The sequence below is a fragment of the Triticum urartu genome, chromosome 5A (genome assembly GCF_056163025.1).
Source record: "Triticum urartu cultivar PI428250 chromosome 5A, HENAU_Tu73, whole genome shotgun sequence".
In the NCBI taxonomy this organism is placed as follows: domain Eukaryota; kingdom Viridiplantae; phylum Streptophyta; class Magnoliopsida; order Poales; family Poaceae; genus Triticum; species Triticum urartu.
In genome coordinates, this window is record NC_141877.1 from 10,374,386 (window position 1) to 10,446,474 (window position 72,089).

General features: G+C 47.4%; 1 long non-coding RNA gene and 2 pseudogenes across 1 annotated transcript; 1 reads left to right on the forward strand and 2 right to left on the reverse strand.

The window, feature by feature from the left end:
- Positions 1 to 2,268: 2,268 nt before the first annotated feature.
- Positions 2,269 to 4,530, reverse strand: LOC147967454 (uncharacterized; annotated as a pseudogene).
- Positions 4,531 to 6,876: 2,346 nt separating this feature from the next.
- LOC125506871 (uncharacterized) lies at positions 6,877 to 53,507 on the reverse strand (annotated as a pseudogene).
- Positions 53,508 to 68,479: 14,972 nt separating this feature from the next.
- Positions 68,480 to 70,808, forward strand: LOC125530126 (uncharacterized). The gene is made up of 4 exons (XR_015603166.1): positions 68,480 to 68,837; positions 68,962 to 69,033; positions 69,873 to 69,925; positions 70,444 to 70,808. It is a non-coding gene; the product is annotated as an uncharacterized LOC125530126 (long non-coding RNA).
- Positions 70,809 to 72,089: the final 1,281 nt, after the last annotated feature.

The following is a 72,089-nucleotide window of genomic DNA, read 5'->3' on the forward strand; positions in this document are numbered from 1 at the left end:
ATGCTAGGTCCGGCCGTGTGTGGGTGAGGTAGCGAAGGCTCCCCACAAGGCGTCGGTACTGCGTAGCATCCACTTCCTCCGTCGTGCTGTCGCGGCTCAGTTTCAGCCTCTCCTCCATCGAAGTGAGAGCTGGATGGCAGCCGGTGAGCCCAGCTAGCTCAACGATGCGCTTGGCGTAGGCGGACTGTCGAAGCGCGATCCCGGAGTGATCCTGGTGCACCTCAATCCCTAGATAGAAGGAGAGGAGCCCCAGATCACTCATCTGGAAGGTGGCCTTCATGTCTTCCTTGAATGCCGCCACTTCTGCATCTTTGGTGCCGGTGATCACCAAGTCGTCAACATAGACGCCCACCAGCAGGGCATTTCCTCCATTGCCCCGTCGGTAGACAGCGGCCTCATGCGGGCTTTGCTCGAAGCCCATCTTCTTTAGCGTGGAGTCCAGCTTGGCGTTCCACGCTCTAGGTGCCTGCCGTAGGCCATAGAGGGCCTTGCGCAGGCGGAGTACCTTGCCCTCCTGGCCGGGAATCGCAAAACCCGGTGGCTGATGCACGTAGACTTCCTCCTTCAAGTCACCGTTGAGGAATGCCAACTTGACATCCATGTGATGGACACGCCAGCCCTCCTGGGCAGCCAGCGCAAGAAGAAGTCGCACGGACTCCATCCGTGCCACGGGAGCGAAGGCGTCGTCGAAGTCGACTCCTTCCTGCTGCAAGAAGCCTCGGGCCACCAGGCGAGCCTTGTGCTTGATGATGGCGCCGGCTCCATCCCTCTTCAGCTTGAACACCCAATTAAGGGTGATTGCGCGATGACCACGGGGGAGGTCAGCGAGCTCCCAGGTGCGATTTTGCTCGACCGCATCCATCTCCAACTGCATCGCGGCGCGCCATGCCGCATCTCTCTCGGCCTCTGCAAAGGACCGTGGTTCGCCGTCCTCACACGCGAGTTGTAGCTGCGCCTCCAGGTCACGTGGCATCAGTCCCGACACCGACTGGTCGCCGAGTAGATCATCCATCGTGCGATACCGCAACTGTTCGCCTCCATACCACGCGTCGACCCGCTCCTTGTCGTGAGTGAGCGGGGAAGCGAACTTCATCGGGTTGTGCTCTGCGTGAGCTGGTGCTGATGAAGACGAACCCGGAGTGGTGACTGCCGGGGCTGGAGTATGCGGCGTCGCCAATTGTGGTGTCGTCAGCGTAACGGGCACCGGAGTCGATGTAGTTTTGGGGGCCGGGGTAGACGTGCCCGGCAGAGAGGAGCTGCTTGCTCCCCCGGCTTCCTTGAAGTGAGCGTACTCGACAATGAAGTCGTCATACATCGGCGTCGCGCCGTCGTCCACCGCCTTGTCCCATTGCCACCCTCGCCCTTCATTGAACACAACGTCTCGCGCCGTGCGCACACGCTGTGTCTTTGGGTCGAGGATGCGGTAGGCCTTTGAGCCCTCCGCATAGCCGATGAAGACTCACGGAGTGCTCCTGTCGTCGAGCTTGCCGATGTGGCCAAGCTCCTTAGCGAACACAAGACAGCCAAAGACCCGCAAATGGGAAACCGCCGGCTTCCGCCCATGCCAGGCCTCATACGGTGTCCTGCCGTCGAGTGCCTTAGTAGGCGAGCGGTTGAGGATGTAGACGGCCGTCAGCACCGCCTCTCCCCAGAAAATAGCCGGCATCCCTCGCTGCTTGAGGAGAGCCCGAGCCATCCCACAACCTTCTGGTTGCGCCGCTCGACGACTCCGTTTTGCTGCGGGCTGTACGGCGCGGAGTAGTGGCGCTGGATGCCCTCATCGGCGCAGTACGACGCGAATTCAGCCACCGTGAATTCGCCACCGTTGTCAGTGCGCAACACGCGCAATTTGCGACCGCTCTCCGCCTCCACACCAGCCTGCGCGCGCCTGATGGCGTCCGCCGCTTCTCCCTTGCTGCCGAGAATCATCGCCCATATGTAGCGAGAGAGATCGTCGACGAGCAGCAGGAAGTAGCGTCGACCTCCTGGTGTGGCTGGCGTCACCGGGCCGCACAAGTCTCCGTGCACGAGCTCCAGCTTCTCCTTGGCCCGAAAACTCACCTGTTGGGGAAAGGGGAGTCGTCTCTGCTTCGTCAGTACGCAGATGTCGCAGAACTGCTCCACATGGTCGAGGCATGGCAGGCCTCGTACCATCTCCTTGGCACTTAGACGCTTCAGGGCCTCAAAGTGAAGATGCCCAAAGCGCTCATGCCATTGCCACGCCTCGTCGTCCCGACAGACAGCGAGACAAACTGGTTGTGCCACCTGTACATCAAGGACGTAGAGTCGATTTCCACCTCTGGGTACCTTGGCGAGAAGGCGACCCTGGCGATCCCAGATGCGTAGGACCCCATGCTCAATCAGCACGCGTGAGCCGTTCTCATCCAGCTGTCCCAAGCTGATGATGGAGTTCCTTAGCGCGGGGATGTAGTAGACATCGGTGAGCAGCCGGTGCTCTCCCGTCTTGGTGGTGAAGATGACGGAGCCGACGCCCTTAATTTCCACAGCGGAGGCATCCCCAAACTTGACAGAGCCTCGCACATCGGAATCGAGCTCGGCGAAGAATTACCTTCGACCGGTCATGTGGTGGGTGGCGCCGGTGTCGAGGCACCACCCCGTAGTCTTGTCCTTCCCGAAGGCATCGCCGAGAAGAGCGTGCGCCTTTGGCTCGTCGAGGTGGATGAGAGCTTTTGCGACTGGTGTCGCTGAAGATAGCTCAATGCTTGCATGCGCCATGAACAGAGTCGTCTCCTCCTCCTTCGCCTGTGCGACGTGAGCCTGGCCTTGTCGTGGTTGCCGACACTCATTGGCCCAATGGCCAAACCGGCCACAGTTGTGGCAGCTGTTGTCTTGTGCCGGCTTGGGCTTGCCAGCGGCGCCGTCCTTGGCGCCTCCGCGGGCGTCCCCTTCGGCACGTCCTTGTGCCCTGCCCGGGGGGCCTCTTCGCGTCTTACGCTGCTTGCCACGCTTGCGGCCGCCCGTTGTGGAAAAAGGCTCCCCCTTCTTCCTGTCACCAAGGCTGGCATCCCACGGCTCCCGAGTTAGGAGCAGCTTCCCGCCGGTGGTGATGGGCCCCGAGGAAGGCTGTGGCTCGTCGGTGTCGACGACCTTGAGGCTACCTATCGCCTCCTCGATTGTCATCATGGAGAGGTCCAGCAAGGACTCGATCGACCGAGCCATCTGCTTGTACTTCTCGGGGATGCACCGAAAGAGTTTCTCGACAGCTCTCTCCTCGGTGTAGGTGGCATCACCAAACTTCACCAACTTCTGCAGCAGAGTGTTGAGACGGAGAGCAAAGTCATCAACGTCCTCACCTGGCTTGAAAGCCAGGCTCTCCCACTCCTTACGAAGTGCCTGCAGAGTGGACTTCTGAGCACGGTCGCTGCCGATGCGTGCCGCGGCGATGGCGTCCCAAGCTTCCTTGGCAGTCCGCTTGCTGGAAAGCGAGAACTGCATCTCGGGCGGGACTGCGGCGATGAGGGCGTCCAGCGCCCGTCGGTCCTCTTGGTGGTCGACGTTGCTGTCCTGGACTGCCTCCCACATGCGCCGCACCTGGAGCCTGACCTTCATGATCCCAGCCCACTCGACGTAGTTGGTTTTAGTGAGGGTAGGCCACCCAGCACTGGGACCAACATCCCTGACCACAGTCCGGACCTTGTAGAGGCCGCGGTCCTGGTCGTTGCAGCCGCCGTCGCGGTGCACACCTCCACCTGGAGCGCGGGCGTGCTCGGCTGCCCACTGCGCCGTCCGCTCTTGCGCCACTTTGGCGCGGTCTGCGTCGGCGCCGTTGTCTGCAGGCGCGGAGCTGTTGGAGCTGCCGGAGCCGCCGCGGAGTGCTTTGGCATCTGTCGTAGCCTCATGTGCTACGTCCAATGCTGCTGCTGCTTCTAACTCCGCCCTGGCTGCTTCTACCTCCGCTTTGGCTACTGCCAGCTCCGCTGCAGCCAGCCTCGACACCCTTGCTGCCGCAGCAGCTGCTGCTACAGCTGCTCGCTCACGCTCCTCTGCCACGGCGCGCTCGGCCTCCTGCCGGCGCCGCATGCTCGAGGTAGCCGTGTGCTGAGAGCGACCTGCAAACATGGCTCGCTGCAGGGGGACTGTTGCGTGAAGAGGAGGCTGTTGAAGACGAACTGCTGCTCGACAGTCCGAAGGGAGGAAAGTAACCAGAGGCAGACGGAGCAGCTGCTGCTACCGACTTGGGCTGCTCACAAGAAATGCTCAGGGTACAAGATAACCTGGCTCTGATACCACTTGTTAGACCTTTGAACCTGAGCATTGATAGTTGTGGATGACACTAGGAGAGTTGGGACAATTTTCGTTGGTTTATTTCTCACACATGCCATGCCAACCTGAGGGGTTGGGGATACATACTTATAGGCTGCTAGCTAGCCAAGCATATGCTGAGATGCTACTAAGATGCCAGTCTAAGATGCCAGTCTAAGATGCTAGTCTAAGATGCTATCCTAACTGCCAGTCCTTGATGATCAGGAACTCTATCCTAACTGCCACAAGGACCATGTGCTGCAGCCCCACAAAGACCCTAGTACACAGACTTATCCAACAACGACAAAGGGGCAGAACATGTCAGTTCGATAGATAGATAGATAGATAGATAGATAGATAGATAGATAGATATAATACGTAAGGTAGAGTAGCTTGATAGGCCAGGGAGGGAATAAGCATGTAGCTGTGTGGAGAATAACGGAAGATATTTATATTAGGCATGGTTGTCTAATATGCATCTACATCATCATGACAAAATAGTATTATCTAATTTGCACAATATAGAGGTGCTACCTATCAACTGGATAAAGGAGCAGGAAATGTTGTATCAGCTAAAGATTTACGCAACACCTCCATCGGTAAGACATGAACACCTTGTATTTCAGATTTGACCATGTGTAATCATTTCCTATGCAACCAGGATGGTCAGACAAATAGCAAGGAGTATGGTTCAGGCCGGCCTAAGCCCGCCCTAGCTAGCACCGTCACAAAAAAAAATACCAAGGATTACAACAGAAGCAGACTTATTAGGACTGTCGAATCGAAATGGCAAAATCAGTTCAGATACAGATTCTGCTACAGCAGTGACGCTAAGCATGTCTTCCTTTCAGCTGTGAAGATCACATCCACGGAACATCTCCGGAAAAATTAATCCGCAAACTAATGAGGTAAACCTTAGCTACTTATGACGCTACCAGGCAACAACTATCTCCAAAACAAGACAGAGCAACTACTGGATGTTTGCACTAAACATTGAACAGCGCCAAAAAGGGAGCGCATGCTAAAGAATGAAATCAGACCAATGAGTAGGCTGAAGTACACCTCATGCAGTGTGTGATAGCAATTGTATATCATGAAGAGTATAATAATTTCAGGTAGGTGTACATCCAATTTAGCAATGCGTCAGTAGTATTTATGTTGCGGTAGGAGTGTTTTATATTGCAATCCACCTCAGGATCCCTGGTGTACTTATTTCTTCTTCTTATAATAATGAAGCAAAACGACTAGTGTCCATATAGAGAAATGGCATGCTCCTGTGATCTAGCACCTGCACTGCACACAGATCAGATACCAAATCAACAACTAGAGGTCGGTATGTGTTGAGACTTGAGAGCAGCCAGCCTGCAAGCGGCGGCTATGGAGAAGAAAATTGCGGCCTCACCTGGCAAGCGGCGGCCTGCTGCTCCCTCCCTCCCTGGTCTTGGTCTTCCTCCTTGTGGAGGGGCGGACTGGACGGAGGGGCGTGGGCGTTGGGGGGATGACCGGACCGGACCGACACCGAGACCGTGACCGGATGGAAGAGCGGAGCAAGGAAGCAGACCGGATGGCGGAGGAGTTGGGGGCAGAGCGGTGGGCGGCGGGCGGCCGGTGACTGGGAGGAGGAGGAGGAGGTGGTGGAGCGGATGGGCCTGGCGGCGGTGCGGCCCAAGACAGCATTAAGATGGATGTTTCTTAATGCTGCGAAACATTTTTTGTAGAATATTCCAGCAATATTTTTACATTTAATGAACATTTTCATCAGCATACTTTTAAAAAATGCATGAACAATTTTTTGAATAGTACAATTTATTTACCAATTGCATGATTTTGTAAGCATTTTCATGAAATTTTAGTAAAATATCATGAATGTATTTTTAAACATGCAAAGATTTGTTGAATGTATTATCTTATTCGAATTGTATTGATATTTTTTAAAACCAAACAAACTTTTACGTTTGACATATATATAACATTTCAAATTGAACACAAAAACAATGAAAAATAAACAAATGGAGCGAAGAAGCAAATGAACAAAGACGCTATTGGGTCGGTCAAATACAGCGTCTCTTGAGGCAAGGCTTCGTCTTCCGTCTCGCTAAAAGCAAGACATAGAGGTGCCTGAGACCAAACATGCACCGCTCCCACCGCACATAACACTGAATGGGCCAGCCTAGAGTGCACTAGGTTATTTAGTTGAGCTGAGCCTAATTGACCGCACAAACAACAAAAATCTTGCATCAGTTGACCTCTCAACTCTTCAAAATGGTGGATGGCGATAACATAATTATACTATGGTCCCCAACTGAAACGTCTTGTGCAATGTAGGCAAATTTATACTACTCCCTCTGATCCAAAATAACTGTCATTGTTTTAGTTCCGACACTTATTTTGGATTATAAGGAGTATAACATACGTATGCAAGAGTTATGTATCTGTCTTTGATGAACTAAAAATCCTTCCAAACAATTATCTACATGGTGATCAGCATCTACACGAATTTGATGGAGTTCTTACCAAGTGTTTTACCAAAGGGTAGGCACCGCAACATTATACTCTTGTCTCCTGATATAAAAATCATAGCCTAAAAAACTTGAAATCTTGCTTTTCTGAAATTTACAAAACTAACAACATTGCAAAAAACATGGAAGTGATTTACAATTTGTCCCTACCCGCAAAGAAAGGTAACATACTCTGCCTTGGAAAATAAAGCATGATTTTCACAAGCATTAGCAAGGAACAGTGGATAATGGTGAAACTAAAGATTAAAAAAAAACCTACATCAAACTTGTACAAAAACAAAGAAACCCTAGAAAACCTCAAGAGGATGAAGCAAATCAGCGTAAAAGATCCATCTATGGGTGAAATGGTGTTACTAAAAATGAAGCAAAGCAACATAGGTATCAACATTTCCTAGAGGATGAAACCATCGATGATGCAAAATCAAGCATTGGGAGGCTAAAAGAAAGCATATATAATGCTAGATTTAACACTTGGACTTGAGAAGAGGCACACACATTCTACTTGAGGTTATACAACTATGATTTCAGAGGCGCTCCACAGCTAACTGTAATGAGCATATTACCCATGAACAGAGCCCTCTTAAAAAAAAAGGAAAGGGCATAGACAGTGCCAATGATTTTCAGAGTAAAGTAGCAATCTGGTCAAAGATTTGCAAATTCATGGTAGCAGCTATCTCATTTATCAGCAAACGTATGGGAATTGACAATGCAAAGTATCATGATCTGCTGCCACACTTCCATACAGAAAAAACAGGATTTCAGTTTCACAAAACCAACTTAAAATAAGTAGCCAGTAACATGGTTAGCTCTAACTTGCTGGTGCAGCCCATGAGTGAATTATTAACTTAAAAAGAAAGGCGCCATGATTCAAAGTCTAACTGGGGTTTTTTTCTTGTCTCTAAGAACACAAAAAACAGAGCTTGAGATTCTGGGTGAGCTTCAGATCTCTGCAGTCGGCATGCAGAGCAAGATCACTTCAGTTACATCGCCTCCCTGCATGAATTAGTTGATCAGTAGTGTTAAAAAGGAAGGGTCAAATTCTACAAACTGATTAGTTGATCATGCCATGTTAAACACAGACCGAATTCTACTAGCTAATTATGTCAACACCTACAATCTGCAGCTGCTGACGATGTAGACCTAGAGGTACTGCTGGAGGAAAAACAAGGTGAAAGTCGGGTTTCTTACCAGAACAATTTCTCTATCTCTTCGCTTTCAGGGTCCAACTCTAAAGCACGCGAGAGTGCGGAATACGCAGCATATACTCCTAAAGAAGGCAAGTGCACATCAGGATCAAATAGCAGATGTGAAAGGAGCAATGAAATCGTGAGTTTGAACTTTGAACTCCATCTTCTATTGCACCTTCATGAACATTAGAGCTGCTCCTTGCCGATAGTGCGCCTTTGCCCACTTTGGGCGCAGCCTTTTGCATTTAGCTGCATCATCAAAAGCCCTTTGTCCATCACCCATGCGAAGCCAGCAAAGGCTCCTGTTTGACAACAACTTAGCGTCGAAGTTATCCATCTTCAGTGCCTGCAGCAGACGAAACAGTGAAAAAATGCAGTGTTGTTGCCACATACTAGAAACACTGCTCAGTTTACGCCAAAATTTTGTCATTTGTTCCATAAGTACTAGCACTGAAACACGAAACCATGAGAAAAGAGCAACTAACCACCCGAAATTCCACCCAATGGATTGGAAAACCGAGATTAATGTGTTCCCTTCTTATTTTACTTTTCTACATGAATGTCAGCATTTTTAGGAATGAAACTTCTCCAGTCTACACTGTTTGGCTAACACTCCGTATATGCGGCAAGATGTGCATGCCAAGGTAACATGTTACTTTTACGCATTAGCAAGATCAATTAATAATAATGATAAATCAACTAAATTTTAATGGAGGAACATGTATCATGGCTTTACCACCAGTCCACAAAGAAGAATAGTCCAGCAATGTACCTGTGTGTAGAGCACTGATGCATTTAAATAACCCTGCTTTTTGAATGCTTCATCCGCTTGTCGTTTCAGGTCAGACACCCTCTCTTTCACAAAATTGTCATCCTGGGCAACTCATAATAACTTGAATCAGGTATATATTAGAGGTCTGATGTGTGTGATGGAGAAACAGTACTCTAACAAAGATGTTAAGGTGAAGTTGATGGATACAAGAAACTGTTTTAATGAATGAGATTTGAAAATCCAGTTCTCACTTGCTACGCAGATAAGAATAAAGACAGCTATTAAAATGAATTGCCTACCTGTTATTTTAACATCATTCAGATAAAATGATTTTCTGGAACAGAGCTTAGGTGGCAAAGCAGGAGCAAGGAAACACATGCACACATTTGACGAGTCTGGAATAGGAGGCTAACTATGGTAGTTCCTGATCTACGAGTGTTAGTCAAACATGGACTTAACGGCAACACATTCAAGAGAGTTAAAGTGCACCAAAATTGCCAACTGTGTGCAAGAAAATTTGCAGTGGCATACCTCTAGTTGCTTGATTTCCATCTTCACAAGACTAATGATTCCATCAACGCTCCAAATTTCCACAGTTGAAATGGTGAGGTGAACGGAAAGAGAATCTCAACATCTTCCTGTGTACCATACTCAGCAGCCAACTCTATTGGCAATCTACCAAACTGTTGAGGAACAACGAAGGCTTTAAAAGGGCAATACTCAACATTAAGAAATAAGCAATGTTCTAGAAATGATCAGGGCAAACCATGTTGATACACTACCAGCATAATAGGTGGACACAGCGCTAATGTGTCGCATCTATATACCTGACATAAAGGTGACAAGGCGAAGCAATAGAAAACATATGCAAAAATAGGTGTAACTTAGCACAGCCTTTTATTTTTATTTTACAGATAGCGTCATGTAGGTGTACTTACAACATAACTCATACAGTTGTAGCATATCTGTATAACACAAGTGTACTGAAACTACAAGCCAAGCAAGACACAAGAATGTGAGCAAAAGAGCATTCTCACCGTGTTCGGAACATTTGGGTTTGCACCAGCTTCCAACAAGCACTTGATAACTTCAGTTAAGCCCTTCTCTGCAGCCTTTACCAAAAGATTATCCCGAGGACTATCACCACTGACATTAGCTCCACCCTATCAGATGCAAGTATAGAAGAAATGCCAATCATACGGTTTTCAAGTAGGTAATACAAAGATTAGCTAAATCAAACATCAGTCTATAGAAATACTGCATTCCCGCTGCAATATAAGCAGAGGATACTATACCCTGAATCAATAGCTTCACACAGGATACAGAAGATTTTTGTACTGCCATGCTTAAAGGGCCAAACTGACAATTAGCCTTGTTGGGCTGCAAAAATAAGTAAATAAATTCATTTTCATGCCAAAATATGATAGTTCCAACAGAAAGGTGGAATTTGTAAGGGAAAAAAGAGCTGAGTGATACTTCTTTCGTAAGAATACAGAATATAATTATACTCCCTCCGTCCATGAATAAGTGTACTTCTAACTTTTGTCCTAAGTCAAGGTTTTAATTTTTTGACCAACTTTATAGAAGATACTAGTATTATATATGACATCAAATTGGTATATTATGATACTACATTTCAAAACGAATCTAGTGATACTAATTTAGTGCCATAATGCTGCTACTTTTCCCTATAAAGTTGGTCCAGTTTTAAAATTTGGACTTAAGACAAAAGTTAAATGTACACTTATTCACGGACGGAGGGAGTAGTGTCATGTCCATTTGCCCCCATTAATTTTTCAGACTAATCCCACCATACCTAGTCTGGCTCACACATTGACAGATTTGGTTGGTTTACGAAGGTCGCTAATATTTGCCACACCTTCTGCAAAACATGTCTAAGATTAGATGATAAAAATGAGTGGCATACTTTGCCAAGCCTAAGGGAATCCTACCACACTTTTTTGAGTCAGTGACACATGGGACCCAACTTGTAGAAAAGGAATCTTGGCACAAGTGTGACTGCGAACTGAACAGGTAACCAACTCGCCTAACTTTTGGCATGGCATGGTTAGTCACTAACCAATAAAAGCCAACAACTATAGGTGGGAACAATAGGAGAAAGTAGCAAAAACCCAGCTAAAGGGGAGAATTGGAGTTAAAAGACAACATATCAACAAATAATTTGAATAGTTCATCTGCATTGTGCTCCAAAAGGGTCTTGACAACACTAGGAAATCCTCTAATAGCAGCATCCGTGAGGGCTGTCCGAAGATCTGATACTGCATTGACATCAGCTCCCCTCGCAAGAAGAAACTTTACTATTTCAGGGTACCGTGAAGAAAAGAAGAACAAAAGGTCAACTATTACTGATACATGACATGAACAAAACATTTTTGCTCAACAAAGTTTAAATAACTAGTGGGGGAAGGATTTTTGTTGGTTCACATTTTTCTAAATAGGCATACGGAAAGAATGAACATGATCAGTTAACATAGAAGGTGGTAACCTTATTTTATTTTTTTTGCGGGTGGTAACCTTATTAAGTACACATTCATTTGGACGTGATACGATCGATGTCGAGGGAGGAAATTGTATGGCATATCATACAAAGTAGAAAGTAAACGAACATTTCTCGGGAAACTAGTTCCAATAGCTAGACTAACAAGATTGGTTGCAATACGACGACACGTGGATTTTTTACATTTCTGAGAGCCGAATTAGGAATTAATCAGCCAATAACTAAAAGTTCCAATTGCTGCACTTCTTGTTTTCTTCAACCTAGAGCACTCTTATTTCAATACATAAGAAGAAACGCCGTGAAAGCCGGCTATCACTCCTATGACAAGGCTAACTCATAAGATTGATCACCGCTTGGTATGAGTGGTTCCTATCTCAAAAAACAATCAACAACTCATAAGATTGGTCACTATTCACCTTTGCCGGCGGCCGGCTAGGTTAGGGTGCCACTCGCCTTTGCCGAGGAGGATCTCGTACACGCGAGGCATTGGCCATTCCAGGGTCCCCATCCTCCCCCTCTCGCTCTTCTCCTCTTCACCGGCGGTGGCGGTGGCGGAGCGTGGCAGGGAGGAAGGAAGGTTCTGGAGTGGGTGGGATGGGGAATAAAAAGGGCGGGAAACAGGAGGGAGTGGGTGCGCTCGCGCAATGGGAGCCCGACACGTCCCCGTCCACTGACCGTACGATCCGACGCTCCTGAAAGAAGCACGGTCACTCGCTTTGTTTTACCATGCCTTTTGGATTCAGGTTTTGAATTTTTGAATTTGAGCTTGCTTTTAGAGCGTCAAACAGCCTGACCCCTTGGACACGTTCGGTAGGCTGCATCAAGCTCAATCAGGCTCTGGCTAGCTAAATAGTGAGTTGTTTGGTTGCCTAACTCGTATGTACAAATTGGCCCGCATGAAACTTAAATCACTCTCAACCTGGCTCGGCAGAAACGCTCAGATCAACCTTTTTTCCAGAATATCCAAATTGCTTCAGAAAAATCTTTATGTCCAGAATATCCAAATTGCTTTGGATTGCGGGACGGTTGTGGATGATATGAGGAACATGACTTCTGCATCTTATGGAGCAGTGATAAAAGAGATTTTAGAGTGGTCTTCGGACTTTCATTTATGTAATATAGTTCATGAATTTAGGAGCTCAAACTTTAAAGATCAGAATCTAGCAAAGCATGCTCTCTCTCTCTCGGGGGTAGCCGCCATGTTTGGTTAGGTCATCCTAGGAATCTTTCCTTCGTCCCTGTAAATATTGTGACGGGTTAATAAAGGCTTTGCGAGATTGTCTAAAAAAATCAACCACTTTTTCCAGATGCAAGCTGGTCCTAGTGTAATTTACACTGGGAAACGCGAGCTGGGCTGCTTGATGCAGCCTACCAAACGACATGCATAGCATGGCCCAGAGCCTACATACACTTAAACAGGCTCCACTGAGAATGTAACCAAACGCACCCCTTATATTGCCCCTATGCATCTAGACAGACAGCCTGGTCAAGAAATCGCGATCTAGTCTTACTGGCTCTACATGTTTGGACTCACCGGCATGCCTCATATCTAGCTCTTGTCGGCCCTATACCTAGGCTTTGATTGGGCTATAAAAAACATCTATCTTCGTATATCACAAAAAAAATTGAACTCCCGTAATTCATCAACCTGAAGAATGCTATAACATCTGGTTTAGCATCATTAGCCTGGAGAAAGCATATAGTTGTAGCAATTGACAATTTTGATGATGGGTTTAGGATCTCCATACTTCAGGCTTTTATAAGCGTAGTAGAAACATCTACATGATGATGAGCATCTACACAAATTTGCTGGACCTATTACCAAGTGTTTAAACAAAGCGCAGACACCTCAACACAATAATTTCTATATAAGGACCATAGCCTAAAATTTACAAAACCATTTACATTGCAAGAAACATGGACGCGCTTTACAAACTTGGGCCTACCCGCAAACATTAGGACATAAAAGGCATGATTTTCACAAGCATTAGCAATGAACAGTGGAACATGATGAAACTAAATATAACAATCTACATCAAACTTGTACAAAAACAAAGAAAACTCCTAGAAAACCTCAAGAGAATGAAGCGAATCAGCATAAGAGCCACCATGTATGGGTGGAAGTGGGCTGATGTTACAAAAAAAGGAAGCAAAACCGCATGATTTTCATTAGGGTATCGAGATTCTCCCAGCACTCGGAGGCCAAAAGAAAGAAATATACTGTACAATGCTAGACGTAACACTTAACTTGAGAAGAGGCACACACAATCTCTACTTCCAATCATACAACTGTGATTTCGCAGGTGCTCCACAACTAAAACCATTTGATGCCACCACATATCAAATTAGACTTATTTTAATGATCATATTACATCGTGATGGCCAGTTAAGAAAAAGTATAGAGCTAACAGCAACAGGGAACGTGAATAGTATCCCCACACAAAAAAAAACATAAACAGTGCCTATGATCTGCAAAGTGAAGTAGCAATCTGGTCACAGATTTGCAAATTCATGGTAGCAGCTATCTCATTTATCAGCAAGCGCATTGGAAGTGGCAATGCAAAGTATCATGATATTCTGCCAAACATTTCACTCTAGCATAACCAATTAAATTCACCATCCACTGCTGCCATACAAACAAAACAGGATTTGAGTTTCACAAAACCAACTTAAAATAAGTAGCCAGTAACATGGTTTGCTCCAAGCTGCTGCTACAGCCCATGAGTGAATTATTACATTAAAAGCATAAGGTGACATGATTCAAAGTTTAGTGGGCTTTTTGTTTAGTCTAAGAACACAAAAAACAGAGCTTGAGATTCTGCGTGAGCTTCAGATCTCTCTGCAGTCGGCATGCAGGGCAAGATCACTTCAGTTCCATCGCCTCCCTGCATGAATCAGATGATCACAACATTGTTACAAAGAAGGATCAAATTCTACTAACTGATAAGTTCATCACAAAATTGTCAAAAGAAGCAACCAAATCAACTAACTAATTATGGAAACACCTAGAATCTGCAGCTGCTGACAATGTTAACCTAATATCACACCAGGAGAAAACGAGATGAAACATGGATTTCATACCAGAATAATTTCTCGGTCTCTTCGCTTTCCGGGTCCAACTCTAAAGCGCGTGAGAGTGCGGAATACGCAGCAGCATACTTCTAAGGAACCCATGCGCACGTCAGAATCAAATAGCAGATATAAAAGGAGCAATGAAATCATGAGTTTGAACCCGATCTAGTGCACCTTCATGAACATTAGAGCTGCTCCTTGTCGATAGTGCGCCTTTGCCCACTTTGGGCGCAGCCTTTTGCATTTAGTTGCATCATCAAAAGCCCTTTGTCCATCACCCATGCGAAGCCAGCAAAGACTCCTGTTTGACAACAACTTGGCGTCGAAGTTATCCATCTTCAGTGCCTGCAGCAGATAAAACAGCGAAAAATTGCAGTGCCATTGCCACATTCTAGAAACACTGCTTGGTTTAGGACGCAAATTTATGATTTGTTCCATAGGTACAAGGACCGAAACACGAAACTGTGAGAAAAGAGAAACTAACCACCTCAAATTCCAAGCAATGGAATGGAAGACCAAGATTAATGTGTTTCAGTTCTTATTTTACTTTCTAACATGATGTCTGTTTTTTTGTTACCAGTAGCCATAGGTATGAAACTTCTCCAATCTTGGCTAACACTCCGCATATGCGACAAGATGTGCATGCCAAAGTAAGAGACCACTTTTACGCATTGCCCAGATCAATCAATCTCAATGATAAATCAACTAAATCGTAATGGAGGAACATGTTTCATGGCTTTACCACCAGCCTACAAAGAATAAACAGTCCAGCAATGTACCTGTGTGTAGAGCACTGATGCATTTAGATAATCCTGCTTTTTGAATGCTTCATCTGCTTGTCGTTTCAGGTCAGACACCCTCTCTTTCACAAAATTTTCATCCTGGGCAACTCATAATAAGTTGAATCAGGTATATATTAGAGGTCTGATGTGTGTGAGGGAGAAACGGTACACTAGCAAAGATGTTAAGGTGAAGAGCTTAGGCAGCAAAGCAGGTGCAAGGAAACACATGCGCATTTGACGAGTCTCGAATAGGAGGCTAAACTTTGGCAGTTCCAGATCTACGAGTGTTAGTTAAACATGGACTTAACGCCAACACACTCAAGAGAGTTAACATGCACCAAAATTGCCAAGGGCGTGCAAGATAATTTACAGTGGCATACCTCTAGTTGCTTGATTTCCATCTTCACATGACTAATGATTCCATCAACACTCCAATTTGCCACAGTTGAAATGGGCGAGGTGAACGGAAAGAGAATCTCAACATCTTCCCGTGTACCATACTCAGCAGCCAACTCAATTGGCAGTCTACCAAACTGTTGAGGAACAACGAAAACTTTAGAAAGGCAATAATCAACATGAAGAGATAAGCAGTATTCTAGACATGATATGCAAACCATATGTCCATATTGATTCACTACCATCATAATAGGTTGACGTAGTGCGGCACATCTATGTATATCTGACCAAATTAAAGACATGGCACGAAGGGAAGGTGAAATAGTAGCAAGCGTATGCAAAAAAAAAAAAAAGGTAACTTAGCACAGCCTTTTATTTTAATTTTACGGATAGCATCATCTAGTTGTACTGACAACTAGCCTATCTGTATAGGACAAGTCTACTGAAATTACAAAGCCAAGATAGACACAAGAATGTGACAAAAAGAGCATTCTTACTGTGCTAGGAACATTCGGGTTTGCACCAGCTTCCAACAAGCACTTGATAGCTTCAGTTAAGCCCTTCTCTGCAGCCTTTACCAAAAGATTATCCTGAGGACTATCACCACTGACATTAGCTCCACCCTATCAGATCCAAGTATAGAAGACAAGCCAGTCATATGGTTTTCAAGTAGGTAATACAAAGATAGCTAAATCAAACATCAGTCTATAGAAATCCAGCATTCCTGCTGTATTATAAGCAGAGGATACTATACCTGAATCAATAACTTCACACAGGATACAGAAGATTTTTGTAATGCCATGCTTAAAAGTCCAAACTGACAACTAGCCTTGTTGGGCTGGAAAAAAATAAAGAACTTCATTTTCGTGCCAAAATATGACAGTTCCAACAAAAAGATGGAAAATGTTTGGGGAAAAAGAGCTGGGAGGATACTACTTTCGTAAGAATATACTCCCTCCGTCCCATAATATAAGATTTCATTACAACCATATACTCACATATTGGTTGTAATAATGTGGGACGGAGGGAATAGAATATATCTATATAGTCTTATGTCCGCTTGCTCCCATTAATTTTTCAGACTGGTCCCACCATGCCTACTCTGGCTCACACATTGACAGCAATAGCAGGGCCTGTTTGGCTGGTTTACGAAGGTTGATGATATTTGCCACAACATTTTGCAAAACATGTCTAAGATAAGATGATAAAATAAGTGGCATACTTTGCCAAGCCTAAGTGAATCCTACCACACCTTTTTTAGTCAGTGACACATGGGACCCAACTTGTAGAAAGGGAATCTTGGCACAAGTGTGGCTGTGAACTGAACGGGTAACCAGCTTGCCTAACTTTTGACATGGCATAGTTAGTCATCAAACAGGCTCTTAGTCACCAACCAAAAAAGGCCATCAACTACAGGTGGGAACAATTGGAGAAAGTAGCAAAAACACAGCAAAAGGGGGAATTGGAGTTAAAAAGACAGCATATCAACATATAATTTGAATAGTACATCTGCATTGTGCTCCAAAAGGATCTTGACAATACTAGGAAATCCTCTAATGGCAGCATCCGCGAGTGCTGTTCCAAGATCTGATATTGCATGCACATCAGCTCCCCTCACAAGAAGAAACTTTACTATTTCAGAGTACCCTGAAGAAAAGAAGAAAAGGGTCATAATACTATTACCGATACATGACATGAACAAAACATTTTTGCTCGGCGAAGTTTCAATAACTAGTGGGGGAAGGATTTTTGTTGGTTCACATTTCTCTAAATAGGCATACAGAAAGAATGACCATAATCAGTCAACATAAGAAGGCGGTAAAGTAGACGAACATTTCTTAGGAAACTAGTTCCAATGGCTAGACTAACAAGATTGGTAGCAATACTTTGACACGTGGAATCTTTACATATCTGAGAGCGGGGAATTAGGAATCAGCCAATAACTAGAAGTCCATCTGTCTCTCATGGAAGCGCTTTAGAGTCCCTAGAAGCTGCACTTTTTATTTCTCCAACCTAGAGCATTCTTATTTCAATACATATGAAGAAACTCTGTGAAAGCCAGCTATCGCTCCTATGAGAAGGCTAACTCATAAGATTGATCACTATTCAGGCCCCAATGAACATGAGAAGCAAATAGGATCAGGAGGCTACTTTTAATTTATGGCAACAGGAAAAAAATCTATTAGGCTAGCTTAGTCTAGCTCCTGGTAAAGTAAATCCATTTTTATCACCATGGTAGGCCCAGCAGAAAACAAGGGATGCTAAAGTAAGTAGTAACAATCAAGTGAAGTTCCTTTTCATACCATGAACTGCAGCTGCATGAAGAAGAGTGATGTTTCCCTTTGCACGTTGCTGATGCACATCAGCGCCATGATCAATGAGGTACTTGACGGCGGGAAGGTTGCCATTGGTGACGGCATGCACCACGGGTGTAAACTCTGGCATTAAGACACTCACAGCTCAGCTGAAGTTGATGATAAAGTCATAAAACTAAATGTGCTTATATTAGGATCAGAAATGCCTGAACGTACGCTGAGCGGTGTCAGGCAAGTCCACATCCATCTTGACCTCCTCCACGAGATACTGGAAGACCGAGAAGCTGCCGCAGCCGGCGGCGGCGTGGAGGGCGTTCATGCCCATGTAGGTGGTGTTGGCCACCGTCACCGGGATCCCGTGCCCGTGGACGTCCAGCTCCTTTGCAATCTCTGCAGTTCAGACAAAAAAAGGGGGCACTTTTAGTCAGGAATCATGGCAAGGACGTAGTATCTCTGTACTGTAATCTGAATCAGAGAGAAATCGCCACTGATTCTTACGAAGGGGGGCAAGAATTTGGTCTGAAACCCCCGATTTGCCCCCAAATCCGAGCACTGAAACCTATAAATCACGACCGAAATTGGCATCCCGGAGCCGTAATCCGCGGCCAGATCGAGAACGAAGCACACACCGCAGCTGAACCCTAGGGCCCTGGCCAGATCTAGAGAGCTCGCTGACGCGGACGCCAGGGAGGGAGAGGGAGGGGCGTGGGGATCTGGTGAAATGCGGCACTTACTCTTGATCTTGCCGACGTCGCCGTTGTGGGCGGCTTCGATGAACCTGGCCTCCGGCGACCAACGGTCGCGCTCTGCAAAACAAGCGAGTGAAATGATGAGACGGCCGGAGGGGGGAGCCGTACAACCGGCGGCGGTCGGTCAGGTTAGGGTGCCAAGTCATCTTTGCCGAGGAGGAGCTCGTACAGGCAAGGCAGCGGTATATGTCGGGTCCCCATCCTCCCCCACTCGCCCTTCTCCTCTTCGCCGGCGGCGGCGGTGGCGGTGCGTGGCAAGGAGCAAGGAGTGGAAGGAAGCTTCTGGAGTCGGGGAGAGGAGGTGGGGAATAAAAAGGGCGGGAAAATGGAGGGGAGTGGGTGCGCTCGCACTATACTGGCCATGGGCAGCCCGGCCCGGACGGCCCGACCTTGCCCATGGGCCGGGCCTGGGCCTACATTTTAAGCCCAATGGCTGGGCTGGGCCGGGCTCGTGCTCGACATATTCGTAGTTTAAGGAAGAGGCCCGACCTGAGTCCCCACGGGCTTTTTGCATGATGGATCGGGCTTGGGCCTGATTTTTACGCCCGACAGCTGGGTCGGACTGGGCTTGGGCCTAGGTTTTCTGTGGCAGGCTTTGGTAGGCCCGGCCCAAAGCCCGGCTCAGCCCGACGAATGGCCAGGTATAGCTCGCACAATGGGATGCCCACCCACGGTACAATCTGAGTGACACTCATGACAGAAGCCACGTCCACAACCTTCCTTTTCTTTGCTTTTGGATTCAGGTTTTGAATTTTAAATTTGAACTTGCTTTGAGAAACATGGAAAGATGCAAATGTTCATATACACGCATATATACTCATCTTTATGAACACATGTTTGCACACACTACCTTTTTGAGCACCCCCGAGAGACTGAGCCGGTAGATCTTAGATTGTCGAAAACACCTAAGGCGTCTCGATATCGACGAAAACATCGCCTCCCATTGAAAAAATATTCGGCCTTTAATGAGTCACGGCCACATCACCTGTGGTCGTCGGTTGAGATCGACCCGTATGCCCATGCCCTTGCGCAATTGCACGGCATAACCCTCGGCCCTCGCCTCTAAACGGATCATGATACAACACTAGTGCAGGATGCTGATAATGCGACACTGCGATCAGAGACCTCTGGATCACTGCTCCATATCCCTGACGGTTTTTGCGTCGTGTGGGAAGGACACCCTATCGCACACACTCACTTGGCGACGGTCCCAAATGCCATCGCGGAAAGGGGTTAAAAACCGTTTGTATAGCACCGACGCGCATTAGTGCAAACTGTTGTACGATACCCCTTGCTAAAAATGGTTGTTGGATCTTTGGAGCACGTGACATGAAGTACATAATCATGAGACGTTGTATTTCGAAGTTCGGCGAAGCCCACGAGCATGTTTGGATGTTTGTACCAACCATGTCAATGCCCACTAGATGCAGTAAGGGGTTTCAACACCCTCCCCCACCCAACCTGCCCTAAACCATGTCTAGAATCGCATCCTTCTTAAGCACCCTCTTTACTCTAGCTCTAGGGGGGGCCTTGAACCGGTCATTCCTTCCAGGTTAGGCTCATCAGCACGCAAGCGAGTCACGGTGTGCCTTGCTCGTGGTAGATGTATTGGGATCATGGTCTGAGGACTAAAGGGGCGAGTAGTGCTATCAATTTATGGGGCTGGCAGGTTTTAACTTCCAGCAACAAGGACTAGACTACCAGAAGTTATGATTAGAACCAAAGTTCTAATTCTTCCACTCAGGATTATAACTATTGCGAGCAATGAAGTTGACGTTAACGGCAACATCGATAATATCATTCACCTTCCTATTTACCTCTTTATCATACCTATGATCTCAACAAATGTTGTCCTAACATCTTCATTCTTCTCTTGATTAATAGAATTTAACTTTCTAGACATAGCTCTGTTGTCAGGCAATTGAGCATGATTTTCATGCATATCGTCTCGTAGCTCCCATAATAGTCCTCCTACAATAGTCTCAAGCATGTTCATGGATAAATGATTTAAACCACTATAAAAAATGAAAAATTGGTCATTTTTTCATGCCACGTCTAGGACAATTCCTAACGGTTTCTTTCATACGTTCTCAACAAGCGCTAATGGCTCATGATCTTTCTACTTGAAACATGTAGGGTGTGTTTGATTCCAGTCATGAACCAGAATGTCATGGGTGAGACCTGTTCCTGAGCTTTGTTCCCGTGTTAGGTACACAAGAAGAACAAAAGCCACTTTTTCCTACCGACCGAATATTCGGGCCAGATCTGGAACGCGTCGAGACCTCCAAATCGAAGGAATTACACGAAATCGATCATTCTCTCCTCTCACTCCCGCAACCCCGCCTCTCCCTCGTCTCTCTTCCTCCTTCGATCTGCATCACCATTCTCTTCCTTTGATATATGTCGTCGGTAGATTCTTGACCCTCAAGCAAGGATCTGGTGGTGAGGGGTGCATCGTGCTTGTGTCCTCGGCACTGGCGGTGACATTGCGCCCTAGCTAGGCGGTGTCCAAGGCAATCATTGAGGCCATGGTGTGGGTCGCCACGAAGGAGCTTGGGTTCACGCTGGTGACGCTGACCTGCGCCACGTCAGGGCCGTGGCGGTATTAGCACGTAAGTGCATGGTTTTTGCAGTTGGAAAATGTTTAGTCATGAACATACTGCAGCAACTATTCCCAGATGTAATGGCTCCTTTAGGCAAAGCTAATAGTCATTCTTTAGCTTCTCCTCTCAGAGAGAAAGGAAACAAGTGGATGTATACACGCATCCTCTCAAGGAGAGCCTCCAAATTAGTTTTGTTGAACCACAGTAAGTAGTTCGACTTAACCTCATGTTGCTCGGTTGTGACATCAAGTTGCATGATCGATGCATGCTTAGAATCACCATTGGGAGTAGCAAACATCCAAAGCTCTTTAGTAGCCATAATAATAATTTTGGGTTTTCTTAACATGTGAAAAATGAACTAATGGAAAAATCTAAAATGAAAAATAAATAAGGACTCTAGTAACGATACTAGGGTAGCAAATACCTTCCCGACAACCGGCGCCAGACAAAGGGTTGATTACCCTCGATTACGTTTCAATGTAGATATATTCTTCTTCTCTAGAGACCCTAGCATTTATCGAATACATGAAGTGAATAATGCTTGGAAAGGAAATATCTGCAGGTACTTGATATCTCAAAGCATGCCTGTTTCCCGGTCCAGTCACAAAGGTGATTAAAAACATAATAATGAAGAAATATGGCAGGGCTTAAGGTTTGACATGCGATCGTGTACATGCACCCAGGATACCAACTAGATAAATCAACATGGCATTGGTAAACACCGTTACACATATCATGCGAACAAATTATGTCGGATATGCATCCTAATAACCCCATGACCGTCTGCCACCGCAACAAGTTCTATTGTCCAACCAACGCCCTATCCGATTCATGGGGTAACCTCGGTTATTAAGGATAACGAGACCAACACATTGGGAGTTCAATGACTGAACTGTATCTACCCCTAGAGACTTGATTACAATTACTTTCATCAATGTTTGGCATATTGTTCCTCTCATCTATGTACCTTGCCTCACCTTGTTCCGATCTTCAGTTCTCGAGTACCTGCGAGTCCTAGGATCGAGGTAGAGAGAAGAGATAAAATCATAACACAACACATAGGAATAACATTGATGGTGTAATACACCGGTGGTATCTTCTCCGAGGGGAGCCCGACAACAGGCTGCCACGCACGGGCATTTGTGCTAGTATAATGTAATGTAATCTTTAGGGTGATAGTATACATCGCAACATGCTACTTGTTCTCTTTTACCCTTCATAGAGATTCTTTTTTTGCTAATACATATTTATAAGGCAAGTTTACAATGTGAATACATCAAACTAGTTCCAAACATTTCACTCTATCCAATTCAATTGTTCATCCACAATACAGGCATGGTATAAGGTCTCACAAGAACTCAAAATAAGTAGCCAATAACAGGTTCTGCTCTAAGCTATGTTGCTTCTATGGTCCATGAACTACATTTAAAGAGGCACAGTACTTTGAAGTTCTTGTCTGAGGACACACACACGCAAAAATCTATAGAACATCGGTTAATTCTGTTGGTTCCATGCATTAAGCAATTGTTCAGGATGAATTTGTCAGTAGACTCGTCTTCAAAGGCTAGTAGTGATTGGGTAAGTGCCTACAAGAATAAAAACATCAAGCTTCAATTAGATACATATTTTGCTGCAGAAATATGGCAACGTATGAAAACAAGACTGACTATTTGTGTGCAGATGCATTAGAAATGGGGAAAAGAAGTACAACCTAAAATGGCAAGAGGTATGAGTTTTAGAAATCTTCAATTTTTAGTATTGCTATGTTGGGAAAACACATACGGAGATTGATGACAAACCAAAATGTTTGTGTGTTACAAATTGCATGAGTGCCAAAAAGAAAGGAGCAATTCGCATGTTTGGCAAGCAATCTTGAAGGACTGTACAATGATGGAAATCGGATAAACTAAAAGTATAGGCGAGACGCCAGCCCTAAAAAATATATGACAAATAAAGTACGAGACAAGTTATAAAAAAACTACTGTACAAGTACTAGGCATGACTGCCGGCTTAGCACGGAAGTGGAGGCCTAACACCACGCTAACAAAATTTAGATGAGCAAGCCGACCTAGCAATGGCTTACATGGTGTTGCGTAGTACGATAGCAAGGCATGTTATTTAGCTCTTTTTATTAGAAAAAGGTATTTAGCTAGTAATATATTATGATATGTTTTCTATAATGAATTTGAGTTAAAACATACTGCAATTGAGCTAAAACACAAGAGAGAAATGTGATAACTTAGGATTTATAACAAAAATCAACTACTATGTTAAAAGAAGAGATGTTTACCTTCTATGATGATGTCCTCTCCACAATCCGATATAATTACAGTCAAGTTTTTAGTTCTTCGGCAAAGTTTTGTGGCACGAAATATTTGGATCTGTAAAGTCAACAATATAATATAATTACAAAGTTCCATGGTTGGCATAAATTATACAATCAATAATAAAAACACAATAACAACTTACTTGAACATCTATTTCGGCATTTAAGCATTTTGCTTGTTCAAAATGGTCCTTGCCTATGTCCAACAACATCTTTTCCAGCTGACAAGTTAGAAATTTCAATAGCATAAAAAATCACATTAATAAATTAGACACACGTATACACACAAACACACACACCAACCCCCCCCCCCCCCCAATACACAAACACAATCTCTTTTAATTTTAAAACACTTACCTCAATTGTACTGGAAGTATATTCTCCATTGAAACATTCAATAATATCACCCTTCCGGATTCCAAGTTTCTCAGCATTTGATTCTTTTGACACCTATGTTTAATTGAACATGATTACTCCATGATATGCATGTAAGTAATTTGGGGACAACTAATATAAATGTGAAAATAAACAATGTTAAGCACCACCATATACCTCTTCAACAATAAGACCAAACTCAATGTTATGCTTACGCCTCATCCTCTCAATACAAATAGGATCTAGAAGCTTGATGGAAGTAAAGGTCATTCCAAGGTGGGGCCGAGGGATGCACCTATACCAAATATAAGCATTAAGATTGTAATCATTTTACAGGCTTGTTTTAAAATGAAACAACATATTTCATTAGAATCAACACCAAGTGAGTACCATACAAGCTTAATCAAGAATATTATATAGAATTAATACCATAATAACAAGACATTAGTTCACACCCTTCTCAAAAGAGGATTAAACTAGAAAAATAAGTCACCAAGTTAAAAAGAAAAATAAATCTTTACACCAAATTAAGTCCCTATACCCTGCATATGGATAGTTTCAAAAACACGCAGAATTCGATAAGGTGACCAACACACATTTCCTCTATAGTGATAGACACATTTTATAGCACTCCCGTAATGATTTTTCTGAATCATACTTTAGCAATTCATTCAAACATAGTAATTATTAAGCAACCACAATCCGAAAATAATTTTGTAGTTATTCAATTGTATTGCATGAGTTACATTATATAACATAATGCATTAGCTTAATTAACAACACTATAATGGAATTGCGAATAAGGGTCGTACTTTAACTTTCTCCATGAATCCAAGCACTTGTGCAATATAGAAGTTGGTAAAAAGGTCTCATTGATTTGATTGTTAACCATTCCCACAACTTTCCCTTCCAAGTCAATGATAGGGCCTCCATCGTCACGCAACTACAACATAGTGACGATAACTATATTATAATTTATCATTTGTACTAATAAAATAGCAACATTAATTAAAATAGAAAACATAAAGTTAGGATTAGATCATAGTACGTACGCTATGTTCATTGTTGGAAAAATACATGTAGTGACATCTCTCGTAAGGGACTGGAATCATATACTCCACCCTACCATGGGTTATCCTTAGATCAAGACTTTCATCTCTTCCAAGTCGGAGCACATCTTGACCAGAGTGCACATTGTCATTAAAAGTGGACAGTCGAACCGGTTTGTTCACTACAACCTCGTAAAGAGCAAATTCATAGTGCTTCTGGAGGTAGAGGAGACTGGCTACTGCAGTTGTGTCATCAAACAAGTGAACAATGTAACACCCCGGATGTAACTTTCCCAATTTGTACTCCAACTCTTGCCGTTTCCGGCGTCAAGTTATATTTATTTCTCAGGTTCGGGTCTTTGTCTCCGTGTGTTGTTTTCTTTGTCATGCATCTCATATCATGTCATCATGTGCACTGCATTTGCATACGTGTTCATCTCATGCATTCGAGCTTTTTCCCCGTTGTCCGTTTTGCATTCCGGTGCTTCGTTCTCCTCCGGTGGTCATTTCTAGCTTTCTTTCGTGTGTGGGGATTAAACATTTCCGGATTGGACCGAGACTTGCCAAGCGGCCTTGGTTTACTACCGGTAGACCACCTGTCAAGTTTCGTACCATTTGGACTTCATTTGATACTCCAACGGTTAACCGAGGGACCGAAAAGGCCTCGTGTGTGTTGCATCCCAACACCCCTCCAATTTGGCCCAAAACCCACCAAACTCTTCTCCATGTCCTAGAGCGTTCGATCACGACCGCGTGGCCGAAAACTGCACCTCATTTGGACTCTCCTAGCTCCCTCTATGCCTATAAATACACCCCCCCTCCGAAATTCGCGGTTCGTTCTCCCCCTAACCCTAAAATCTCAGATCCGACGCCGCCGGACACGTCCGCCGCCACCGCCTGCCCAACCACGCCATGCCACGTGGCGCGCCGCCCTCCACCCGCCGCCGGCCCGCGAGGGCCCAAGGCCGGCCCCCGCCGCCGCGCACCCGGGCCGCGCCCGGCTCCCTCGACCGCCGCCCGCGCCCGACCTCCTCCTCCCGCGCCGGCGAGGCTCCGCCACTGGAGCCGCCCCGCTCCGGCAGCCCCGCCGCGCCGCCGCGGCCGACCTCGCCGCCCGGCGTCGCCTCCTCGGTCCGACGCCGCGCCGCCGCGGCCGACCTCGCCGCCCGGCGTCGCCTCCTCGGTCCGACGCCGCCCCGCCGCGCCGACCTCGCCGCCGTCCTCGCCACGGCCGCCGCCCGCCACCACCGGCCGCCCCGGCCTCGTCCCCAACTCCGGCGACCGCCGGTGAACAGTGCCGCCGCCGTCTCAGGCCGCGTGCCCCGAAACCCTAGATCTGGATCCAGAGGTTGTTTTTTTTTGCTAAGTCCCGGATATTTTTACTTCATATGCTCCTGTTCGAGGTCCCGTAACTTTGCATCTGTAGCTCTGATTCATGCATATAGCATATCAAAATGTTCATCTCAGAGAGTACATCATTTCATTCCTTTGCATCATTTTCATTTGAGCTCATCTTGATGCCCGAAATGCTGTTAGAAGGAGGCTTCGTGAGTTAATTGTCAGATCTGCTAGCTCATCTTAGACTTTTGTCATTTTTGCCATGATTATTGTGTGCATGCTATGCCTGTGAGTCCTTCATATGTTTTGTTAAGGGTTTTGTCATCTTTCCATAGGTGCAACCCATGCATTTTTAGGATGTGTGTGGTGACTTGTGCAAGCTTGCAAAGTGAGGCACCCGGTAAAACTGTTTTCAGGGACTTAGTAGTTTTCACTAAGTCTGGGATTGTTTAGTTCATGATGCCATATGTTCTTGTTGTTTCCTAGTGATCCGTGCCTCTTTTGAGGATGATCAGTAAGGGAGTTTTGTTAATCTTGTAGTGCTCTATCCATCCATGTCTTTGTTTGCAATTATGGAGCACCCTAGCTTGAGTCAATCGAGCTCTACTTTTGCTTCGTTGTGAATCTGGGTAGATCGTCAACTCGTTTGCGATTTTGCCGGTGTTATTGTAGTTGATCCGTGCATGCTATGCCATTGTTCTTGCCATGTATAGCTTGCATTTTGTGCCTTCTTTATGGATGTATGCTTGTCTTGCCATGACTTACACCATAGTGAGTGCATCGAGCTCGTTTACATGCCTTCGTGAGTTATATTTCAGCATGTCTCAGTTTTCATTAAGTCTGAAAACTGGTTATGATTTTGCTATGTTCGTGTGCTTGTTAGTATATTTTGTGATCCCTTTTGGCTCAAGGTCACTAAGGGACTTTTGTTACGCTTGTTGAGTAGCTCCATGCTTCTTTATCATGTTCAGGTCCTGTAGCATGTTGTTTTGTTGCTCCGAAGAGGGCTTCATGATCTGAAATTTCAGACAAGTGTTAATTTCACTAAGTCTGAGATCTGTTTACCGTTTGCGTTTTTGCCATGCTTGTTTGAACCTGTTAATGGATGAATTGACCGTAGCTCAGTGCTAGACTTTTGTTAAGAATCTTGTGTACATCCCTGCCATGCATTTTTTTGTCATGTTCGGGTGCTGTAGCATGTTCATCTCATTGCGTTTAGATGCCTACTTGCTGTAAATCGCAGACCGGTGTCATTCTTAAATCGCTTGCCATTTCCAAACCGTAACTCCGATTTCGGCGTTCTTTATATCGTTTTCAAGAGATTTCACGCCATCTTTCCAGTGGCATACTTGGTTTTCCAAGTTGAGGCCAGGTTCATGCATTTCCTGTCATATCTTGCATTTTGCATCCCGCATCGCATCCCGCATAGCATGTCATCATTGCATCTTATTGTTTGAGCTTGCACGTGGTTGATTGTATCCTTGTTGCTTGTTTGTCTTGTTTGGGTAGAGCCGGGAGACGAGTTCACTAACGAGGAGCCCGTTGATTTTGCTTTTGAGGATCCAGTCAACTCTGACAGCTTTGCAGGCAAGATGATCATACCCTCGAAATCACTACTATCTTTGCTATGCTAGTTTGCTCGCTCTTTTGCTATGCCAATGCTACGATGCCTACCTTTTGCTTGTCAGCCTCCCAAATTGCCATGTCAAACCTCTAACCCACCTTGTCCTAGCAAACCGTTGATTGGCTATGTTACCGCTTTGCTCAGCCCCTCTTATAGCGTTGCTAGTTGCAGGTGAAGGTTGGAGGTCGTTCCTTGTTGGAACATTTATTTACTTGTTGGGATATCATTATATTGCTATGTTATCTTAATGCATCTATATACTTGGTAAAGGGTGGAAGGCTCGGCCTCTCGCCTAGTGTTTTGTTCCACTCTTGCCGCCATAGTTTCCGTCATATCGGTGTTATGTTCCCGGATTTTTGCGTTCCTTACACGGTTGGGTTATAATGGGAACCCCTTGATAGTTCGCCTTGATTAAAGCTTTTCCAGCAATGCCCAACCTTGGTTTTACCATTCGCCACCTAGCCTTTTTTTCCCTTGGGTTACCGGAGCCCAAGGGACATCTTATTTTAACCCCCTCCCGGGCCAGTGCCCCCTCTGAGTGTTGGTCCGAACCGGGCAGCCTGCGGGGCCACCTCGGGGAAACTTGAGGGTTGGTTTTACTCGTAGCTTGACCTATCTGAGTGTGCCCTGAGAACGAGATATGTGCAGCTCCTATCGGGATTTGTCGGCACATTCGGGCGGTGTTGTTGGTCTTGTTTTAACCTGTCGAAGTGTCTTGAGTAACCGAGATACCGAGTCTGATCGGAACGTCTTGGGAGGAGGTCTATTCCTTCGTTGACCGTGAGAGCTTGTCATGGGCTAAGTTGGGACTCCCCTGCAGGGATTGATCTTTCGAAAGCCGTGCCCGCGGTTATGGGCAGATGGGAATTTGTTAATGTCCGGTTGTAGATAACTTGAACCTTAATTAATTAAAAGGAATCAACTGAGTGTGTTGCCGTGATGGCCTCTTCTCGGCGGAGTCCGGGAAGTGGACACGGTGTTGGAGTAATGTTTGCGCAGGTTGCTCTCTAGTTTCTCGCTCGCGCTTTGCCTCCTCTTCTCGCTCTCTTTTGCGAATATGTTAGCCACCATATTTGCTAGTCGCTTGCTGCAGCTCCACATATTTACCTTGCCCTTCCTATAAGCTTAAATAGTCTTGATCGCGAGGGTGCGAGATTGCTGAGTCCCTGTGGCTCACAGATACTATAACTCCAGATGCAGGTCCAGGTGATTCCGCTCCAGGTGACGAGTACGAGCTCAAGTGGGAGTTTGACGAGGACTCTCAGCGTTACTATGTCTCTTTTCCTGATGATCAGTAGTGGTGCCCAGTTGGGTTTTGATTGGGACCGTGTCGCATGTTGGGTTTTTCTTCTATTTTGGCGCCGTAGTCGGGCCATGAGTGTTTGGATGATGTATGTTATTTATGTACTTTGATGTGACGTGGTGAGTGATGAAGCTATGTACCTAGGGTCACGGACCCGTCCAAAGAGCCCTACCCAAGGACATCCCCTAGAAGAAGTCAACTTTCAATCGACTTGAAGGTATCCCACTCGACCAAGAAGCTACCACTTGACCAAGAAGCTACCACTCGACCATGAAGCTAATCACTCGACTGCCAGGAGACCTACGGTCACTCAGTAGGCAAACGGTCAGCTGTTAAGTAGTCTTCATGGTCATTATAGCACTTTATTAGAGGCGTTACCAGTAACGCCCAATCTTAAATGTACCTTAAACCCTGCATTACTGAGGGCAGGAGGGGGCCGGCGAACTCTATATAAGCCACCCCCCTCCTCAGTATGGAGGGTTCGCACCCCTGTAATCCATACACGCATAATCCAGTCGACCGCCTCCGGGCTCCGAGACGTAGGGCTATTACTTCCTCCGAGAAGGGCCTGAACTCGTAAACCTCGCGTGTAACAACTTCCCAATAGCTAGGATCTAGCCTCTCCATACTCACCCCCCTACATCACTGTCAGAGTCAGAACCACGACAGTTGGCGCCCACCGTGGGGCCGGAATCTTAGCACTTAGTTGGAGAACTTGCGATCTTTTCCGATCCCTTTGATCATGGTTTCTTGCGGAGTTTTGGTGGAGGGCCGCATGATCCGTCTCGGCGCGCTCACCTTCATCGCCGATGACTCCGCCTGGCTTCAGGAGGCACCACTCGACATCGACGCGCTCCCCGTTCGCGGCGCGACGCACTTCCACGCTTGCATTCGTGGCGTCCTCCTGCGGCAGCCGTCGACCCAGTATCGGTCGGCCCCTACATCGTCTCCCCGCCCTGTCTCCCACCAGCGCAAGCGCTCCGGTCGGTCGAGACTTCAGCGATGGGTGAGGCACGCCGTGGCCCGCCAGTCGGCAGCCCCACAAGTTGCGGCAATCGAGCCCGTCGAGTCCCTCTATGGCCTGTTCGACCTGTCGACTGGCTCCGTGGGGACCGCATCCGAGTGCGACAGCAGCGACCCAGCGGCTGAGGTTCTGGCGGTCGATGGGACACACAGTCCCCCCGGTTTCCCTCGCACTGATGGAGGCGCAGGTGGGGGCGATCCGTCGCATCCCCACGATGAGTATCTCCCCGAACCTCTCACATCATTACAGCGAGAGGAGCTTCGCCGCCGGAACATGGATGCGCTCCGCACTCCTATCGTCAGAGAGACCCCTGAGGCCCGGGCCTTAGAGGACGCGCGTTTGGCCAACTTGGCCGAGCGCACTCGACTGGAGAATCTCCAGCGAGCACTCGATGAGCAAGCGCGTCAGCGGGCTCCCGAGTCTAGTCGACGCCAGCTCTTCCCGCCGACGCGGGTATATCGAACCCCAGTTCAGAATTTGGCCGCCGCGGCCCGTATAGCAGAATCGATTCAGCCCTCCCAGTCGGAGGCTGGCAGGGGCTTGTTATAGATCAGAGCATTGCTCCGGGCGGCGGGAAACCAGAATTCCGCTGTCTCTCAGTCGCGGAATAGGATCCACAGTCGATCTGTCGCAACAGATACAGTCGAGTCGGCTCACAGCCCGAGATCGCCCCCGAGGCGTGAGGGACGTGGTGACCGGCATGATCAGTACGGGAGGAATGAGCAGTATGATCACCGATTCGACCGTGATGATCGACGTCGAGTGCCAACCCCTCCCCCGAGGAGTGGGTCATATGCGCCTCGACGGCAAGATGACAGACGCCCTCATAGTGTTGGGCAGAGGATTCCAGTCGACCCCAAGGACCCAGGCTTTGATGCAAGATCCATCCTCGTTCAAGGTTTGGTTGACAGGAACAGAGCTCATCGAGAAGGCCACAACAGAGATGCGCCTGCCAGCAGCAGAGTACGCGCTTCAGGGCCAGAGTGTTTCAGTCGAGCCATCAGAGCCGCAGTGATTCCTCCCAATTTCAGGTTGGCGACTGGAATCAGCAAGTTCACCGGTGAATCTAAGCCTGACACCTGGCTCGAAGATTACCGAGTGGCCGTACAAATTGGCGGTGGCAATGATGAGGTGGCCATGAAGCATTTGCCTCTCATGTTAGAGGGCTCGGCCAGAGCGTGGCTAAATCAGTTGGCACCCAGCAGCATTCACACTTGGGAGGACCTCTCCCGAGTGTTTATCACAACCTTTGAAGGAACATGCAAGCGACCTGCAGGCCTTACAGAGTTGCGGTCTTGCGTGCAGAAGCCGAATGAAACTCTGAGGGAATACATCCAGAGGTGGATCACGCTGCATCACTCGGTTGAGAATGTGCCAGACCATCAAGCAGTTTGTGCCTTCAAGGAAGGTGTTAAATACAGAGAGTTGAATCTGAAGTTCGGTCGAACTGGAGAGATGTCTCTGAATCGGATGATGGAGATTGCCACCAAGTATGCTAACGGAGAAGATGAAGATCGACTCCGGAGTGGCAAGCAGAAAGCAGTCGCCCAGGAAACCGGAGGCAATTCCAGTCGGAAGTAGAAGCGGAAGGCCGAGCCAGCCGCTCCTGGGGAGGCCCTGGCCGTAGCCCAGGGAAACTTCAAGGGAAAACCCAAGGGCACCTGGAAGCCCAAAAAAGTCAAGGATCAAGACGGAAATGATGTTTTGGATCTGCCATGTCACATCCACACCAAGAAGGATGAAGAGCGTAATTTTATTTACCCAAAGCATACCACTCGACAGTGCCGGCTCCTGATCTAGCAGTTCCAAGGAAAGCAGTCCAAGGATAAGGAAAAAGAGTCGGACAGAGTCGAGGACAAGGAAGACAGTGACGATGGATACCCCCAAGTCAATTCCACCCTGATGATTTTTGCCGCTGTCGAAAGCAAAAGTCGACTGAAAGTCATTAACCGAGAGGTGAACATGGTTGCCCCGGCAACACCCAGTTACCTGAAGTGGTCTCAGACTGCCATCACATTCGACCAGTCTGATCACCCGACGCACATTGCCACCCCTGGGAGGCAAGCTTTGGTGGTCGACCCAATTGTTGAAGGCACTCGACTGACTAAAGTCCTGATGGATGGTGGCAGTGGCCTGAACATACTGTATGCTGAAACATTGAAAGGAATGGGCATTCCGATGTCCAGGCTCAGCACCAGCAACATGAGTTTCCACGGAGTCATTCCTGGGAAGAAAGCCCAATCACTCGGCCAGATCGCTCTTGATGTGGTTTTCGGTGATTCAAAGAATTACCGCAAGGAAAAGTTGACATTCGAGGTTGTGGATTTCCAAAGTGCTTATCACGCCATTTTAGGCAGGCCAGCTTACGCACGCTTCATGGCCCGGCCATGTTACGTGTACCTCAAACTAGAGATGCCTGGCCCCAAAGGTGTGATCACTGTTACGGGCAATCGGAAGAAGGCGGAAGAGTGCTTTCAGAAGGGCTCAAAGATTGCAGATGCTCAGATGGCAGTGGTCGAGCTGCAAGAGTACCAAAAGACTGCCGATCCAAGCGAGTTGTTACGAGCCAAGAAGCCTGCTTCGGAATCAGCTTTTCAGTCGTCCGGTGAAACAAAGACAGTCCACATTCACCCGACCGACCCCGATGCTGCCCCGACTCACATCTCAACGACGCTTGACTCCAAATAGGAAGAAGCGCTCATCCAGCTCGTCCGTGAGAACTGGGACATCTTCGCATGGAAACCCTCTGACATGCCTGGAGTTCCCAAGGGGCTGGCTGAGCACCGTCTACGGGTCGACCCAAAATTCAAGCCTGTGAAGGAACATCTTCGACGGTCCGCCGTCCAGAAGAAGCAAGCCATTGGCGAGGAGGTGGCTCGGCTCTTAGCAGCAGAGTTCATCCGAGAAATTTACCACTCCGAGTGGCTCGCCAATGTCGTCATGGTCCCCAAGAAGGACAAGTCACTTCGCATGTGCATTGATTTCAAACATATCAATCGGGCCTGCCCGAAAGATCATTTTCCTCTCCCTCGCATCGACCAAATAGTCGACTCGACCGCGGGGTGCGAGAGATTGTCTTTTCTAGATGCTTATTCCGGGTACCATCAAATCCGTCTGTATGGACCCGACGAAATCAAAACAGCTTTCATCACCCCATTCGGATGCTTCTGTTATGTCACTATGCCGTTCGGCCTCAAGAACGCCGGAGCCACGTTCATGAGAATGATTCAGAAGTGTTTACTCACTCAAGTCAGTCGGAATGTGGAGGCATACATGGATGATATTGTGGTCAAGTCACGCAAAGGTTCCGACCTGCGAGCTGACCTTGCCGAAACCTTTGCCAACCTCAGGAGGTATGATATCAAGCTCAATCCATCAAAGTGCACATTCGGAGTTCCAGGCGGAAAGTTACTCGGTTTTCTTGTTTCCGAACGAGGGATCGACGCCAATCCTGAGAAAATTGGCACCATACTCCGGATGAAGCGTCCTGTATGCGTGCACGATGTCCAAAAGCTTACAGGCCGCTTGGCCGCTTTAAGTCGATTCATTTCTCGTCTCGGTGAAAAGGCGTTGCCTCTTTACCGACTGATGAAGAAGTCTGACAAATTCGAGTGGACTCCAGAAGCTGACGCAGCATTTGCAGAGCTCAAAGCTCTGCTCTCCACCCAGCCGGTGCTTGCTGCCCCAATCAGCAAGGAGCCTCTGCTGCTTTACATTGCAGCCACAGGACAAGTTGTCAGCACAGTACTTACGGTCGAGCGGGAAGAAGAAGGAAAGACCTTCAGAGTTCAGCGCCCAGTCTATTATCTGTCCGAAGTTTTGACCCCTTCAAAACAAAGATACCCTCACTACCAGAAGCTTGTATATGGGATTTACATGACCACGAAGAAGGTTGCACATTACTTCTCTGACCACTCCATTACAGTCGTCAGCGACGCCCCACTGTCAGAGATTCTGCATAACAGAGATGCAACTGGTCGAGTGGCCAAATGGGCGATTGAACTCCTTCCCTTAGATATCAAGTTTGAAGCAAAGAAGGCTATCAAGTCCCAAGCAATCGCAGATTTCATCGCCGAGTGGATTGAACAGCAACTTCCGACTCAAGTTCACTCGGAGCACTGGACCATGTTCTTCGATGGATCTAAGATGCTGAATGGTTCCGGTGCTGGGGTAGTTCTAGTCTCCCCCCGAGGAGATAAGCTCAGATATGTTCTCTAGATTCACTTCGATTCCTCCAACAATGAAGCAGAGTATGAAGCACTTTTGTATGGGTTGCGCATGGCCATTTCACTCGGCGTCCGTCGCCTCATGGTCTATGGCGACTCAGATTTGGTGGTTAATCAGGTGATGAAGGAGTGGGATGTCAGAAGTCTAGCTATGACTGGTTATTGCAATGCAGTAAGAAAGCTAGAAAAGAAATTCGAGGGGTTAGAGCTTCATCACTTCCCCCGACTGAAAAACCAAGCAGCTGATGATCTGGCAAAGATAGGCTCCAAGAGGGAAGCCATTCCCAGCAACGTGTTCCTGGAACACATCCACTCGCCGTCAGTTCAAGAAGATCCCTTCACAGAAGAAACCCCGCAGCCGAAAAGTGCCACAGATCCGACTAGAGTCGAAGTTCCTGTGGTGGTCGACCTAATCATGGAAGTCTTGGCGATCACTCCCGACAGGACGGTACCGTACATCGCGTATATCCTAAGAAAAGAACTCCCAGAGGACGAAGAAGAGGCTCGACAGATCGTCCGTCGATCCAAGGCCTTCACAGTCATAAAAGGACAGTTGTACAGAGAAAGCGCGACTGGAATCGGTCAGAAGTGCATAACACCAGAAGAAGGTCAGATGATCCTTGATGAGATCCACTCGGGGACCTGTGGTCACCATGCGTCCTCTCGGACCATCGTGGCCAAAGCATACCGAGCGGGATTTTACTGGCCAAGAGCAAATGAGATGGCAAAGGAGATAGTCGACAAGTGTGGGGGGTGTCAGTTCTACTCCAACATGTCACACAAGCCCGCATCAGCCCTGAAGACCATTCCACTCGTCTGGCCCTTCGCTGTCTGGGGACATGGTCGGCCCTCTGAGAACAGGCAGGAGCGGTTTCACCAATGTGCTTGTGGCAGTCGACAAGTTTACCAAATGGATTGAAGCTAAACCCATCAAGAACCTTGATGCTTGCACTGCTATTAGTTTCGTCAGAGGACTAACATTCAGATATGGAGTCCCTCACAGCATCATCACTGACAATGGGTCAAACTTCGATTCAGACCAGTTCAGAGCCTTTTGCGCCTCTCAAGGCACTCGAGTCGACTATGCATCAGTCGCCCATCCCCAGTCGAATGGACAAGCTGAAAGAGCAAATGGTCTGATCCTCAAAGGACTAAAACCTCGACTAATGCGTGATCTCAAGCACGCGGCAGGTGCCTGGGTCGACGAGCTTCCGTCAGTTCTGTGGGGATTAAGGACCACCCCTAACCGGTCGACTGGAAGAACCCCATTCTTTCTTGTTTATGGGGCCGAAGCCGTTCTGCCAAGTGATCTCCTTCACAACGCTCCCCGAGTCGAGCTTTACACCAAAGATGAAGCAGAACAGGCTCGGCAAGATGCAGTAGACCTCCTGGAAGAGGAAAGAGAGATGGCCATGATCAGATCGACCATTTATCAGCAAGACTTGCGTCGATTCCATTCCCGGCATGTCAAGAGTCGAGCCTTCCAAGAAGGAGATTTGGTCATCCGAGTGGATCAACAGAAACCACACAAGCTTGCTCCTACTTGGGAAGGCCCCTTCATCATCACCAGAGTCCTCCGCAACGGAGCGTATCACCTCTACAATGTTGATCGCCAGATCAACGAGCCGCGAGCTTGGAACGCGGAGCTGCTCCGCCACTTTTACACTTAAGTTCCTTCCTATAAAGATGTAATAAGAGAAACTTCCGCAGTTCATTTTTATCAAAGTCAAGAGTGTTCCAATGATTGTTGTCACTTTTGTTTACATACGAAAACCCCCAGTGGGTGACTTAGCCGCGAATCCGTTTCGCCTAAGTTCAAAAAAAAATCCTACCGAGTGGAGAGCAAACCTCCCACTCGGAGGCTTAGCTGCAGTCCAGCACTCGCCTAAGTTCTCCTACGAAGAGACTTAGCTGCAGTCAGCACTCGCCTAAGTTTGAAAAATCCTACCGAGTGGAGAGCAAACCTCCCACTCGGGGGCTTAGCTGCAGTCCAGCACTCGCCTAAGTTCTCCTACGAAGAGACTTAGCTGCAGTCAGCACTCGCCTAAGTTTGAAAAATCCTGCCGAGTGGAGAGCAAACCTCCCACTCGGGGGCTTAGCTGCAGTCCAGCACTCGCCTAAGTTCTCCTACGAAGAGACTTAGCTGCAGTCAGCACTTGCCTAAGTTTGAAAAATCCTACCGAGTGGAGAGCAAACCTCCCACTCGGGGGCTTAGCTGCAGTCCAGCACTCGCCTAAGTTCTCCTACGAAGAGACTTAGCTGCAGTCAGCACTCGCCTAAGTTTGAAAAATCCTACCGAGTGGAGAGCAAACCTCCCACTCGGGGGCTTAGCTGCAGTCCAGCACTCGCCTAAGTTCTCCTACGAAGAGACTTAGCTGCAGTCAGCACTCGCCTAAGTTTGAAAAATTCTGCCGAGTGGAGAGCAAACCTCCCACTCGGGGGCTTAGCTGCAGTCCAGCAATCGCCTAAGTTCTCCTACGAAGAGACTTAGCTGCAGTCTGCACTCGCCTAAGTTTGAAAAATCCTACCGAGTGGAGAGCAAACCTCCCACTCGGGGGCTTAGCTGCAGTCCAGCACTCGCCTAAGTTCTCCTACGAAGAGACTTAGCTGCAGTCAGCACTTGCCTAAGTTTGAAAAATCCTACCGAGTGGAGAGCAAACCTCCCACTCGGGGGCTTAGCTGCAGTCCAGCACTCGCCTAAGTTCTCCTACGAAGAGACTTAGCTGCAGTCAGCACTCGCCTAAGTTTGAAAAATCCTACCGAGTGGAGAGCAAACCTCCCACTCGGGGGCTTAGCTGCAGTCCAGCACTCGCCTAAGTTCTCCTACGAAGAGACTTAGCTGCAGTCAGCACTCGCCTAAGTTTGAAAAATCCTACAGAGTGGATAGCAAACCTCCCACTCGGGGGCTTAGCTGCAGTCCAGCACTCGCCTAAGTTCTCCTACGAAGAGACTTAGCTGCAGTCAGCACTCGCCTAAGTTTGAAATCCTACCGAGCGAGAGCAAACCTCCCGCTCGAAGGCTTAGCTGCAGCCCAGCGCTCGCCTAAGTATGAAACACATCTCATTTCCCAAGGACGACGAGGGGCAGGTCGACTTCCACCTTCTCCTGGAGAGCTTCGCCACAAATACAATGTGCGCTCCGTCCCACCTCACAGCAACAGGGTGTGGGTCGACCGCCACCGCCTCCTGGAGAGCTTCGCCACAAATACAATGTGCGCTCCGTCCCACCTCACAGCAACAGGGTATGGGTCGACCGCCACCTCCTCCCGGAGAGCTTCGCCACAAATACAATGTGCGCTCCGTCCCACTCTGCAGTAACAGGGTGTAGATCGACTACTACCTTCTCCTTCGGAGCTGCACCACAGACACAAAGTTATTTCGAGTGAAGACCAAATTCCACTCGACGGGTCATCCACAAAGAGATTCAACGACAAATCAAGTTCAAATAAAGCCTAAAAGGTCCCGGAGACCTCAGATCAAAGTACTCGAGCCCCCGGCCCGGCAGAGTTTAACTGTTACACTTCCACTCGGCATTCCGAGGAAAATTTAAGGCAGAGTTTAACGGATTACAAAATACACTCGGCATTCCGAGGCAAGTTTTTTCATTCCTCAGGAGGAGGAGGACTGGCAGGGGCGACAAACTCATCCAAGTCGATCCCATCTGCGATACGGGTAGCAGCAGCAATAAATGTCTCCATGAAGTCCTGGAAGTTGTGCTTCCTCATGTTGGCGACTTGGATGGCGGCCAGCTTCTCCTCCCGCACCTCCTTGCAATGGACGCGGACCAGAGACAGAGCCACGTCAGCGCCACACCAGCTGAAGACTTCTACCACTCCTGCACTCGGTCAGGGATTCCATTGAGACGAGTCATCAGAGACTCAAGATCATTCTGGAGCGTAGACTCTGGCCAAAGCGTCGGGTCGATCCGCGTCATGGCAACCTTCAGTCGAGCCAAGTAATCCACGACGCCGTCAACACGGGATTCCAGTCGGAGCAGGTTCATGGCAGCTTCATCTTTCACCGGAGAGTTGATTGGATCCAAACCTGTTTCGATCCGCCCAGTCTCCTCTTCAAAGTTCTGGCAAAGTTCTGCATACACGACCCAAGGATAAGTCAAATTTCGTAAAACTGAGTCGACACAAAAAAAAACCAGTCGGAACTGAGTGTGCACCTTCGAGCTTGATGTACAGCTTCTTGGCAAAACTCCTCAATTAGCCCTCCAGGTCGTCCCTCCTGCGAGCGATGCCTTCCAGCTTCTCGTTCAGGGTGAGGTTCTCCTTCTTCCAACGCGAACACTCCCTGTTGGCTTCATTCAGAGCGGTCTTCAACTTGGTATTCTCTCCTTCTAATTGGTCGACCGAAGCCAGCTTCTGTGCGGCCAGAGCGGTCTTGTCATCAGCCTCCTTACGGGCAGCAGCCAAGTCCTGATCCTTCTTCGCCAGAGCTTCTTTCAGTTTTTCTGCAAAAAAATGATGAGTGAGTCGGAGAAAGCGAAAAGATACTCAAGCCTAAAAACTAACCAGTCGACGAAGGCGTCTTACCTGCGGCGCTGTCTCTGACCTTCTGCAGCTCTGTCCTGGCCAGCTCCAGATCAAGGTTCATTTGAATTTGCTGCTTCTCCAAGTCAGCCAAGCGGGTTCCAAGATCACAAGATCTCTGAAGTCAAAGGGGAGGAGTTACAATTTCAGGAAAAAAAGCAACAAAGGCAATAAATACTAAGACTACGGTCGACTGCCAGCAGTCCACCATAGTCTCGGGGACTACACCCAGTGGGTGCACTTAGCGTGCCCCCACCGGTTCCTATCCCACCCGACCGTCCCTTGAAGTCGAGTCCAAGACAAGTTGCTTCCGAGCAGCTAAGAGACAATAATGGAGTTTCTAAGACTACAGCCGAAGCAAAACATTCGACAGTAGCCTCGGGGACTACACCCAGTGGGTGCACTCAGCGTGCCCTCACAGTAAAAAAAGGGGAGAAAGACGTCGACTGCCTGCAGTCGACAGGATACCGTTCCATTCGACATGACCCGATCAGACGGAGCGAAGAAACTCAACTACAACGACTCAATTTAAAGACTACAGTCGACTGCCAGCAGTCCACCGTAGTCTCGGGGACTACACCCAGTGGGTGCACTTAGCGTGCCCCCACTCGTCCAAGAATTGACAAACACACCCAGTGGGTGGTGTACAAACTTAAAGATCTTCGGAAAAGAGATTCTTCAAAGGACATATCGAAACAGACCAAGTGTTGAAGTCGACTGACCTGGACATTGCTCTGAAGAGCCGAGCTTGCGTCATAAGCCGCCTGGCAAGCCTCCCGAGCCACTTTCACCTGTTCCATCATGATTCCAGCCTGGCGTACGGCCTCCTTCGCAGCAGCCGCTTGGTCCTCAGGGACGGGGTACGCAGCAAAAAGCGAAGACGGATCCGCAGTCGACGCTGAAGGCCGCACACTCGTCAGAGGAACAGCGAAAGTCACGGAAGCCCGAGTGGGTTCGCCATCGTCCCGAACTATAGCCTCAGGCGCCGGAGTGGATTGCGGAGTCTTGCCAGTCAACGCCTTCTTCTTCCTCTTCACCCTCAGTGGTTCGTTGTCATCGTCGTCCGGGAGGTCAATAACATGAGGAGGAGCTGCAAGGAAAACGTTCAATCGACCAGAGTCGCAATAAAGTTTCAGTCGACTCGAAAGCAGGACGTCAGTGATCGTACCAGGGTTGGAGATGACAGCGTCCTCCATCTCTTGGTCGTCGTTCCTGGCGGAGACCTCAGAAGTTGCACCACTGCAAATCTCGAAAGTTAGTCAGTTGGCCCGGTGAATCGACCAAGGATCCGTCCACAGTCGACAAAGGAAAGCAAGTGTTATTGTTACCCGGAAATGGTGGGAACAACTATCTTCATCTTGGGCAAGGCCTTGGGCGGCTTGGATGGCGTCACTCGTGGGTGCTTGGGAGCCTTCCCGGTCGGCGGAGGAGAAGAAGTCCAAGGGCGTTTCAACGACTGCCCAACAGGAGCAATCGCCTTGCTACGTTCCTGCGCTGGATCGTGGGAGAGCTTGGATCGCCCCTCCGGGCGGGAGGGTTCAGCCTCCCCCTCCTCTTCGCTGGAGAAGATGTCGTCGCCTTCCTCTCCCTCACCGTCGGACTCCCACTCGACCTGGTCGTCCCCGCACTCGCCTCCGCTCCCCTCACCTTCCTCAGTCGACCCTTGTGCCCCGTTGGGCGTCGAGTACATCTCAGTGGTCGCCTAGAAGACAACAGACAGGACAAAAGTCAATCGACTTACCCAAAGAAGACCAATACAGAAGGCCAGACATCCGACACAAAGACATACCTGATCCACTTCATATGAGTTGTCGAGTGGAATTACCCTTCGGGCTCCTCGGAGGCTGTCTTTGTTCCCCGTGATGCTTGACAGCCACCCCTCCAGCATCTCGTCGGTGACCTCCTCCGGGTGGATCCGAGTGGTGTCGTCAAGGCCAGAATACAGCCACATCGGGTGGTCTCGCGCCTGGAGCGGTTGGATGCGCCTCTGGAGAAAGACCTCTAACAGGTCCATCCCAGTCACCCCCTCACGGACAAGCTCAACCACTCGACCCGCAAATACCTTGACTTGGGCACTTTCTTCCGGTGTGACTTTCAGAGAGACAGGCTTCTCGGCTCGGTCGAGGGAAAAAGGAGGAAGACCAGTCGACTGTCCGGGGGTCGCCTGGTCCTGGCAGTAGAACCAGGTCGACTGCCAGCCGCGGACCGACTCCGGGAAGGTGATAGAGGGGAAACAGCTCTTCCCCCTCGTCTGGATCGCCAGGCCCCCGCATAGCTGGATCACTTGCGTCTTCTCATCACTCGACTTGGCCTTTTTAACCGACTAAGAGCGGCAAGTAAAAATATGCTTGAAAAGCCCCCAATGCGGATGGCAACCCAGGAAGGCCTCGCACATGGAAATGAACGCGGCAAGATAGACTATGGAGTTGGGGTAAAGTGATGGAGCTGCGTTCCGAAGAAATTCAAGAAGCTCCGGAAGAATGGATGGGGAGGCAGAGAAAACCCTCGGTCGATGTGGGTGGCGAGGAGCACGCACTCACCGTCGCGAGGTTGAGGTTTGATCTCCCTCCCCGGGAGACGCGCAGCCTCGTGGGGAATGGCTCCTCCCTTGACCATGTCGTCGAGATCCTCCTGCCGGAGCACCGATGGCATCCAGTCGCCCTAAATCCAACCCTTGGGCAGGGCGGTCCGGGAGGAAGATCCGCCTCGTGCAGACCTCTTTCCTTTCCCCGCCGCCACCACCTTCTTCGCGCGCTCCAAAGCAGTGGTCTTGCCCTTCACCATCGTCGCCGGCAAGGTCTCACACGGGCTAACGGCGCTAAGGTACGGCCGAAGGTCACGGGAAGGCTGGCGAAGGGAGAGCGGAAGAAGGAAGAAGAAGAAGAAGAAGAGAAGCGCACGGCTTGGAAAACCCGAGCCGGCAACTTATAAGGGGCCGCTCCCGAGTGGCTGACTGGTAGGCCCAGGCAGTCCAGTCAAATCCTGCAACAGACGCGCGCGCGGTACGTGGCGAAAAAGGCGATGCGAGGATCGAGGAGTTTCCACTTTATCACTTCCGATTACTGCGGCCGCTCCCGTCCCGCGCGCTTCCCAAAATCCGAATCCCATGAGATCCGTGGGCCGCAGAACCACTTGCCAAAAACAGAGTATCCCGCTCGCACCAACACTCGGCATGTCGCAAGCAAAGATATTCACTCGACGAAAGGCCTGGAATGGATCAAGGCGACAGAAAGAGGTTGATGACATCGTCCGTGACAACTGACCCTAAACAAGGCACTCATACAGCCCCAAAGAACCAGTCGGAAAGGATCCCCAACTCTTTCCCCACTCTAACCTCGATCCATTCGGGGGCTAATGATGAAGCTATGTACCTAGGGTAGGAGCATGGACCCGTCCAAAGAGCCCTACCCAAGGACATCCCCTAGAAGAAGTCAACTTTCAATCGACTTGAAGGTATCCCACTCGACCAAGAAGCTACCAATCGACCAAGAAGCTACCACTCGACCATGAAGCTAATCACTCGACTGCCAGGAGACCTACGGTCACTCAGTAGGCAAACGGTCAGCTGTTAAGTAGTCTTCATGGTCATTCTAGCACTTTATTAGAGGCGTTACCAGTAACGCCCAATCTTAAATGTACCTTAAACCCTGCATTACTGAGGGCAGGAGGGGGCCGGCGAACTCTATATAAGCCACCCTCCTCCTCAGTATGGAGGGTTCGCACCCCTGTAATCCATACACACATAATCCAGTCGACCGCCTCCGGGCTCCGAGACGTAGGGCTATTACTTCCTCCGAGAAGGGCCTGAACTCGTAAACCTCGCGTGTAACAACTTCCCAATAGCTAGGATCTAGCCTCTCCATACTCACCCCCCTACATCACTGTCAGAGTCAAAACCACGACAGTGAGTGTAAGCCAACTATGTGTCTCCCCTTTTATTCTATATATTGCATGGGATGTTGTGATGATTGCCTGACTTGCGACATTGCTTTCAATGCGCACTACAAGAAATATGTCAACTTATGACCTTCTGTCAGTGACCCTCGAAGAATTGGTCATAAATTTATGACCATTTTAGACCAATTGGTCAAAAGCTGTTCAGGGGGCTCCAAACCCTAAACCATTGCGACCATTTTGGTCAGAAAGGTCGTAATTTCCTTACACGAAATGGTCACAAAGCAAATAGTGCTAGTCCGCTGCCTTATTTCTAGTTGTTAATGACCAATATAGATGGTTATAGCCTTGTAGATTGTGGTGGGTTGTGATGACTAGGCGCCATCTCATCAGTTTTGCCTATGTGTCATGTCCATGTGGCAGTTTTTGCCCTAGGTTGTGAAGCAACCTATATTTCTATCATTCCCAAAATTCCCAAAAAAATCTCATAAATTCTTTGGGGCATATCTTCATCAAATATGTAAAAATCCATCCTTGCCTAGTTCAAAACTAATTCAACAATATTCATTTTCCTATTCTGTTCACAACAACACTTTATGAAGGAAGTGCTATTTATATATTCTTGATTGCCCTCGGAATTTTTGGGCACTCTTTATTATCCAAATCATTACCGCATGACAAAATTCAGCTCCATTTTCCTAGCAAATCTTCTTCGGCAAATTTCCAAAGTTTTTTGTCCACCTAGAAGCATTGTGAAGGAAGTACCTTTTTTATATCTCTAAATGACATGAAATTTATACAGTTCCTTCATATGTCCAAATTATCACCCTCCTCCAAATTGCAGCTCAGTCAAATCATCTATGTGAGCCCAGGTTCAATTTATATTTTATGGCCAAATTGGCACATTGCAAAGCAAGTGTTATATAGACCCCTCCTATTACCCTCAAACTTTTCGGGCACTCTTCCATACCCAAATCATTGCCACATGATAATATTCAGCTCAATTTTCCTAGTAAATCTTTCTCGGGAAATTTCCAAAGTTTCTACCTCGAGAGAAGCTTTGTGAAGTAAGTACTAGCTAGGCTTACCCAAATGATCTGAAAATTTACCAGCGCATGACCATACCTAAGTAACTTACCTACACCAATTTTGAGCTCATTTCATTCATCCAATCTCTCTCACTAGTTTTCCCAAGTTTCTGTCCATAGAAGAGCATTGTGAAGGAAGTACTACTTTGGCATGTCCAAATGGTATCAATTTTCTACAATGCTTTCTTATGCCCAAATAACCATCCTTCACAAAATTTCAGCTCACTCCATTCATTATTTTGAGCCCACCTTCAACATTCATATTTTTGTCCAGCGTGGTACTTTGCAAAGCAAGTACCACCTGGGATCCTCCTTTTGAGCTCAAAATTTGTGAAGACATTCTACTTAGTAGATGATCATCCTCAGCCAAAACTCACGCCCATTGGCCATGTGCATTTCCCGTACTGCTAATCAAACACTTGGCTGCTAATTCATGTTTGAGCATCGATCGGTCTCCTCGTGAGAATCTTATGTTGTAATTTTCTTCCTAGCACCAACCTAGGGAGTGCCCAACCCACTAGACATGCCTAGGCCGCCCAGAACACATGGCAACATTACGGTCACGCGGTGACCACGCGACGGGCATGCGAGTTTACGCGCTCTAGAGTTGGGGCCCTCGGCCACCGTCCAAACCTCGATGTATCGCCACCAAACCATGTATTTATGATTAAATAGGTCCTTATCTAACTAGAAATGATTTTTGGAAAAAATAAATAGCAAACTATGAGGCAGCTGCAGTTAAAATTTGCCCCGCTTCCAGCTGAATCGGCGGAAATTTGTCTTTTTCACGAGAGGTGGATCAAAACTTTTTACACCCAACTATTTTGTCAATTGTGCATTAAATATGTCCTAGTATTTTAGAAAATTGATTTGGTCCAATTTTGCAACAATTATTTGGTAGTTCCTTCACAAAAAAACTCCTTTCGGACACTTGGAAAATGAAAAATGGTTTTTTCGTCCAAAGAAAATGAAAACTTCCTTAGGCAACATTGTTTGCCATTCCAATATGCACCCTTGTGCAAAATATGAGATCATTTGAACAAACTATGACACGAATGTGGCCATAAGATTGATCATTTGGCTTGAAAGCCATGAATCTTCAGAGATGATAGCTCATTTCTGAGAACACTTTTTTAAAATAATTGCCGTATTACAAGTTTGTTATTTTTCTTGGGAACTTGGCCACATATAATGACACAATGCGAAGGTTTCCCAATTTTTTGATTTTTTTTGAATTATTTATGCCCGTTTCAAAATGCGGTCAAAACGGCGGGCTTGACCGTTCCTAGCTAGTGGTTGAATCTTGGAAAACTTTTGGTGTTTCTCTGATTAAATAGATACTTATGTACCTAGAAATGATTTTTGGAAAAAATAAATAGCAAACTATGAGGCAGCTGCAGTTCAAATTTGACCCGCTTCCAGCTGAATCGGCGGAAATTATTCTTTTTACATGAGGTGGGTCAAAGATTTTGACACCCAACCATTTGGTCAATTGTATATTAAATATGGACTAGTATTTGAGAAAATTGATGGAGTCCAATTTTACAACAAATATTTGATAGGTTCTTCACAAAAAACATTTTTGCCTCTCGGAAAATGATTAAAAATAGCTAGAAAGATCAGAAATGCGTAAAAATTGGTCCTTATCCATAAAATATGGTCTAATTCTAGTGAAAATTTGTGTGGTACCCTTTTGCAAAATATTTTTGATACCTACTTCACAAAATCCTTCTAGTTTTAGTAGTACTTGGAAACTCTTTTAAATCACTAGTTTTCTGAACCAATCAGAACCATTCCCACGGATCGATGACATGGCGCCCATCCATCCATCCATCTCTCCATCCCACATCCATCCATCCATCTATCTACAGAAAAAAGGAAAAGGAGATAGCCCACCCGCAGCCCAAACCCTAGCTCAGACCCCCCATCTCCTCGCCGCCGCCGCCCCCTCCCGATCTCACCCCCACCTCTCCCCTCAACCAAGGACGACGGAGATCCAGTCCTCTCCCTGCGTGGCAACCCTTCCTCCCACCCACTGCCGACCTCGCCGTCCTCCTCACCCACCGCCCACCTCGTCCCTCCCTCCTCCCTCTGCCCCTTGCCTCGATCCCCCAGATCCAATCGACACAACCCCGCCGCCCCCGCACCCCGTACTGTCCACCATGGCCGCCTCCTCCTCCTCCGGATCCCCGCACCAACCCACCACCCCGCCGTGGGGGCGTGTCTGCGGCGGCTGCCCGATCGCACGTCGTGCCTCCCTCTCCCTCGCACCAATTCTCGTCACCGCCACCAACATCGCCCAATCCCACCACCGATGGGCCAGATCCCGCCCGATTTCGGCATCCTCCGGTGCGCCCAACACACCACCGTGACCTCCTCCATCCGTTCCTTCCTCCCATCGGGCCAGATCCGGCGCGCGCGTCCTCCAGAGGCCAAGCGCAACCCTTCCTAGCGGCTAGGGTTGTGGCTAGCACGTTGCCGTCGTGGCTCCGGTGACTCAGGTGAGTCTCTCCACTCCTCTTTGTCACATACCTCCCTCTCTTCCTCACCTCTTCTTGTCTCCCTTGCAGATCTCGACGTCTAGGTTTGTTTCTTGCTCCGTTGACGGCTAGGGTTCCGATGTGGTTCGGTTGTGGCATGGCGGAGCGGGCGACAGAGGTGTCTTGGAAGCCACCAACATCAACAGCGTGCTCCTACTCCAGCTTCTGGCCAGGGTTCGTCGGCCTCCTCTCTCTCTCTCTCTCTCTCTCTCTCTCTCTCTTCCCCCACTGTCTCTCTATTTCGATTTACCCATCTAAATTACGTCTCTCTACAACTGACCCCTTCTCTCCCCTCGCCTTGTGGATGCAGATCTGTCGAGGGATACATCATCGCCGGAATGTTGTCCTGGGTGCAGTCCTCCCTCATGCCACAACACCCACACTTGACTGACTCTATCTCCATTGCTGCTGGCTATGGCTATTGCTCTATGGTGCGGTGTGCTGTGCTGAGCTGGCCTTGGTTGGATTCTTGGGAGGCTATTTGTAGGGAAGGAGGTTATTACGGTTGTGATGGTAGGGGTGGGGATGGGAATTTAGGTTGTTGTTACTTGGTAGTGCCTACATAGTGAAGTCTAGTTGATTTTTCATATGGTATACCTTGTTATCGATCATCATTTGCTTCCTAATACACCTCATCAAAGCTTTCAAAGGCTCTCATTTTTCTGCATTACAAAAAATTGTAGTGCTGACCCCACAAGTACTTAGCATTTCTAAATGTGTCTATTTCTTTTGCTCCCCTAGGTTTAACCCCTAAGCTGCAAAAACTTTAAATTGGTCTGTGGGCAAGTGGGTTGGTAAATATAGAAGATGTAGAACTGAAGCTTGGTACTTAGCCATTTAATTTGTAGGTACTTAGTCTTACCTACACAATGAATTGTAGTTCGTTTGTCATATGGTTAGTGTTGGTCATATGCAAGTAAACTGGATACCCACCAGACTAACTATTTCCCAAAGTTAGAGTGATACATTCTGTACTACACTGCTAATGCCTATCCGAGTTCGTTGTTCTATTTTCATGGTAACTAAATGTTGAATTTAGCCAAACTTCATGTCACCATGCGAATAATGTTTTTGCTCAAAATTCTTTTCTGTTTGTGTGGTGCTAAACTGCCAATAGAAGACGAGAGTTCTTGTTGAACAACGCTACAATTGCATTGTTGTATGTTATTTAGGGTTGTCCTAGTTGCATAAGAGCATCTTTTACTGTGCGTTTTGTTTCTTTGCTCAGTACAGAATGTATTGCAAGTGTTGTTCATTATTTTTTCCTTTTGTCTAAATATATCACAAAAAGTTATGTATGGAGTAGTGATTGTCTAATGTCCTCTTAGATTACCAAATGGATGAAGCGAAATCTTGTGTGACCCCGTAGCGTAGCACGGGCATCCTACTAGTTGGTATGATAAGTATGTGTTAGGTTTGTCCAGTCCATCAATGTCGGTAAATGTGTTGTGGTCTGTGAATGTGTATAGATTTTTTTAAATTTTGTTGGTTGTTGCAACACTTGGATTATTTATTAATATAACCCAGCAGCAATGCTTCCATTTTAAGACATGTACTAGTGTGCTAAAACTACTACTGTACCTGCTTCTTCTTAGCCTGAGTAGTACATCAGGCCTGTATTAACTTGTGTTAATTGTATTAACTTGTAGCCTAGTCACTGCAGTCATCTTGTGCTTTTATCTTCTCTGTGATGTCATGTGCCTTTGAGTCTACTTATTGAAAACCTTATGCTCATATATCTTTTTAGTCCCTCTATTTCCATAAATGTGGCACTGTTTTGTTTCTAAATACTTGACACATACAAGTTTGAGGGCATTATCCTAAACCCCTGCTATGATTGATCCATCTCCTCTACTTTGTTACTTGTGCTTAATTGAGATGTTACTCAAGGGTAGTGTTTGTGCCAGCATATATAAATGATATGGTCGCTTACTTTAATATGTGTGTTGACTCAAAACTGTCAAAATATCTAGAAAGAGAGTGAACTCACTTCACATATTCTTTCAATCTTCAATGGTTATGGTTTTTGCATTATAGATTCTTAATCTCGGCTAATTCTAGATTCTTCCAATTGCTAGCTAGCTCCAAAAGCAAATCATCTTCATTTGGAAGATGCAACATTCTATCAGAATCCATTCTCCTGCTAGGAGTCGCCATGATGAAGCACCACCACCAGCTAGACTAGTGGCTCGTCGGCGTCCGCTGCTCTGACCAGGCGCAAGAGTCGCTCGACAAGCTGCAGGCCTCGCTCCCTCCCTCCCTCCTCGACGGATCCAGGAACCCTAGATGGCCAAGGTGAGACTGTAGGAGGTCAGACCCCTCCTCTCATTCTCTTCTTCTTCTTCTATCTCTAGTTTTTTTCCTCTCCGCATCTCATCTGATGTAGGCGTGTGTGCGTTCAGTCGTGTGCAGGCACTGTCCTCCCATCTCATCTCCCTTGGTGGTGAAGGAAGGAGTCCATGGAGACGGAAGCTGCTGCCCTCCCATCTCATCTCACTCCTTGCACGGTGAAGGAAGGAGGCCATGGAGAGAGAAGCTGCTGGGGATGCCGATGCCGATGCCGATTCAAGAGGAGGGCCATGGAAGGTCCTCTCCTTTCCTCTATCTTGTTCGCTTGAGTCCTGTTTCCGTCTTCTCCATTCAAACATGTTCTTCCCGATTCAGACATCTAGTAATGTGCAGGTGCTGTTGCTGACACATTCGGATGCTTCTTCTGTTAATCTGCAGGTGCTGTTGCTGGAGTGTGGAGTGTATGAGGCATGGAGTATGGAGGGGAAAGGGTCCGCGGAGAGTATGACTGGGTAATGATGCTCTGAAAATGTTTCTTTCATGCTTCTTGCACTTACCTGAACCTTAGGTGAAGGAATATCTATCTGCATGACTGCCTCTGTAGAATTATTCTTTGTTTGTTGGATGCTCGAGAGTAGGGGATATGGTTTTCTGGGAGAGACATCTTTGCAAAATATGGTTTGGTAGCTATATATCTGCTGCTAATTGAATTGGTCCTTAGTTTAGTTAGTGGACTAAGTGGTTGACTTCTAAGCTTCAGCTAGTAAAACCCACTTGCAAATTTGTCTTTATTGTTTGCATAATGTATTTGCTGCGACATGTATATCAAATACTGGACTAATAGGTTGCCATTTTGTCCACTGCATACTTTGAGGCTTTGTTACCTACTCATTTTAGAGAACTGTATACTTACTACTACAATTGGTATTACTGTTATTATCATGCAGATTATAACTGAATTATGCCCTGCTTTGTTGTAGTTGTATGCTTATTTGCTATGGTCTGAACTCTGTTTCTCTACAGGCCCTGAATCTCTCATTTTCTTTGTCGTTGCCTACTACAGGGAATCCACTATTGTTGACAGACGATGAAGGGCTTCTTACGGGCTGCTGCTCTAATGGAAGGTACACGACAAGCATGCTTCAATATGCTACACTTTGCTAGCTGTTGACATGCATCCTTCAAGATGCACCTCTGGTGATGTTCATTGCATGACCTGCACTTGTACCAATATACCATGCTGGTACCTGTAGGTTAGTGTTGGTGGTGCCTAACATGAGCTTGAATGTGGTAGTTGAAGTGTAGAACAACAGCAGGTTAATGTGTGTTATTTGCCGTATGCAAGTCTGTTGTTTTATTTGCCCTTTCTAGTATTGTACAAACTGATGCATTTCTGGCATAAACAAATTATTCTATAAGATCTGTAAAAGCAAACGTTTCACAATGCAAGTCTATTGTTTTATTTGCCCTTTATAGTATTGCATGATAGTGTCCAAATTCAGGAAGGGAAAGGTGAGGCTGGAACGTACGAGTGGGTAGATCTACTTTGTTGTTTACATTAGTGTTGCCATTGCAATTGTTTGGTTCTGGCCTCAGCAGCAGTACACTAATGCTGGTAGCCTTTGTGTTTACTCTTTTACAGGAGAGCCAGGACAAATTTGAAGTGAAAATCCATGAAGCCAAGTGCAAAGCTGTGGTGCATTGTGATACTGTAGAGATTGTGACATTGGAACGGATTTACTGTTATTTGTATTCACTTGCCAGAGATTTGTTTATTCCGCTTGACTGTAATAGATTGTGACATCGGAACAGATTTACTGTTATTTGACAAATTATGTTTGTTCTGTTTTCTTTGAAATGGTGATTTAAAAATGTGTGAAATGGAAACCTGACAAGTGGGATCCACTTATCAAAATAATCTGAGCAATGTTGAAATATTTGACGTGTGGGACCATCTCCAATATATAATGGGCAAAACAAGAAATCTATGGACTAAAAAGGCCATGACCCAAAATAAAAAGGCTATAATGTTGCAATGAAGGCCATGGGCCAAAAATAAAAAGGCTGCAATGAAGGCCCTGGGCCAAAAATAAAAAGGCTGCAATGTTGGGCTTGGTCCATGAAGCTGACAAAAAATTCATAGGAAAAAAATATAAATGGGCTGAATTAATGGGCCAGGCCCATGTAGAAAACCGAATTGGACCGGGCTGAATCTTGTGCCACATCATCTTGCCACGCTGGATGCCTACGTGGCCTGGGGAGGTTGCTAGTGACCAAAACGCCACAGTGGACTTATTTTGGTCATAAACGTTTGCGACCATTACAGAAGAAAGGTCGCTATAGTCAGTTTACGATGCCCAGCTTTTGACCTTATGTTTTTGGTCACAAAAAGGTCATAAATGGAAATTTGTGACCATTCAGTGACCAATAGTGGTGGTCATAAGTTGACATATTTCTTGTAGTGGCGGTTATGTCTCTAAGTCGTGCCTCCACATGTGGGAGCTATAGCCGCATCGAGGGCATTACAAACAATGACCTGGAAAAGATAACCGAAAAGATTATGACACTGCGATAGAATTTTTGTAGTATTTGAGGAAACCATTTTCGAGAGATTGACTATCAGAAAAAGTGAACGCCACACTGAATCAAGTATACTATGTGAAGCACATAGTGTACATACATACTAAGTTGAAGAGAAGGCACATTTAATTGGTAAACGGGTGTCGATGAGGCACATTGCAAATGATCAAGTTTTGAGATGAAAGAGAAAAAAAGGTAACAAACAAACACTAGTGAATGAAGAAGATAGATAAATAGAATAGTGAATTAAGGTTAAGAAGCTCACCTCAGCCCTGCGATGATATTCGCCCGTCCACTCATCCATTCACTGGTCAGGATCCTTTGCGCGAATGAGATGCGGGGACGTCAACACCACGGCGGTATTCTTCTTGTCGTCCCGTTGGATCCACAAAGCACAACACCTATTCAGCGGCTCATCATCTGCAATTAAAGCAAACCGAAAGTCACAACACTCGGTCGAGCAAAGTAATTTATATTTTCTAGGTGGGTGATATCCTGGGATCAAGTATAGAGCTACGTACCAAGATAGGATGAGAGGGTGATGATAGAGTTGGCGGCAAAAAGCACAGCACTCTTTGCAGGCTCATGGATATGGAGAAGGTGTCGCTCGTCAGACATGCACGAAACAGAAGAGCAGCGATCCAAGGTGAAGACAAACCGACAAGCTACATATTTTTATCTTTACCTAATAATAAAGCAAATTGGGTTTCTTTTGTCCGTCATGGCATTTTTCAAAAAAATCCCTCTATTTCAGAGAATTCAACCCGCAATCATGTTTTAAGTTAAAACGAATCGTTATTTTCCTATTTTACACAAAAGTCCCTGTCTTTTCTTGAAATCAACCTGCCGTCCAGATTTAAGTCACACCAGAACCGTTATTTTACATTTTTCGAAAACCCCTGATGTTTTAGGTAATTCATCCGCGGATCATATTTAAGTCAAACAAATGATTTTTAAAATCATCCATATCTTTTAAACCATAACTTCGATTTAAACATGTTATATATGAAATTTGATTAGAAAAATATATAGAATATGAATATGGGATTATTTACCTATTAAGTATTTTTAAATATTATTTTTGAATATATTTGAGTCAAACCAAATGAATTTTTAAATTATTTGTATCTTTTAAACCGTAACTTCGATTTTAACATATTATATATGAAATTTTATTAGAAAAATGTGTGGAATCTAAATATGATATTAATTTTACCTATTAAATATTTTTTAAAAATTGTTATGGAAGCAAACTTATAATTTATAGCGCAAGATTTGTTTTTTCCATACCGGCGGCGATCCGGATTGTAAATAAACACCCCATTATAACTATATACGAAAAAGAAAATATCGATAACTACACATGCATACCTCTGAAAAATGTCGCAGGGGAAAACAACAGATTTCCCATCGCGAGAGTGAGAGAAAGCGAGCGAGAGAGAGAGAGAGAGAGACGCCTTAAGATTAACCATATTCAACACATGTTTTTTGTTGTTTTGTGTGAACACCGAGGCCATCGCCGACGAGGGTGAGAAGGAGGATAAGCGGCAACACAAATATGATGCCTCGCAAAAATAAAGGAGATGGACCAATTGTGGTCTTGAGTGATGGTTGTTGAGTTAAGAGCGTGTGTTATGTTTTCTTTCCCGTTGCAACGCACAGACTTTTTTGCTAGTAAATAAATCTGCTTGGTATTGGGCCTTGGCGTGCTTGAAGGCGGCACGTATGTCCGGCCTATGAGCTAGGTCGTCGGGGATGTAGGGTCTGTGGAGCAGAGGGCTGGGTGGATACGAGGATTCCTCCGACGAGGACTCGGCCGCATCGCCATCATACACATGACCTACATATACATACATACATACATACATAGAGAAAAAATGAGCACCAATACTGCTACTACCACTGCTAGTCATGTCGTGATTGGGAAGGGAATCAAGCGGAGGTTTGGTACCTAATTTTGGTCGGTGTTGGGCCTTTTCACCCTCGAAGGCCGCAAACATCAATCCTCGATCCTCTGCCAGGCTTCTCCTAGTATTATTTTTCTTCTTCTTCTTCTTCTTCTTCTTCTTATTCTTCTTCTTCGCTTCCCTCTCCGTCTCCGGATTTCCCTTCCTGCGCCGCCTGCTGGCCTTGGGCATTCTAGAAAGGTTTGGGGACTAGAGAAGAGGAGCTACTCGCGTCCACGTTCGCGTCCTGCGGTGTTTGGCGTCTGGCGTGCGTGTGTTATTTTTTTCTCTTCTTTATAGAAAACGGCAGCACAAGGAGGAGGAGCGGTGCTCCGGATGCGGGAGGGATCATTTCCGTCATGGACTCGACCTGTGCTGCCCTCCCTATGAGGTTTGGGACCTAGCCCACGGAGATCGCCTCGGTCAGGGAATAACCCTGGCCCATTCGTCTATGTTCTTTCGGTTAAGCCCCTTATCATGTGAAAGTCCTATTCTGATCCCGAGCTCAAAAGGGTGGTGACGGTGGCGGTGGTGGAAAGAAGCTTCTGGAGTAAGATGTGGGGAGGGAAATAAAAAGGGCGGGAAACGGGAGGGAATGGGGTGCATTCGGGCAATGGGAGGCTGACACGTGCCCACCCAATGTACGATCTGACATGCATGACAGAAGCCATGAGCCCCTCTTTGTTTTGGATTCGGGTTTTGAATTTCGATTTTGAACTTGCTTTTTCTCTCTATTTCTATAAAAATGTCAGTTGGTGATGATGGTATGCCTGCCTTCCTGTCATGTGTATCGTCTGATCTGAAATGTATATCGCTGAGATTGAGATGCATTAATTGTTCCCGAGCCACTTGACTCACACTTTTGCAGAAACACCCCTGCATCAGACAAAACTTCAGGGAAGACTTCACAAACACAACGCCAATAGTCGGGAAACACTTTTGCGATGAAACAAACGAGGGTTTCGAGAACTCCTATAAAAATGTCAGTTGGTGATGATGGTATGCCTGCCTTCGTGCCATGTGTACCATTTGGTCTGGAATGTATGGCTGAGATTGAGATGCGTTGTCCTTGATCCAATTGACTCCCACTTTTGCAGAAACACCCCCGTGTCGGATAGAACTTTAGGAAAGACTTTCCAAACACAACGCCAATAGACGGGAAACACTTTTGCGACGAAACAAACTAGGTTTCGAGAACCCCTCCCAAATTCCTCACCGTCAGCCCCTCGCCTCTCTTTCCCAAAGACCCCAGGAGTTGAGTGGGCCGGATAAGGGTTTCATATCTATGGTTGTAATTTAACGGAACTCAGCAAATCGGATTTGGCTTTGAGATTGCCCCGGCATCTCTCCTTCTAGATCTGACCATGTGGCCGGTCGATGGAAAGGGGGACATGGCGGTGGCTGCTTGCCATATCCAAGTTTCTATATTCTACCATCCTGCTAGCATCTTGGTACGGATTTTTGTGTGAAAACTAACATCCAAAATATCAGATGAGGCCTTTTATTTTTCTCACTTGGCGATATCTTGCATAATCCTGCCGGGAAAGATGGCCACGCCATCCATACCTGCGCTTTCAGCCACCCGGCACGAAATCTAGGTTGTTGCTGTCCAGGATATTGAGCTGCAGGCCCTCCATGCCGCTCTCAACTTGCTAGGCATGCCCGATGACGGTGCCCGTGTGTACGCCAATATCTGCCTTCGGCCGGCCGTGTACCCCGCATTCATGGGAAGCAATGGTGTCCGCCGCACACAAGGAGTTGAGGACTCCCGTGTTTATTTTTATTTATTTATTTATTTTTGCGAGGGAAAAGGGTTTCATTCATCAACCAGTAGCCATGTCTGCATTACAAAGGTCCGGTACCTCGTCCGGACCAGATCGAAGCCACACCGCGGTGTGCTTTTTTATTCTACCATAGTTTGCTAAAAGATGACTAAGAGCATTTTGTTCTCTCCTTACATGCTTGACTAGAAATTCCCCATGGTCCTGTACAAGTTTAGTGATCTCACATACCATCATCATATGCTCAGACCGGTTCTCTCCTCCTTCATTAATCAGCTTGGCCACGTCTAGGCAGTCAGTTTGGACAACAATCGGCAGTGCAGACCATTGTGAGGCTAGGGAAATGCCCACCATGCATGCTGCAAGTTCAGACTCCAACGGGGACGTTCAAAAAAAATTGGCCGATGGATCCCCTCCCTCCCTCCTCCCTCGCCTCCTCCTCCCCCTCCTCCCCTCCTTGCCCTAGTCGCCCCGCTCCCCGCCTTGACCCGCTGGCCGGTGCCCGGTCATCCCCCTCTCCGCTTGCAGGTGCTCTCTCTCTCCCCTCCCCTGGCTCCCCGCGGGTGGGGTTCTCCCCTCTGTCTTCTCCGCTGCCAGTGCTCGGATCTCATTTCTGGGCCCTTGCGTCTGATGAGGAGGATTCGCGGTCGTCGGTCCCTTCCCCCTGTGGTCCCGTGCCTTGTGCTGGGGGGGTGGTGGTGCCTTCTGCCACTCCTCGTCCCCGCAAGTTCGCCCCTGGTGGCCGGGGCCGGTCGGTGGCCGCGTCTTCGTCGGTCGATGGCTGGATTCGGATCTCTCGGCGGCGGCATAAGTCTGGTAAGTTTGCTGTTGCGTCACCTGATCTCGTTGTCCTGGGCAGTGCGCCTGATGGGGAGCTTGGTGGCCTCCCATCCCCCTCTCCTGCAGCCTCTGCGGCGGCCTCGTCGCCGGCGGCGGCGACGGCGGGGTCGCTGGTGGCTTCGTGTAACCTAGATCTCGATTTCTCCGCGGTGGCCATCGGGCCGCGGGACGTCCCCTCGGGTGGGCTTGATGGGCCTTGCGGTTTGCCGTTGCCCAGTGGGCCTGCCTCTCCTCCCCCTCTTTCGTTGGTGGCAGATTTCCCCCCTCTGGTCCCGTCCGGCCCAGTTGGGCCCATCGTCCGGGTTCCTGCTCCTCAACCTTCTTTGGCCCATGTGGCGAGTCGGGCCCAGGTGGGCACGGCTCGGACGGGCTATTTATGGATCCTCCGCGGCTCTTCCTCCCCTTTGCTAGGGTTTCCGGCTTCCGCTTCTGATCTGCACCGTCACCGTCTTCCCATTCGTCGCCTCATTAGATCCTCCCCACCTCCACCCCTCCTCCTTCCTTTTGCTGTGGTGCTATCCATGGACAAGTCGCGGGGCTCTTCCGCGATCCCGCCCGTCCTCTGCTTCCCATAACAACCCCTCGACGCTCACCTGCTTCGCTTGTCACAGGCCTGGCCATTTCCAGTCTCGCTGCACCAACCCTCCTTTTTGCCTGATCTGTCGCTCTGATGGTCACCTCACGATCAACTGCATGGCTAGGCAAAAACCTCCCACGGTCATCTAGTTCGGCTCGGGCCTCCCCGGTTGCGCCTTTTTCGCCTTCGACGGTGACCTGCCTGTCCGGGAGGTGGCACCTGCTTTGTCTAATGTTGCGATTGTTACGGTCAAGGATCAAAAGATTTCGCCCCAAATTCTTCTGGAAGGGCTTCGCATTTGGGATGAGGCTGAATGGGACTGGCAAGTTGTGCAGATATCTGAATTTGAGTTCTCTGTGGTGTTTCCCTCCAAAGAATGTTTGCGGATGATTGCCTCATGCACTAGCTTCACCTTGCTCAATTGGTGGTTTCTGTTAAAGCGGCTTCTTGCAGTGGTACGACAGTTGGTCCTCTCTCTCAAGTCTGGGTTTTGATTGACGATTTGCCTGCTGGTCTCCGCTCGTATGCTTTTCTCATGTCTTTCGGGGTTCTGATTGGGAAGCCCATCGAGGTGGATGAAGACTCTCTGAACAAGGTTGGCCCTGTTAGGATGAAGGTTTGGTGTGTGGATCCTGAACGGGTTCATGGCTCGATTGATATCTTCCCTTCTCCCAATGGTATTAAGCTTCGGGTGCGGGTGGAGGGGGCTGCTGCTTTTCAGACTCCACCTCCCCCTCCTCCCCCTTCTAACCCTTCGGACAAGCATGATAAGGAGGGGGACGGATCTCTGGGTGGCCCTAATCAGAGCCATGGGTCTAACCTCCGCTTCACCCAATCTGAATGGGATGGTTTGGCAGATTCTGAATGTGAGTTGTTTCAATCCCAAGCTCCCTCTGGTGTTGCTCCTCGTGATGATTCGGTGATCCCGTCTGCTGCTCCCAATGTCCCTGCTGCTGGTGCTGATATGTCGAAGTTCCCGCCCTGCTCTGCTACCCCCGTTTCTGGTGCTTGCTCCAATCTTCCTGTCCGCCCGCTCTCCCCCACTCGATCGGGAATTGAAGATCTTCCGGCCTCTCCGGCTCGCGATGTGGTGGAATCCCAGTCCCTCCGGAAGAAGAAATCCTCATTGCGCAAATTCTCGGCTAAGAGCCGGAACTCGTCGGGCTCGAAGCACTCCATGACAGGGGTTTGTCGGCGTCTTGATCAAGATTTGGGATCTATGTCCCGTTCGGGTCCCCATGTTGGCTCTCCTGCTGCGCGGTCGCCTGCGATTCGATCCCCTGTGTCCACGGCTCGCAAAGAAAGGCGGGTGGCGAATTCAGGTGTTTCTGTCCTGGAGCGGGCTGCGGCGAAGGATCTCCCTCCCCCAGGTACATCTCCCATTCTCTCTGTTGTTGCTTCTCCGGTTCGGTTGGTTCTACCTTCTCTTTCAAATGATCATCTTTTAAATATTATGTCGGATGTGGGGGTGGTGGTTGATTCGTCTGTTGGTTCTCCTAGTTCTCTTCTTGCTTTTATTCGGGCTAACGAGATGGCTCAGGCTGCCATTGCCAAAGCCAAAGAGGCCGTTGCCTCTCAGGTAGGGGCTTCTAGTAGTGGTCCGGTCGTGGACGCGGGCGCTGGTAGTGGCCAGCCCCAATCCAACTTGTCTAAAAGGGGCACCAATAAGCGTGCTAAACCCTGTGTGGCCCCTTGCAGGTCGAGCCTTCGAATCAAGAATCTTTCTTATAAATGAGGGCGTTATTCTGGAATATTAGGGGGTTTGGTGCTAGGGGGCGCCGTGACCAACTTAAAGATCTGGTTCGTTCTAACTCTATTGACTTTGTGGGGCTGGTAGAAACCTTCAAGGAATCCTTCTCCCCTAATGACTTTTCTGCTATTGTGGGCATGGACAGATTTAGTTGGAACTTTTTACCTGCTTCGGGGCACTCTGGCGGGATCTTGATAGGCTCCAATAAAGATATTTTTGATTTTGTTGCTTTTGATCATGGGATCTTTTGGGCCAGTGTTGTTCTCTCTCATAAAGCTCAGTATACTCTTTGTGAGTTTATCGTCGTCTATGGGCCTGCGGACCATTCCTTGTCGCCTTTATTTCTTAATGAACTTTCGTTGAAGATCAATGCTTGTAATTTACCGATGGTTATCGGGGGAGACTTTAACCTTCTGCGGTGCCCTAATGACAAAAGTAATGATAACTTATCCTGGCCGTTGGCTAATGCCTTTAACGACTTCATTAGTGCCAATGCTATTCGTGAGCTGCCTCGGGGGGGAGCTCGTTATACCTGGCCCAATCATCAGTCAATCCCTATTAGATCAGTGCTTGACAGAGTCTTCCTTTGTCCCAGGCGGGATTCCTTGTTCCCTAGGGCCTCTCTTTACGCCAAATGCATTATCGGTTCCGATCATACCCCCTTAATTCTTGACGATGGTTCCATTAGCCTCAGGCCTCCGGCTAGATTTCAATTTGACGCCTCCTGGTTGGCTGTGGATGGCTTTGTCGATATGGTTGCGGCGAAGATCTCCCTTTCTCTATCATCCAATGCTCGCTCCTTTGGGCCTTTGGATGATTGGCATTCGTGTTCCTATAACCTGCGTAAATTCCTTAGAGGTTGGTCTCGTAATCGTGCGGCGGAGGATCGTCGCACCAAATCTTTCCTCGAAGACCAGATCTTGTCGCTGGATCGCGCGGCTCATTCTATTGGGCTCTCTGACGATGGTTGGGCGGTTCGTTATAATCTGGAGGCTGCTTTAATACAGTTACACCATCAGGCTGAGATTTATTGGCGTCAACGGGGTACTCTAAACTGGACTCTAAAAGGCGACTCCCCTACGGCGTATTTCTTTGCGATCACGAACGGCAGGCGTAGACGATGTGGTATTAATAGCCTGCTCATTAATGGTGTGCGATCTTCGGAGCAGTCTGTTATTATGGCTCATGTGGTGGATTTCTTCTCTTCGTTGTTAGGGGCTAAACCTCCATCGGGCTTCTCCATTTCTCCCTCCCTTTGGAACTTAGGTCTTAAAATCTCACCCAAGGAGAATGCCTCTTTGATGATCCCTCTTTCTGATCAGGAAATTTGGGATGTTGTTAACACTGCCAATCCTAATGCTGCTTCTGGGCCAGACGGCTTCTCTATTCCTTTCTTTCGGAAATTCTGGCCCCAGTTGAAACAGCTGGTTTGTAATGTTATCCAGGGCTTCTGTCTTGGTACTGTCGGTATCTCCCGCCTGAACTATGCAGTGATAACCCTGATCCCCAAGGTTAAGGGTGCTGAGGTTATTTCCCAATTCCGACCTATTGCTTTGATTAACAACTTCGCCAAATTCCCGGCTAAAGGCTTTGCGAATCATTTGTCGCCGGTTGCTCATAGAGTTATTAGTCCTTATCAATCTGCTTTCATCAAAGGGTGTTTCATCCTTGATGGTATCCTATCCCTTCATGAGATTGTTCACGATCTTCACGCTCGGAGAGCTAAAGCGGTTATCCTTAAGCTAGACTTTGAGAAAGCCTATGACTCCGTTAGCTGGCCCTTCCTCAAGCAGGTCCTTCTTGCTAAAGGTTTCGACGGTGCTTATGTTCATCGTATCATGCAGTTGGTCTCGGGTGGCCATACTGCCGTTTCGGTTAATGGTTTTGTTAGCAATTTCTTCGCCAATGGTAGGGGCCTTTGCCAAGGGGATCCTGCTTCCCCTGTTCTTTTTAATTTTGTGGCCGACGCCTTCTCGTGCATGCTTTCCAGGGCGGCCCGTTGTGGGCACATTGCTCCTGTGGTCTCTCATTTACTTCCGGAGGGTGTTTCCCACTTGCAATATGCGGATGATACAATTATCTTGGTGGAGCTGGATGACACCTGCATTGCCAATCTTAAATTCATCATGTTGTGTTTCGAAGCTATTTCGGGTCTTAAGATTAATTTCGCTAAAAGTGTGGTCCTGGTGACGGGTGTGGATGAGGCGGAAGCCTTGCGGGTTGCCAGGCTTCTGAACTGTTCTTTGGGTTCCTTTCCCTTTAAATATCTAGGCCTTTCTATCTCTCCTGGCGTGCTCCATGCTAAAGATTTTGCTCCGGCGGTCGCTAAAGTGGGGAACAGGGTGCTCCCTTAGAGAGGCAGATATAATACCAATGCTGGCAAAGTTGCTCTAATTAACTCCTGCTTATCCTCTCTCCCCATGTTTCTTATGGGCTTCTATCTTCTTACGGATGGCGTGCATGCTGGCTTCGACAAACATAGGGGAGCCTTCTACTGGAATTCCGCGGATAACAAACGGAAATATAGGCTGGTCAAGTGGCAGCATATGTGTAAGCCTAAAAACCGTGGGGGGGTTAGGTATTATTAATACTCGGGTGATGAACATTTGTTTGCTTATCAAGTGGTGGTGGAAAATTTTAACTAGTGGGGCTGACTCGCTTTGGTTCTCGATTCTTAAGGCTAAATACTTCCCACATTCCAACCCGTTGTTTGCCACCACGAGGCGCGGCTCTCAATTTTGGAAATCCCTTGTCAAAGTCAGACCTATTTTCCTGGAACATGTTAAATTTAATGTTGGTAATGGGATGGTAGTCCGCTTTTGGTTGGACTGGTGTTCGGGGGATGCCCCCCTCGCTGAGAGTTTTCCGGTTTTGTTCTCTTATTGTCCTAATCCGGGTATCTCCATCGCGGAGGTGGCGGCTAATAACTGGGATCTGGCCTTTCGTCGGGCCCTGTCTCCTGAAGAGTTGGAAGATTGGCAAAGTCTCTCTGCCCTCTTCCCCGTGCTCTCGGAGTCGGCCGATTCTGTAGTCTGGCCTCATTCGGCCTCAGGTAGATTTACGGTCAAGTCGCTTTATTCTAGACTTATTGGTGGTACTCCTTCGACCAGATTCTCTTGTGTTTGGAAGTCCAAAGTTCCTCCTAAGATTAAAATTTTCCTTTGGCAAGCCTTTCGTGGTCGCCTGCCGGCTGCTGACCAGATTAAAAAGCGCAATGGGCCTGGCTCGGATTTCTGTCATCTATGTGGGGCCTTGGAGAACTCTGATCACATCTTTTTCAATTGTGTGCTGGCCAAGCTGGTTTGGTGTTGTGTCAGATCTTGGCTTCAGGTCTCTTGGAACCCCTCCTCTTTCTCCGATATTCGAACCCTAGCCAAAGCTTTGGTTGGGGTCACCAAGAGGTGTTTTGGGTTGGCCTGGGTGCCTTATGTTGGGCTATGTGGACCATTAGGAACAAATTTACTATTGAGCATATCTTCCCAACTAAGCCTGCTGACGTTCTTTTCAAATCATGTATATTATTGCAGCAGTGGAGATCATTGACTAAGGAGATTGATCGGGATGCCCTGGACCTGCTCATCGACAAAATCCGGGCTTCGGCATCTCACATCTCCGGACGGGATCCTGTCGTCTAATCCCGGTGGTGCTATTTGCGGAGTTTAGGTCTCACTCCTTTTCGGCCTGCGCGCTGTGTATGGCAGTTGCCTGTATCCATCCTTCCTTGGCTACTCTTATATACTTTTCGTTCCGTGCACTGTGTGCGTTCTCCTTGTTAACTGGTCTCTTTCCTGTTTGGTCTCGTGACGCTGCCATGTGGCTTTATTTATAAAGTCGGGCTCTCGCCTTTTCTCTAAAAGACTCCAACGGGGACACACACAATGCCGTAACTCTCGGCTAGAAGAGAAGATGATAGCTCCATGTTCATCCCTGAGACCATACCTGCCCCAGCACTCCCGTCTTTGTCAGAGAAGGAGCCGTCGATGTTGAGCGCCGCCCAGCCGGCCGACGGCGCCTCCCATCTGAATGTCTGCTCGTTTGCTTGGTACACATGCGCTACTTGCTTCCTCTTCACCTGGGGGGCAGCCACCATCTTGCCTTTGACATGATCGCCACAAGGATCCGCTTGAAGGGCCAGCAAGGAGCTGATATAGCTGGACAAGAACCTTGTTGAGGCCTCTACTGGTGGTGGTCGTTTGTCGTGGACGATCTTGTTTCGGACGTACCAGCAGCACCAAATCATCATGAGTGTGTACATGCGCTCCTCCTCTGGCAGGTCATCAAGCACATGGAAGAGCCACCCCGGCCCTGTGTTCACAAGCTGCCGGACATCTGGGATGTTCCATTGCTTCGCCATTGACCGCCATAGGGCAACTGCTCGGGGGCATCTGCAGAGAGCATGAAAAGTGTCCTCCAGTTCGGTGGCACACAAATGACAAAGGTTAGACATTTCAAGATTGCGAGAATGTTTATTTGTCCAAGTAGGGAGACAGTTTGTCGCTACCCTCCATGCAAACACACGCACCTTTGAAGGAGCAAGGCACCTCCATCAAAAAGCCCAGACGGCCCGTCGCCCGTCCGGTGCTCTACTCGCCGCGACTGAAGATGGATGTAGTCGTTCATCAAGCGCCAGCCTATACGCGCTCCGCACTGTGAAGCTACCATTACGCTCCGGTTCCCAAGCGAGGACATCCTCTCCTAGACGTGTGCAGGTTCGAATTTTAACAATCTGCTCAACATCCACAGGGGCAAAGTACTGCTGCAGAAGGTCCATACGCCATGCTCCCCGTTCATCCAGCAGCTCGGACACTCTCCACAGACGACATCGGCCCTGCACGGTAATAGGTTTACCAGAGCCACCATTCGGGATCCAGCGGTCTCCCCATATGCGTATTGATTGACCATTGCCCACCCTCCAAATGATGCCCCGCTTCAGAAGTTCAAGCCCGTGAGCAATGGCTTGCCAAGTTGGTGAAGAATTAGAAGGAAAAATTGTGTCCTCTAGATTCCCAGTAGGGAAATACTTAGCCTTCATAACTCGTGAGCACAAGCTGTCCGGTTGAGTCAGTATTCGCCAAGCTTGGCGTGCCAACAGAGCTTGGTTGAATAAATGAAATTCCCGAAATCCCATGCCTCCATGTGACTTTGGCCGGATCAACTTTTCCCATGCACGCCAACGTGTTTTGCGTCGACCTTTTTCAGCTCTCCACCAAAAGTTTCTTACCATGCGGGTTAGATCATCACAAGTTGATGCCGGTAACTTAAACACACTCATTAAATATGTCGGGAGTGCTTGAGCAATTGATTTAATTAGCACTTCTCTCCCACTCCGTGCCATCGAATCACACCACATCACAAACCTCTTTATGAATTTTTCTTGAATGTTCTGAAACCGGCCCTTGCTCATCCGACCATTCGGAGTAGGGAGTCCGAGGTATCTCTCCGTCCTGCTCCTCAACCTTCTTTGGCCCATGTGGCGAGTCGGGCCCAGGTGGGCACGGCTCGGACGGGCTATTTATGGATCCTCCGCGGCTCTTCCTCCCCTTTGCTAGGGTTTCCGGCTTCCGCTTCTGATCTGCACCGTCACCGTCTTCCCATTCGTCGCCTCATTAGATCCTCCCCACCTCCACCCCTCCTCCTTCCTTTTGCTGTGGTGCTATCCATGGACAAGTCGCGGGGCTCTTCCTGCGAGGCACTCTCGGGCAGCAAGTGACGCCGTGAGGACTCCCCTTCCTCCGTGGTGGATCTGGAGCTCGAGGCTTCGCTCCGTTCCAAGTTGGAGGCGGAACAGGCGGCGCGCGAGCAGGTGGCTCGTGACCGCGAGGCTCGGGCTTCGGGTCCGGAGTGGTCGCAGCGCTCGGAGAGGGTTGGTGTGCCCGGATCCGGCCCGCAGGGCTCTGGATCTGGCCATTCTCTCTCTCCGGTGCTGGACCCATGGGAGGTGGCGGTGGCCTCTGGCGGTGGTGTTTCTTCGTCTTCTGCCTCCCTTCCTGCTCCGGGAGTGGGCCGCGGTCCATCTGCTCCGTCGCGCCCTCCTCCTCCTCCTCGCTCGGTTGGGGTTGGTGCTGGTGCTCGTCCGCCGCCTCGGTCCTTCGCGGGGCCGGCGCGTCGGCCGCCCGGTCCGGCCTCTGGGGCGCCCCCTTTTCCGAGGATGGGGGATGGGATCCTTCCTCCTCCTCCGTCGCTTCCGCGATCCCGCCCGTCCTCTGCTTCCCATAACAACCCCTCGACGCTCACCTGCTTCGCTTGTCACAGGCCTGGCCATATTTTTTATACATATTTTTAACATTTTTATAAATGCAATATTAAAAAAAATTGAACACATGGTCCACACTTTTTCTATACACATTTAACATTTTCCAAATGTTTGATTCACATTTTTTCAAATACTTGTTCAACATTTTTCAAATGTTTGATTAACATTTTTTACATATATTATAAAAAACCATCATTTTTAATACATGATCAAAAATTTTTCCTGTATATATTTAACATTTGTCAAATGCTTGATCAACATTTTACAAATACGTGGTCGACATTTTTTTCAAGTGCTTGATTAACATTTTTATATACATGGTAAAACAATTCATCATTTTTTTACTACATGGTCAGCATTTTTTCTATATACATTTACCATCTTTGAAATGCTTGATTGCCATTTTTCAAATACTTATTCAACATTTTTTTCAATTGGTTGATTAATATTTTTATACATGATAATTTCTTTCCGTCTAGGTAGGGCCTGTCATCCTCTCATCTTCTCGGCGGCGGTTGAAATCTACCTTCTCCTTCTCGACGTCTCCCTATGTCGGTTTTGCTCGAGCAAATTCCTGGGTGGTCTAGCAACCCAGTCCTTGGCAAACCGGAGGAGAGACTAAGGTTTGGAGCCTCGTCTTTAGTGTTTCTCGGCTTCAATCGAGACGTGGGACCTAGATGTTGTTTACAACATGTTGTACCAGCAGAAGGGCTCGACGTTAGGGACGGCGGGCCAAGATGATCTACAGACGATGATGCGGGAGATAGGTCAGAACGAGGAGGACCTCAATGACGTGGTGTCAGACCAGGAACAAGCACTGCCCGGGGAGGATACTCGCTGGCTTATGATTGTACGGGTTCATATGGACAGGGACTTCAGCAGTTACTGGTTCTTCAAGAACATGGAATTTGGTGATGGATATCAAGTTTAAACTCTCTCAAAGAACTTGCTCATCATGCATTTTTCCTGTTTGGACGATTGGGAAATGGTGACTTGCGAGGGTCCATGGATCTTCAGGCGTAATGTTGTTTTGTTCTTGTCATACAAAGATTCACCAAGCCTTCCACTATCACGCTTAATCACCTCGACCTTTGGCCTTTTGATACATGATCTGTCGTCATATTACAAGGTCCTGATCAAAGGTTCAGGAATCGGGAGGGGGGGGGGGGGGGGGGGGGGGGTGTAAGGCAGGGGAGTGCATTGCCTAATTTCCACAAGGTCCAAGTCAAGTTGGATGCTCGCAAGCCCCTTAAGAATGCAATATCCATTGTTAGGGATCAAAGATAGGAACTTTTCTATGTGGAATATGAACGTCTCCCTGATTGGTACGCAGTTTGTAGAATGTTGGGACACATTTTTAAGGAACACGGACATGGATCCATCCCCCATCGGCCCTTATTTTCAAGATCTTACATTCATGCTAAGCGGAGCATGCGCCAGGGCGGACGGCCTTGCCTTGTTCATGGATGTGGTAATGGAGGGAGAGAAACCAATTCTTGATTGTCGCAATGGAGGAGGCGCTGGTACACATGATGAGGGCATCGTTCCTACTTATGCTAAATTATCGAGTAGAGAAAAAAAGAAGCTGGATTGGACGTGCTGGGATCATGCGGGCAAAAAACAGGGACGCTCAGTTATCAATACATTCAACGAGGGGAAAAGTCGGGGGAGGTTGCGCTCACCCGATGCGGACCGTGCATCTACTAGGTCGTTCGGAACTACACTACTAGCAAAAGGCCTACTAATGGCGCACCAATTTTGCCTACTAATGACGCATCACTGGTGCGTCATTACTAGCACGCAATTAGTAATTTTTACTAATGGCACATCACTGGTGCGTCATTAGTATCTGGTATACTAATGGCGCATCACTAGTGTGCCATTAGTATATAGGCCACGGTGCGCCATTAGTATAGGTCACTGGTGCGCCATTAGTATTTTTGAATTTTGAAGGCGGGAAAATAGTAGTGGCGCACCGTCTAACCCCCACCGTGCGCCATTGCTATTTTTGAATTTTGAATTTGGATCTGGATCGTGATTTTTTTGCCCATTTTTTGCTAGTTTTTTTTGCTCGTTTTTTGGCACGATATTATTTCAAATTTTGTTCCTGTTTTTGGATTTTGTACGTTCTTTTGCCGTGTTCTTTTGCCGGAGAGGAGTTCGCCGGAGAGGAGGAGGAGGAGATCACCGAAGAGGCGCTCACCGGAGAGGAGGGAGGAGAAAACGTGAGGGAATGGGAGGAGAGGAGGGAGGAGGAGCTCACCGGAGAGGAGGGAGGAGAAACCGTGAGGGGAAGGGAGGAGAGGAGAGGAGGGAGGAGGAGGTTCCCGGAGAGGAGGAGGTCGCCGGAGAGGAGGAGGAGGTCGCCCGAGAGGAGGAGGAGGAGGTCGCCGGAGAGGAGAAGGAGGTCGCCGGAGAGGAGGAGATGGAGTGGAGGAGAGGAGGAGATGGAGTGGAGGAGAGGAGAGGAGGAGATGGAATGGAGGAGAGGTGGAGTGAAGGAGGTGCGCCCAGCCATATATACGACATAGTAATGGTGCACCGTGGGCAGGTGCGCCATTACTAACTTTTTTTTTGATTTATTTTGAATTTTGAAGGCGGGAAGATACTAATGGCGCACCATGGGCAGGTGCGCCATTAGTAACTTTTTTTTTATTTTTTGACTAATTTTGAATTTTGAAGGCGGGAAGATACTAATGGCGCACCACGGGCAGGTACGCCATTACTAACTTTTATTTTATTTTATTGACTTATTTTGAATTTTGAAGGCGGGAAGATACTAATGGCGCACCATGGGCAGATGCGCCATTAGTAAGTTTGAATTTTGAATTTTTTTGAGTTTTTTTGCCTCTCCAGATCTTAAAAGCCCCGTATCTTTTTTTCCGTTAGGTTTTTGAGGATTTTAAAAATGTTAAATTTGGATGTAACTTTTCGAGTAGATGATTTTTCATATAAAAAACTTTTTCATTCGAGTTAGTATGCAAAAGTTATGCCCATTTTTACAAATTCTTGAGAGATTTTGCAAATGAAGTCGAAATTCATATTTGCAAATTTTCCCAACAACTAGACCACATATCACATGGGAAACTTATTTTCTTTTATTTTTTTTGACATTTTCATCATTTTCTTTTTTAAAAAAAACCTGAAAAGGCAATCCACGCGCGGGGGGGGGGGGTGCATTCGGTGGAAGTGGTGGTCAAGTTACTAATGGCGCACCGTGGCATGGTGCGCCATTACTAGTTAGTAGTTTTGAAAAAAAATTAAAAAATTTCAAAAAAAGTTTTTTTTACTAATGGCGTACCGTGGATGTGGTGCGCCATTACTAATGGCGCATAGTAGTTTTGAAAAAATTTAAATTTTTTTTACTAATGGCGCAGCCGTGGACGTGGTGCGCCATTAGTATTTGGACACTAATGGCGTACCAACACATGGTGCGCCATTAATATATAGTAATGGCGCACCACATGTCTGGTGCGCCATTAGTGTCAATTCCATCTATAGCCCTTTTTCTAGTAGTGCTATTACCAAAATCAGAACCTTTGGGAATTACAAAGGACATGTCATCTTTGCTGTCTGTAGATGGATCTTCAATTGCCATGGTCCACTCGAGGCTGAGCTTGCGGCATGCGAGGAAGGACTACAAGTGTCATTGCACTGGTCCCAAGCATCATTGATGGTAGAGACCGACTGCGCAGAGATGGTCTCTCTCATCAACGCTAGGACAGCAGATCTAATGTACCATTGGAGATTGGCAACACTATTCTAAATGATTGTAAAACCATTATTACTTAATCAACGAATTGCTTTTGTCCTGAAAAAAAAGAACGTTTGGAAATTACAGATTTCGAGCTACGATATACAGTAGTAGTACACAATTGCGTGATCTTCTTTGAGAAAAAAAAACATGTATGGCCCCTCTTACGGCCGCGTGCCGCCAACTGGCCATGCGCTTTCTGGAAAACCCCTTTCTGTCTCTCGAATCAACCCATCACTCCCGGCACCACCATGGCCGCCTCCGCGGCTCCTCTCCGGGCCGCGCGCGCTCCGCCCTCCTCCCCCCCGCCCCGACCCAAAAGCCTAGCTAGCCCCTGCCTCTCCCCCGTCGTGGCCGCGCCGGGATCCCGAGCGAGACTCTCCGGCCCAATGGCGTCGGCGGACATGTTCCCCAACGTCTCCTCCTCCGACGTCAAGCCGCCGCCTCGCAGGAGGCCCCCGGCAAGGCCGTGTTCGGCCTGGACCCCGCCTCTCCGGGGCGGCGTGCCTCAGCATCGTCAGCCCCGGGGCGGAGCAGGCCTTCGAGACCGACCTCTCCGACGCGCAGGTACGCGCCATGATCTCTGATTTGGGGGTAGTGCTCCGGGTGCGGTCAGGCTTGAATTCGTGTGCTTCTGAGAGGCCCGTGCCATTGCTGTGGGTTTGGAGGAGTAATGTTTCTGGTTCTGCAGATATTCAAGCTGGGGCGGACGGAGTGTATGTGCGTGAGCAGCGAGACGGCGGCTATGGCTGGCGCGGAAGAGGTAGTACTCTTCAGTTGGATGTACCCCAGTTCGGTTTTACTTAGTTTTGTGCTCCTGTTGGATGTACCCCAGTTGAAAATGTGTGGTGCTCGCTTTGCCTAATTTTCTGTTTAAGGATTATAGTTTTTGCCGGGCAGATGCTATGTAGAGAATCAGTTAATTTCCTCTAGAAATGCTCAAATGGTGATTTGGCGAAATTTGGAAACACCAGTTCTGCATCATAGCATGGATAAGGTAGATTGCATTGCATTTTCAATTTAGGGGCATACTATTTTTTGGCACGTTTTATACTAGTGACTCGATCATTGATCAATAGTTAGATGAAATTGTAGGATGATCCAGGCATGACTCTTCTAAATGTGTTATAATGTAGCTTCACATTTGTATAAAAAAAGCAACCACTCTCGAAACCTTTTTCTGTTTGCCAAGGATTGTGGTGCTAGCTATTCTGGAATAGAGCCTAATAAAAACTCTGAATACTTTGTCTTGATTTGGTGTAAAGATCGACCCCTGCCGTGTAACTCTGGCTAGTGCTTTGTTTCATAAGGCTGTGCCTTGTGTGACTGCATGGTTGGAACTTGGAAAAATGTTTTGGACCTTGTATACAGAGTGATGTGTCGGCAATGTTGTGAATCCGTGTTGACAATACCAACAATTTATCAGCAAATAAAGAACAGGTCACACTGTATAGGCAGTCAGTTTGACAACATCTGTATTCCAGAGTTCACAAGCAGTTTGGCTCCGCCTGAAATGTTGTAAGACAACGAGCTTGCATGTATTGTTCTTTAAAATCATTTAAAAGTTACTCGCTGCTGCTTGACTTCTTGAACATTTTCTAGGATTCATGACTCCATTTTCGGATGAATAACTTCATGTTGAAATGGCAAACGAGGTACTGCCATTTGCTAAACCCTGCATTCTTATTATGTAGTGCTTTCTGTGACTATTATTCCCACTGTATCGCTTTAGTGAATTATAATAAAGCATCATCCCAGGTTTGGTGGTGTATTCACTTCTGTGTTCTTGTTACCGGATCTCATTAAAGTAACCAGCACAGTACTTTCTATGTATTGGTGGTGTGTTGTTTTGGTTCAAGTCCAGTCCTTCATTGGTGGACATCTTTAGCATATATAAACTGTAAGTAGAGAGGAATGTGCGAGTCCGTATGAGTTTAAAGCAACTAGCTAAGAATCCCAATCATGTCCAACATTAACTTGTTTACATTTGAAAATACGAAATGTGTCTATAATTTCTGTAAATGGCATATGTATTCTAGTCTTTTGTTTGAACAGTCTGTACTGATAATGATAATATAGCGCCTATAGACAAAAGTTGAACTCTCCTCTTTAATGCGTTCTCTATAAAGATTATTTGTATGAAGTGCTCACTGCTTCTCTTATCCCGTTGCAGATAACTTGTACAATGTATTTGTCAATGTACTGAGACGATGAGGTGGATCATTGCAAGACGGTGAAGGCCTGTCAAACGCATGAAACACTCTGTTCTCCTCACTCCGTGCAGAGCCGCATGGAAGCTGATCCAGAACGATCGTGTCGAGAAGTTGCAAATGATGATCGACCGGCTGTACCTCCGTGCTAGAGCATTGTAGAATAGCATGCTAAATTTTGGTGATATATTGTATTCCATCTTGGTTTCATTTCCTTCTCTTTGTACGTAGACATTGATTAGCACAGACTTCTGCTGATATATTGCATTCCATCTTCGTTTCATTTCCTTCTCTTTGTATGTAGACATTGATTACCCCAGACTTCGTACTTGTGTATCTTACATAGTAGGAATATTTATTTATATATAAAATGCATCATGGATTCGCAATTGGGAATTTTCACCGTGAATCAAGCATTAAAGCCATGAACTGGACAGGGGAACTTTTGATCTATGGGTGTATATGCACCCTATATGTAAAACAATTAGTAATTAAATAAAAAGTCAACTAATTCTGAAAATATTTTTAAAATAAACTTGACCTTCCATTGTACTGGTAAAAATAATTCCATAAAAAAATCTCATTGACAACTTTTCATAAAAGACAATTTTCGGTAAAAATAGTGTGAATCTACCTATAATAGCAAACAATTTTTTTTTGCTCTGAAGTCAACGTTGGTTTTCTATTTGTGAAATTTATATACTAGTGCAAAAGAAAGTCGCGTTTATTGTAAAATACTTCAAAACGTTTTTGACTTTTTTTTCTTATTATTATTGTTTTTCCTATATGAGGTGTGTATATACACCTAGGAACCAAAGCAATCCATCCATGGCCTGTATGGGAGGATGAGCGCCCAATTTTATTGTTAAATATTTAGCAGACAATGTATCCGTTATTTAAGTTTTAATAAAGCTTGCCTGAAGACCTCCCGGCAGAAAAAAAAACATTGTCTAGTCGTTTTTTGCTGTCGAGAAGACAATGGCCATTCAATGATGAGGATAAAAATCATATCAACATCTATCCAATTAACCCACTATGCTATTATGTTCAAAGTTTTAAAAAATGCATCAAGCCTTCAACGTTTCCTTAGCAAAGAGGTAGGCCGCATGTTGATTTCAAGAAAGACAAGGGCGTCTTCCGCAAAAATGCATGGCCAGGTGGCAATATGCGAGCTCGAGTATATAATGAATCGTAGATGTTACGTATTTTCGCGTGTACATACCGTATTGGAATGTTTTTCAAGTATAGGTGTAAACTAGTGTTCATTATAAAACTTCAGCCACCGATGATTGTGAGATTCTTGAAGAGAGACGATTTGGGCTGATTCGAAGTTAACAGAATACCGCGAACGTGTTATGCATCAGTAAGTCAAGGGATCAAATGTGTATTTTTCTCCTCGCTATACTACGTCAAACGGTGGTGGCCCCACCGTCGCTCGAGAAAGTTAATAAAGCTAAGTTTAAATTTGAATTTCAAAACTTGAAACTGAGATTTGAGAAGCAAGCATGGCACGACACTCAGGAGGGTACATGCCGCCCTCCTCCTATGTATACCTGGCCATAATTTGGGTCGGGCCGGGCCTAACAAAGCCCGAAGCAAAAAATCTAGA